Source organism: Schistocerca nitens, chromosome 9 (assembly GCF_023898315.1).
Source record: "Schistocerca nitens isolate TAMUIC-IGC-003100 chromosome 9, iqSchNite1.1, whole genome shotgun sequence".
Lineage (NCBI taxonomy): Eukaryota > Metazoa > Arthropoda > Insecta > Orthoptera > Acrididae > Schistocerca > Schistocerca nitens.
The window spans coordinates 455819707-455891795 of NC_064622.1; positions in this window are offsets into that span (position 1 = coordinate 455819707).

A 72089-nucleotide genomic window follows, 5' to 3' on the forward strand; every position below is an offset into this window, starting at 1 on the left:
GACAGTAAGAAGAGTCAGACTTCTTGTACTTAAGTCGGCATTGTGCATTTTGAATTTCATTCCAATGCAATTTCTGTGTTTCATCGTCAATTTGAAGGTCCAAGGGATACAGTAAACCTGATGTGAAGGATCGGATCTATAATTGGTCTCACAGGAAAGGCTCAAAACATAGACAGTAGGAAGAGTCAGACATCTTGTACTTAAGTCGGCATTGTGCATTTTGAATTTCATTCCCATGCAATTTCTGTGTTTCATCGTGAATGTGAAGGTCCAAGGGATACAGTAAACCTGAAGTGAAGCATCGGAATCTAAAACTGGTCTCACAGGAAAGGCTCAAATCATTGACACTAAGGAGAGTAAGTCTTCTTATACTTAAGTCGGCACTGTGCCATTTGCATTTCATTCCGATGCTATTTCTGTGCTTCATCGTCAATGTGACGGTCCAAGGGATACAGTAAACCTGAAGTGAAGCATCGGAATCTAATACTGGTGTCACAGGAATGGATCAAAACATAGACAGTAAGAAGAGTAAGACTGCTTGCACTTAAGTCGGCACTGTGCCATTTGCATTTAATTCCGATGCCATTTCTGTATTTCATCGTGAATGTGAAGGTCCAAGGGATACAGTAAACCTGAAGTGAAGCATCGGAATCTAAAACTGGTCTCACAGGAAAGGCTCAAATCATTGACACTAAGGAGAGTAAGTCTTCTTATACTGAAGTCGGCACTGTGCCATTTGCGTTTAATTCCGATGCTATTTCTGTGTTTCATCGTCAATGTGAAGGTCCAAGGGATACAGTAAACCTGAAGTGAAGCATCGGAATCTAAAACTGGTCTCACAGGAAAGGATCAAAAAATAGACAGTAAGAAGAGTCAGACTTCTTGTACTTAAGTCGGCACTGTGCCATTTGCATTTAATTCCGATGCCATTTCTGTGTCTCATCGTGAATGTGAAGGTCCAAGGGATACAGTAAACCTGATGTGAAGGATCGGATCTATAATTGGTCTCACAGGAAAGGCTCAAAACATAGACAGTAAGAAGAGTCAGACTTCTTGTACTTAAGTCGGCCCTGTGCACCTTCATTTTATTCCGATGCCATTTCTGTGTTTCATCGTCAATGTGAAGGTCCAAGAGATACAGTAAACCTGAAGTGAAGCATCGGAATCTAAAACTGGTCTCACAGGAAAGGATCAAAACATAGACAGTAAGAAGAGTCAGAAGTCTTGTACTTAAGTCGGCACTGTGCCATTTGCATTTAATTCCGATGCCATTTCTGTGTTTCATCGTGAATGTGAAGGTCCAAGGGATACAGTAAACCTGAAGTGAAGCATCGGAGTCTAAAACTGGTCTCACAGGAAAGGCTCAAATCATTGACACTAAGGAGAGTAAGTCTTCTTATACTTAACTCGGCATTGTGCATTTTGAATTTCATTCCCATGCAATTTCTGGGTTTCATCGTGAATGTGAAGGTCCAAGGCATACAGTAAACCTGATGTGAAGGATCGGATCTATAATTGCTCTCACAGGAAAGGCTCAAAACATAGACAGTAAGAAGAGTCAGACTTCTTGTACTTAAGTCGGCACTGTGCCATTTGCATTTAATTCCGATGCCATTTCTGTGTTTCGTCGTGAATGTGAAGGTCCAAGGGATACAGTAAACCTGAAGTGAAGCATCGGAATCTAAAACTGGTCTCACAGGAAAGGCTCAAATCATTGACGCTAAGGAGAGTAAGTCTTCTTATACTTAAGTCGGCACTGTGCCGTTTCCATTTAATTCCGATGCTATTTCTGTGTTTCATCGTCAATGTGAAGGTCCAAGGGATACAGTAAATCTGAAGTGAAGCATTGGAATCTAAAACTGGTCTCACAGGAAAGGATGAAAACATAGACAGTAAGAAGAGTCAGACTTCTTGTACTTAAGTCGGCACTGTGCCATTTGCATTTAATTCCGATGCCATTTCTGTGTTTAATCGTGAATGTGTAGGTCCAAGGGAGACAGTAAACCTGAAGTGAAGCATCGGAATCGAAAACTGGTCTCACAGGAAAGGCTCAAATCATTGACACTAAGGAGAGTAAGTCTTCTTATACTTAAGTCGGCACTGTGCCATTTGCATTTAATTCCGATGCCATTTCTGTGTTTCATCGTGAATGTGAAGGTCCAAGGGATACAGTAAACCTGAAGTGAAGCATCGGAATCTAAAACTTGTCTCACAGGAAAGGATCAAAACATAGACAGTAAGAAGAGTCAGACTTCATGTACTTATGTCGGCACTGTGCATTTTGCATTTAATTCCGATGCCATTTCTGTGTTTCATCGTCAATGTGAAGGTCCAAGGGATACAGTAAACCTGAAGCGAAGCATCGGAATCTAAATCTGGTCTCACAGGAAAGGCTCAAATCATTGACACTAAGGAGAGTAAGTCTTCTTATACTTAAGTCGGCACGTTGCTATTTGCATTTAATTCCGATGCTATTTCTGTGCTTCATCGTCAATGTGACGGTCCAAGGGATACAGTAAACCTGAAGTGAAGTATCGGAATCTAAAACTGGTGTCACAGGAAAGGATCAAAACATAGACAGTAAGAAGAGTAAGACTTCTTGTACTTAAGTCGGCACTGTGCCATTTGCATTTAATTCCGATGCCATTTCTGTATTTCATCGTGAATGTGAGGGTCCAAGGGATACAGTAAACCTGAAGTGAAGCGTCGGAATCTAAAACTGGTCTCACAGGAAAGGCTCAAATCATTGACACTAAGGAGAATAAGTCTTCTTATACTTAACTCGGCATTGTGCATTTTGAATTTCATTCCCATGCAATTTCTGTGTTTCATCGTCAATTTGAAGGTCCAAGGGATACAGTAAACCTGATGTGAACGATCGGATCTATAATTGGTCTCACAGGAAAGGCTCAAAACATAGACAGTAAGAAGAGTCAGACTTCTTGTACTTTAGTCGGCATTGTGCATTTTGAATTTCATTCCAATGCAATTTCTGTGTTTCATCGTCAATTTGAAGGTCCAAGAGATACAGTAAACCTGATGTGAAGGATCGGATCTATAATTGGTCTCACAGGAAAGGATCAAAACATAGACAGTAAGAAGAGTCAGACTTGTTGTACTTAAGTCGGCACTGTGCCACTTGCATTTTATTCCGATGCCATTTCTGTGTTTCATCGTGAATGTGAAGGTCCAATGGATACAGTAAACCTGAAGTGAAGCATCGGAATCTAAAACTGGTCTCATAGGAAAGGCTCAAATCATTGACACTAAGGAGAGTAAGTCTTCTTATACTTAATTCTGCACTGTGCCATTTGCATTTAATTCCGATGATATTTCTGTGTTTTATCGTGAATGTGAAGTTCCAAGGGATACAGTAAACCTGAATTGAAGCATCGGAATCCAAAACTGGTCTCACAGGAAAGGCTCAAATCATTGACACTAAGGAGAGTATGTCTTCTTATACTTAAGTCTGCACTGTGCCATTTGCATTTAATTCCGATGCTATTTCTGTGTTTCATCGTCAATGTGAAGGTCGAAGGGATACAGTAAATCTGAAGTGAAGCATTGGAATCTAAAACTGGTCTCACAGGAAAGGATCAAAACATAGACAGTAAGAAGAGTCAGACTTCTTGTACTTAAGTCGGCACTGTGCCATTTGCATTTAATTCCGATGCCATTTCTGTGTTTCATCGTGAATGCGAAGGTCCAAGGGATACAGTAAACCTGAAGTGAAGCATCGGAATCTAAAACTGGTCTCACAGGAAAGGCTCAAATCATTGACACTAAGGAGAGTAAGTCTTCTTATACTTAACTCGGCATTGTGCATTTTGAATTTCATTCCCATGCAATTTCTGTGTTTCATCGTCGATTTGAAGGTCCAAGGGATACAGTAAACCTGATGTGAAGGATCGGATCTATAATTGGTCTCACAGGAAAGGCTCAAAACATAGACAGTAAGAAGAGTCAGACTTCTTGTACTTAAGTCGGCACTGTGCCATTTGCATTTAATTCCGATGCTATTTCTGTGTTTCCTCGTCAATGTGAAGGTCCAAGGGATACAGTAAACCTTAAGTGAAGCATCGGAATCTAAAACTGGTCTCACAGGAAAGGATCAAAACATAGACAGTAAGAAGAGTCAGACTTCTTGTACTTAAGTCGGCATTGGGACATTTGCATTTAATTCCGATGCCATTTCTGTGTTAAAACCGTGAATGTGAAGGTCCAAGGGATACAGTAAACCTGAAGTGAAGCATCGGAATCTAAAACTGGTCTCACAGGAAAGGCTCAAATCATTGACACTAAGGAGAGTAAGTCTTCTTATACTTAACTCGGCATTGTGCTTTTTGAATTTCATTCCCATGCAATTTCTGTGTTTCATCGTCAATTTGAAGGTCCAAGGGATACAGTAAACCTGATGTGAAGGATCGGATCAATAATTGGTCTCACAGGAAAGGCTCAAAACATAGACAGTAAGAAGAGTCAGACTTTTTGTACTTAAGTCGGCATTGTGCATTTTGAATTTCATTCCCATGCAATTTCTGTGTTTCATCGTCAATTTGAAGGTCCAAGGGATACAGTAAACCTGATGTGAAGGATCGGATCTATAAATGGTCTCACAGGAAAGGCTCAAAACATAGACAGTACGAAGAGTCAGACTTCTTGTACTTAAGTCGGCATTGTGCATTTTGAATTTCATTCCCATGCAATTTCTGTGTTTCATCGTGACAGTGAAGGCCCAAGGGATACAGTAAACATGAAGTGAAGCATCGGAATCTAAAACTGGTCTCACAGGAAAGGCTCAAATCATTGACACTAAGGAGAGTAAGTCTTCTTATACTTAAGTCGGCACTGTGCCATTTGCATTTAATTCCGATGCTATTTCTGTGCTTCATCGTCAATGTGACGGTCCAAGGGATACAGTAAACCTGAAGTGAAGCATCGGAATCTAAAACTGGTGTCACAGGAATGGTTCAAAACATAGACATTAAGAAGAGTAAGACTTCTTGTACTTAAGTCGGCACTGTGCCATTTGCATTTAATTCCGATGCCATTTCTGTGTGTCATCGTGAATGTGAAGGTCCAAGGGATACAGTAAACCTGAAGTGAAGGATCGGATCTATAATTGGTCTCACAGGAAAGGCTAAAAAACATAGACAGTAAGAAGAGTCAGACTTCTTGTACTTAAGTCGGCATTGTGCATTTTGAATTTCATTCCAATGCAATTTCTGTGTTTCATCGTCAATTTGAAGGTCCAAGGGATACAGTAAACCTTATGTGAAGGATCGGATTTATAATTGGTCTCACAGGAAAGGCTCAAAACATAGACAGTAAGAAGAGTCAGACTTCTTGTACTTAAGTCGGCACTGTGCCACTTGCATTTAATACCGATGCCATTTCTGTGTTTCATCGTCAATGTGAAGGTCCAAGGGATACAGTAAACCTGAAGTGAAGCATCGGAATCTAAATCTGGTCTCACAGGAAAGGCTCAAATCATTGACACTAAGGAGAGTAAGTCTTCTTATATTTAAGTCGGCACTGTGCCATTTGCATTTAATTCCGATGCCATTTCTGTGTTTCATCGTGAATATGAAGGTCCAAGGGATACAGTAAACCTGAAGTGAAGCATCTGAATCTAAAACTGGTCTCACAGGAAAGGCTCAAAACATTTACACTAGCGAGAGTAATTCTTCTTATACTTAAGTCTGCACTGTGCTATTTGCATTTAATTCCGATGCTATTTCTGTGTTTCATCGTCAATGTGAAGGTCCAAGGGATACAGTAAACCTGAAGTGAAGCATCGGAATCTAAAACTGGTCTCACAGGAAAGGCTCAAATCATTGACACTAAGGAGAGTAAGTCTTCTTATACTTAATTCGGCACTGTGGCATTTGCATTTAATTCCGATGCTATTTCTGTGTTTCATTGTCAATGTGAAGGTCCAAGGGATACAGTAAACCTGATGTGAAGCATCGGAATCTAAAACTGGTGTCACAGGAAAGGATCAAAACATAGACAGTAAGAAGAGTCAGACTTCTTGTACTTAAGTCGGCACTGTGCCATTTGCATTTAATTCCGATGCCATTTCTGTGTTTCATCGTCAATTTGAAGGTCCAAGGGATACATTAAACCTGAAGTGAAGCATCGGAATCTAAAACTGCTGTCACAGGAAAGGATCAAAACATAGACAGTAAGAAGAGTAAGACTTCTTGTACTTAAGTCGGCACTGTGCCATTTGCATTTAATTCCGATGCCATTTCTGTATTTCATCGTGAATGTGAAGGTCCAAGGGATACAGTAAACCTGAAGTGAAGCATCGGAATCTAAAACTGGTCTCACAGGAAAGGCTCAAATCATTGACACTAAGGAGAGTAAGTCTTCTTATACTTAACTCGGCATTGTGCATTTTGAATTTCATTCCCATGCAATTTCTGTGTTTCATCGTCAATTTGAAGGTCCAATGGATACAGTAAACCTGATGTGAAGGAACGGATCTATAATTGGTCTCACAGGAAAGGCTCAAAACATAGACAGTAAGAAGAGTCAGACTTCTTGTACCTAAGTCGGCATTGTGCATTTTGAATTTCATTCCAATGCAATTTCTGTGTTTCATCGTCAATTTGAAGGTCCAAGGGATACAGTAAACCTGATGTGAAGGATCGGATCTATAATTGGTCTCACAGGAAAGGCTCAAAACATAGACAGTAAGAAGAGTCAGACTTCTTGTACTTAAGTCGGCACTGTGCCATTTGCAATTAATTCCGATGCCATTTCTGTGTCTCATCGTCAATGTGAAAGTCCAAGGGATACAGTAAACCTGAAGTGAAGCATCGGAATCTAAAACTGGTCTCACAGGAAAGGCTCAAATCATTGACACTAAGGAGAGTAAGTCTTCTTATACTTAAGTCGGCACTGTGCCATTTGCATTTAATTCCGATGGTATTTCTGTGCTTCATCGTCAATGTGACTGTCCAAGGGATACAGTAAACCTGAAGTGAAGCATCGGAATCTAAAACTGGTGTCACAGGAAAGGATCAAAACATAGACAGTAAGAAGAGTAAGACTTCTTGCACTTAAGTCGGCACTGTGCCATTTGCATTTAATTCCGATGCCATTTCTATATTTCATCGTGAATGTGAAGGTCCAAGGGATACAGTAAACCTGAAGTGAAGCATCGGAATCTAAAACTGGTCTCACAGGAAAGGCTCAAATCATTGACACTAAGGAGAGTAAGTCTTCTTATACTTAACTCGGCATTGTGCATTTTGAATTTCATTCCCATGCAATTTCTGTGTTTCATCGTCAATTTGAAGGTCCAAGAGATACAGTAAACCTGAAGTGAAGCTTCGGAACCTAAAACTGGTCTCACAGGAAAGGCTCAAATCATTGACACTAAGGAGAGTAAGTCTTCTTATATTTAAGTCGGCACTGTGCCATTTGCATTTAATTCCGATGCCATTTCTGTGTTTCATCGTGAATGTGAAGGTCCAAGGGATACAGTAAACCTGAAGTGAAGCATCGGAATCTAAAACTGGTCTCACAGGAAAGGATGAAAACATAGACAGTAAGAAGAGTCAGAAGTCTTGTACTTAAGTCGGCACTGTGCCATTTGCATTTAATTCTGATGCCATTTCTGTGTGTCATCGTGAATGTGAAGGTCCAAGGGATACAGTAAACCTGAAGTGAAGCATCGGAATCTAAAACTGGTCTCACAGGAAAGGATCAAAACATAGACAGTAAGAAAAGTCAGAAGTCTTGTACTTAAGTCGGCACTGTGCCATTTGCATTTAATTCTGATGCCATTTCTGTGTGTCATCGTGAATGTGAAGGTCCAAGGGATACAGTAAACCTGAAGTGAAGCATCGGAATCTAAAACTGGTCTCACAGGAAAGGCTCAAATCATTGACACTAAGGAGAGTAAGTCTTCTTATACTTAATTCGGCACTGTGCCATTTGCATTTAATTCCGATGCTATTTCTGTGTTTCATCGTCAATGTGAAGGTCCAAGGGATACAGTAAACCTGAAGTGAAGCATCGGAATCTAAAACTGGTCTCACAGGAAAGGATCAAAACATAGACAGTAAGAAGAGTCAGAAGTCTTGTACTTAAGTCGGCACTGTGCCATTTGCATTTAATTCCGATGCCATTTCTGTGTTTCATCGTGAATGTGAAGGTCCAAGGGATACAGTAAACCTGAAGTGAAGCATCGGAATCTAAAACTGGTCTCACAGGAAAGGCTCAAATCATTGACACTAAGGAGAGTAAGTCTTCTTATACTTAATTCGGCACTGTGCCATTTGCATTTAATTCCGATGCTATTTCTGTGTTTCATCGTCAATGTGAAGGTCCAAGGGATACAGTAAACCTGAAGTGAAGCATCGGAATCTAAAACTGGTCTCACAGGAAAGGCTCAAATCATTGACACTAAGGAGAGTAAGTCTTCTTATACTTAACTCGGCATTGTGCTTTTTGAATTTCATTCCCATGCAATTTCTGTGTTTCATCGTCAATTTGAAGTTCCAAGGGATACAGTAAACCTGATGTGAAGGATCGGATCAATAATTGGTCTCACAGGAAAGGCTCAAAACATAGACAGTAAGAAGAGTCAGACTTTTTGTACTTAAGTCGGCATTGTGCATTTTGAATTTCATTCCAATGCAATTTCTGTGTTTCATCGTCAATTTGAAGGTCCAAGGGATACAGTAAACCTGATGTGAAGGATCGGATCTATAATTGGTCTCACAGGAAAGGCTCAAAACATAGACAGTAAGAAGAGTCAGACTTCTTGTACTTAAGTCGGCACTGTGCCATTTGCAGTTAATTCCGATGCCATTTCTGTGTTTCATCGTCAATGTGAATGTCCAAGGGATACAGTAAACCTGAAGTGAAGCATCGGAATCTAAAACTGGTCTCACAGGAAAGGCTCAAATCATTGACACTAAGGAGAGTAAGTCTTCTTATACTTAACTCGGCATTGTGCTTTTTGAATTTCATTCCCATGCAATTTCTGTGTTTCATCGTCAATTTGAAGTTCCAAGGGATACAGTAAACCTGATGTGAAGGATCGGATCAATAATTGGTCTCACAGGAAAGGCTCAAAACATAGACAGTAAGAAGAGTCAGACTTTTTGTACTTAAGTCGGCATTGTGCATTTTGAATTTCATTCCCATGCAATTTCTGTGTTTCATCGTCAATTTGAAGGTCCAAGGGATACAGTAAACCTGATGTGAAGGATCGGATCTATAAATGGTCTCACAGGAAATGCTCAAAACATAGACAGTACGAAGAGTCAGACTTCTTGTACTTAAGTCGGCATTGTGCATTTTGAATTTCATTCCAATGCAATTTCTGTGTTTCATCGTCAATTTGAAGGTCCAAGGGATACAGTAAACCTGATGTGAAGGATCTGATCTATAATTGGTCTCACAGGAAAGGCTCATAACAAAGACAGTAAGAAGAGTCAGACTTCTTGCACTTAAGTCGGCACTGTGCCACTTGCATTTAATTCCGATGCCATTTCTGTGTTTCATCGTCAATGTGAAGGTCCAAGGGATACAGTAAACCTGAAGTGAAGCATCGGAATCTAAATCTGGTCTCACAGGAAAGGCTCAAATCATTGACACTAAGGAGAGTAAGTCTTCTTATATTTAAGTCGGCACTGTGCCATTTGCATTTTATTCCGATGCCATTTCTGTGTATCATCGTGAATATGAAGGTCCAAGGGATACAGTAAACCTGAAGTGAAGCATCTGAATCTAAAACTGGTCTCACAGGAAAGGCTCAAAACATTTACACTAGCGAGAGTAAGTCTTCTTATACTTAAGTCTGCACTGTGCTATTTGCAGTTAATTCCGATGCTATTTCTGTGTTTCATCGTCAATGTGAAGGTCCAAGGGATACAGTAAACCTGAAGTGAAGCATCGGAATCTAAAACTGGTCTCACAGGAAAGGATCAAAACATAGACAGTAAGAAGAGTCAGAAGTCTTGTACTTAAGTCGGCACTGTGCCATTTGCATTTAATTCCGATGCCATTTCTGTGTGTCATCGTGAATGTGAAGGTCCAAGGGATACAGTAAACCTGAAGTGAAGCATCGGAATCTAAAACTGGTGTCACAGGAAAGGCTCAAATCATTGACACTAAGGAGAGTAAGTCTTCTTATACTTAATTCGGCACTGTGCCATTTGCATTTAATTCCGATGCTATTTCTGTGTTTCATTGTCAATGTGAAGGTCCAAGGGATACAGTAAACCTGATGTGAAGCATCGGAATCTAAAACTGGTGTCACAGGAAAGGATCAAAACATAGACAGTAAGAAGAGTCAGACTTCTTATACTTAAGTCGGCACTGTGCCATTTGCATTTAATTCCGATGCCATTTCTGTGTTTCATCGTCAATGTGAAGGTCCAAGGGATACAGTAAACCTGAAGTGAAGCATCGGAATCTAAAACTGGTGTCACAGGAAAGGATCAAAACATAGACAGTAAGAAGAGTAAGACTTCTTGTACTTAAGTCGGCACTGTGCCATTTGCATTTAATTCCGATGCCATTTCTGTATTTCATCGTGAATGTGAAGGTCCAAGGGATACAGTAAACCTGAAGTGAAGCATCGGAATCTAAAACTGGTCTCACAGGAAAGGCTCAAATCATTGACACTAGGGAGAGTAAGTCTTCTTATACTTAACTCGGCATTGTGCATTTTGAATTTCATTCCCATGCAATTTCTGTGTTTCATCGTCAATTTGAAGGTCCAAGGGATACAGTAAACCTGATGTGAAGGAACGGATCTATAATTGGTCTCACAGGAAAGGCTCAAAACATAGACAGTAAGAAGAGTCAGACTTCTTGTACCTAAGTCGGCATTGTGCATTTTGAATTTCATTCCAATGCAATTTCTGTGTTTCATCGTCAATTTGAAGGTCCAAGGGATACAGTAAACCTGATGTGAAGGATCGGATCTATAATTGGTCTCACAGGAAAGGCTCAAAACATAGACAGTAAGAAGAGTCAGACTTCTTGTACTTAAGTCGGCACTGTGCCATTTGCAATTAATTCCGATGCCATTTCTGTGCTCATCGTCAATGTGAAAGTCCAAGGGATACAGTAAACCTGAAGTGAAGCATCGGAATCTAAAACTGGTCTCACAGGAAAGGCTCAAATCATTGACACTAAGGAGAGTAAGTCTTCTTATACTTAAGTCGGCACTGTGCCATTTGCATTTATTTCCGATGCTATTTCTGTGCTTCATCGTCAATGTGACTGTCCAAGGGATACAGTAAACCTGAAGTGAAGCATCGGAATCTAAAACTGGTGTCACAGGAAAGGATCAAAACATAGACAGTAAGAAGAGTAAGACTTCTTGCACTTAAGTCGGCACTGTGCCATTTGCATTTCATTCCGATGCCATTTCTGTATTTCATCGTGAATGTGAAGGTCCAAGGGATACAGTAAACCTGAAGTGAAGCATCGGAATCTAAAACTGGTCTCACAGGAAAGGCTCAAATCATTGACACTAAGGAGAGTAAGTCTTCTTATACTTAACTCGGCATTGTGCATTTTGAATTTCGTTCCCATGCAATTTCTGTGTTCCATCGTCAATTTGAAGGTCCAAGAGATACAGTAAACCTGAAGTGAAGCTTCGGAACCTAAAACTGGTCTCACAGGAAAGGCTCAAATCATTGACACTAAGGAGAGTAAGTCTTCTTATATTTAAGTCGGCACTGTGCCATTTGCATTAAATTCCGATGCCATTTCTGTGTTTCATCGTGAATGTGAAGGTCCAAGGGATACAGTAAACCTGAAGTGAAGCATCGGAATCTAAAACTGGTCTCACAGGAAGGGATCAAAACATAGACAGTAAGAAGAGTCAGACTTCTTGTACTTAAGTCGGCACTGTGCCACTTGCATTTAATTCCGATGCCATTTCTGTGTTTCATCGTCAATTTGAAGGTCCAAGGGATACAGTAAACCTGAAGTGAAGCATCGGAATCTAAAACTGGTCTCACAGGAAAGGCTCAAATCATTGACACTAAGGAGAGTAAGTCTTCTTATACTTAACTCGGCATTGTGCATTTTGAATTTCATTCCAATGCAATTTCTGTGTTTCATCGTCAATTTGAAGGTCCAAGGGATACAGTAATCCTGATGTGAAGGATCGGATCTATAATTGGTCTCACAGGAGAGGCTCAAAACATAGACAGTAAGAAGAGTCAGACTTCTTGTACTTAAGTCGGCACTGTGCCATTTGCATTTAATTCCGATGCCATTTCTGTGTTTCATCGTCAATTTGAAGGTCCAAGGGATACACTAAACCTGATGTGAAGGATAGGATCTATAATTGGTCTCACAGGAAAGGATCAAAACATAGACAGTAAGAAGAGTCAGACTTCTTGTACTTAAGTCGGCACTGTGCCACTTGCATTTAATTCCGATGCCATTTCTGTGTTTCATCGTCAATGTGAAGGTCCAAGGGATACAGTAAACCTGAAGTGAAGCTTCGGAACCTAAAACTTGTCTCACAGGAAAGGCTCAAATCATTGACACTAAGGAGAGTAAGTCTTCTTATATTTAAGTCGGCACTGTGCCATTTGCATTTAATTCCGATGCCATTTCTGTGTTTCATCGTGAATGTGAAGGTCCAAGGGATACAGTAAACCTGAAGTGAAGCATCGGAATCTAAAACTGGTCTCACAGGAAAGGCTCAAAACATTGACACTAGCGAGAGTAAGTCTTCTTATACTTAAGTCCGCACTGTGCTATTTGCATTTAATTCCGATGCTATTTCTGTGTTTCATCGTCAATGTGAAGGTCCAAGGGATACAGTAAACCTGAAGTGAAGCATCGGAATCTAAATCTGGTCTCACAGGAAAGGCTCAAATCATTGACACTAAGGAGAGTAAGTCTTCTTATACTTAACTCGGCATTGTGCATTTTGAATTTCATTCCCTTGCAATTTCTGTGTTTCATCGTCAATTTGAAGGTCCAAGGGATACAGTAATCCTGATGTGAAGGATCGGATCTATAATTGGTCTCACAGGAGAGGCTCAAAACATAGACAGTAAGAAGAGTCAGACTTCTTGTACGTAAGTCGGCACTGTGCCATTTGCATTTAATTCCGATGCCATTTCTGTATTTCATCGTGAATGTGAAGGTCCAAGGGATACAGTAAACCTGAAGTGAAGCATCGGAATCTAAAACTGGTCTCACAGGAAAGGCTCAAATCATTGACACTAAGGAGAGTAAGTCTTCTTATACTTAACTCGGCATTGTGCATTTTGAATTTCATTCCCATGCAATTTCTGTGTTTCATCGTCAATTTGAAGGTCCAAGGGATACAGTAATATGATGTGAAGGATCGGATCTATAATTGGTCTCACAGGAAAGGCTCAAAACATAGACAGTAAGAAGAGTCAGACTTCTTGTACTTAAGTCGGCATTGTGCATTTTGAATTTCATTCCAATGCAATTTCTGTGTTTCATCGTCAATTTGAAGGTCCAAGGGATACAGTAAACCTGATGTGAAGGATAGGATCTATAATTGGTCTCACAGGAAAGGATCAAAACATAGACAGTAAGAAGAGTCAGACTTCTTGTACTTAAGTCGGCACTGTGCCACTTGCATTTAATTCCGATGCCATTTCTGTGTTTCATCGTCAATGTGAAGGTCCAAGGGATACAGTAAACCTGAAGTGAAGCTTCGGAACCTAAAACTTGTCTCACAGGATAGGCTCAAATCATTGACACTAAGGAGAGTAAGTCTTCTTATATTTAAGTCGGCACTGTGCCATTTGCATTTAATTCCGATGCCATTTCTGTGTTTCATCGTGAATGTGAAGGTCCAAGGGATACAGTAAACCTGAAGTGAAGCATCGGAATCTAAAACTGGTCTCACAGGAAAGGCTCAAAACATTGACACTAGCGAGAGTAAGTCTTCTTATACTTAAGTCCGCACTGTGCTATTTGCATTTAATTCCGATGCTATTTCTGTGTTTCATCGTCAATGTGAAGGTCCAAGGGATACAGTAAACCTGAAGTGAAGCATCGGAATCTAAATCTGGTCTCACAGGAAAGGATCAAAACATAGACAGTAAGAAGAGTCAGAAGTCTTGTACTTAAGTCGGCACTGTGCCATTTGCATATAATTCCGATGCCATTTCTGTGTGTCATCGTGAATGTGAAGGTCCAAGGGATACAGTAAACCTGAAGTGAAGCATCGGAATCTACAACTGGTCTCACAGGAAAGGCTCAAATCATTGACACTAAGGAGAGTAAGTCTTCTTATACTTAATTCGGCACTGTGCCATTTGCATTTAATTCCGATGCTATTTCTGTGTTTCATCGTCAATGTGAACGTCCAAGGGATACAGTAAACCTGAAGTGAAGCATCGGAATCTAAAACTGGTCTCACAGGAAAGGATCTAAACATAGACAGTAAGAAGAGTCAGAAGTCTTGTACTTAAGTCGGCACTGTGCCATTTGCATTTAATTCCGATGCCATTTCTGTGTTTCATCGTGAATGTGAAGGTCCAAGGGATACAGTAAACCTGAAGTGAAGCATCGGAATCTAAAACTGGTCTCACAGGAAAGGCTCAAATCATTGAAACTAAGGAGAGTAAGTCTTCTTATACTTAATTCGGCACTGTGCCATTTGCATTTAATTCCGATGCTATTTCTGTGTTTCATTGTCAATGTGAAGGTCCAAGGGATACAGTAAACCTGTTGTGAAGCATCGGAATCTAAAACTGGTGTCACAGGAAAGGATCAAAACATAGACAGTAAGAAGAGTAAGACTTCTTGTACTTAAGTCGGCCCTGTGCCTTTTGCATTTAATTCCGATGCCATTTCTGTATTTCATCGTGAATGTGAAGGTCCAAGGGATACAGTAAACCTGAAGTGAAGCATCGGAATCTATAACTGGTCTCACAGGAAAGGCTCAAATCATTGACACTAAGGAGAGTACGTCTTCTTATACTTAAGTCGGCACTGTGCCATTTGCATTTAATTCCGATGCTATTTCTGTGTTTCATCGTCAATGTGAAGGTCCAAGAGATACAGTAAACCTGAAGTGAAGCATCGGAATCTAAAACTGGTCTCACAGGAAAGGCTCAAATCATTGACACTAAGGAGAGTAAGTCTTCTTATACTTAATTCGGCACTGTGCCATTTGCATTTAATTCCGATGCTATTTCTGTGTTTCATCGTCAATGTGAAGGTCCAAGGGATACAGTAAACCTGATGTGAAGGATCGGATCTATAATTGGTCTCACAGGAAAGGCTCAAATCATAGACAGTAAGAAGAGTCAGACTTCTTGTACTTAAGTCGGCATTGTGCATTTTGAATTTCATTCCAATGCAATTTCTGTGTTTCATCGTCAATTTGAAGGTCCAAGGGATACAGTAAACCTGATGTGAAGGATCGGATCTATAATTGGTCTCACAGGAAAGGCTCAAAACATAGACAGTAAGAAGAGTCAGACTTCTTGTACTTCAGTCGGCACTGTGCCATTTGCAATTAATTCCGATGCCATTTCTGTGTTTCATCGTCAATGTGAAAGTCCAAGGGATACAGTAAACCTGAAGTGAAGCATCGGAATCTAAAACTGGTCTCACAGGAAAGGATCAAAACATAGACAGTAAGAAGAGTCAGACTTCTTGTACTTAAGTCGGCACTGTGCCACTTGCATTTAATTCCGATGCCATTTCTGTGTTTCATCGTCAATGTGAAGGTCCAAGGGATACAGTAAACCTGAAGTGAAGCATCGGAATCTACAACTGGTCTCACAGGAAAGGCTCAAATCATTGACACTAAGGAGAGTAAGTCTTCTTATACTTAATTCGGCACTGTGCCATTTGCATTTAATTCCGATGCTATTTCTGTGTTTCATCGTCAATGTGAACGTCCAAGGGATACAGTAAACCTGAAGTGAAGCATCGGAATCTAAAACTGGTCTCACAGGAAAGGATCAAAACATAGACAGTAAGAAGAGTCAGAAGTCTTGTACTTAAGTCGGCACTGTGCCATTTGCATTTAATTCCGATGCCATTTCTGTGTTTCATCGTGAATGTGAAGGTCCAAGGGATACAGTAAACCTGAAGTGAAGCATCGGAATCTAAAACTGGTCTCACAGGAAAGGCTCAAATCATTGAAACTAAGGAGAGTAAGTCTTCTTATACTTAATTCGGCACTGTGCCATTTGCATTTAATTCCGATGCTATTTCTGTGTTTCATTGTCAATGTGAAGGTCCAAGGGATACAGTAAACCTGTTGTGAAGCATCGGAATCTAAAACTGGTGTCACAGGAAAGGATCAAAACATAGACAGTAAGAAGAGTAAGACTTCTTGTACTTAAGTCGGCCCTGTGCCATTTGCATTTAATTCCGATGCCATTTCTGTATTTCATCGTGAATGTGAAGGTCCAAGGGATACAGTAAACCTGAAGTGAAGCATCGGAATCTATAACTGGTCTCACAGGAAAGGCTCAAATCATTGACACTAAGGAGAGTAAGTCTTCTTATACTTAAGTCGGCACTGTGCCATTTGCATTTAATTCCGATGCTATTTCTGTGTTTCATCGTCAATGTGAAGGTCCAAGAGATACAGTAAACCTGAAGTGAAGCATCGGAATCTAAAACTGGTCTCACAGGAAAGGCTCAAATCATTGACACTAAGGAGAGTAAGTCTTCTTATACTTAATTCGGCACTGTGCCATTTGCATTTAATTCCGATGCTATTTCTGTGTTTCATCGTCAATGTGAAGGTCCAAGGGATACAGTAAACCTGATGTGAAGGATCGGATCTATAATTGGTCTCACAGGAAAGGCTCAAATCATAGACAGTAAGAAGAGTCAGACTTCTTGTACTGAAGTCGGCATTGTGCATTTTGAATTTCATTCCAATGCAATTTCTGTGTTTCATCGTCAATTTGAAGGTCCAAGGGATACAGTAAACCTGATGTGAAGGATCGGATCTATAATTGGTCTCACAGGAAAGGCTCAAAACATAGACAGTAAGAAGAGTCAGACTTCTTGTACTTCAGTCGGCACTGTGCCATTTGCAATTAATTCCGATGCCATTTCTGTGTTTCATCGTCAATGTGAAAGTCCAAGGGATACAGTAAACCTGAAGTGAAGCATCGGAATCTAAAACTGGTCTCACAGGAAAGGATCAAAACATAGACAGTAAGAAGAGTCAGACTTCTTGTACTTAAGTCGGCACTGTGCCACTTGCATTTAATTCCGATGCCATTTCTGTGTTTCATCGTCAATGTGAAGGTCCAAGGGATACAGTAAACCTGAAGTGAAGCATCGGAATCTAAAACTGGTCTCACAGGAAAGGCTCAAATCATTGACACCAAGGAGAGTAAGTCTTCTTATATTTAAGTCGGCACTGTGCCATTTGCATTTAATTCCGATGCCATTTCTCTGTTTCATCGTGAATGTGAAGGTCCAAGGGATACAGTAAACCTGAAGTGAAGCATCGGAATCTAAAACTGGTCTCACAGGATAGGCTCAAATCATTGACACTAGCGAGTGTAAGTCTTCTTATACTTAAGTCTGCACTGTGCCATTTGCATTTAATTCCGATGCTATTTCTGTGTTTCATCGTCAATGTGAAGGTCCAAGGGATACAGTAAACCTGAAGTGAAGCATCGGAATCTAAAACTTGTCTCACAGGAAAGGATCAAAACATAGACAGTAAGAAGAGTCAGACTTCTTATATTTAAGTCGGCACTGTGCCACTTGCATTTAATTCCGATGCCATTTCTGTGTTTCATCGTCAATGTGAAGGTCCAAGGGATACAGTAAACCTGAAGTGAAGCATCGGAATCTAAAACTGGTCTCACAGGAAAGGCTCAAATCATTGACACTAAGGAGAGTAAGTCTTCTTATACTTAAGTCGGCACTGTGCCATTTGCATTTAATTCCGATGCTATTTCTGTGCTTCATCGTCAGTGTGACTGTCCAAGGGATACAGTAAACCAGAAGTGAAGCATCGGAATCTAAAACTGGTGTCACAGGAAAGGATCAAAACATAGACAGTAAGAAGAGTAAGACTTCTTGCACTTAAGTCGGCACTGAGCCATTTGCATTTAATTCCGATGCCATTTCTATATTTCATCGTGAATGTGAAGGTCCAAGGGATACAGTAAACCTGAAGTGAAGCATCGGAATCTAAAACTGGTCTCACAGGAAAGGCTCAAATCATTGACACTAAGGAGAGTAAGTCTTCTTATACTTAACTCGGCATTGTGCATTTTGAATTTCATTCCCATGCACTTTCTGTGTTTCATCGTCCATTTGAAGGTCCAAGGGATACAGTAAACCTGATGTGAAGGATCGGATCTATAATTGGTCTCACAGGAAAGGCTCAAAACATAGACAGTAAGAAGAGTCAGACTTCTTGTACTTAAGTCGGCAATGTGCATTTTGAATTTCATTCCCTTGCAATTTCTGTGTTTCATCGTCAATTTGAAGGTCCAAGGGATACAGTAAACCTGATGTGAAGGATCGGATCTATAATTGGTCTCACAGGAGAGGCTCAAAACATAGACAGTAAGAAGAGTCAGACTTCTTGTACTTAAGTCGGCACTGTGCCATTTGCATTTAATTCCGATGCCATTTCTGTATTTCATCGTGAATGTGAAGGTCCAAGGGATTCAGTAAACCTGAAGTGAAGCATCGGAATCTAAAACTGGTCTCACAGGAAAGGCTCAAATCATTGACACTAAGGAGAGTAAGTCTTCTTATACTTAACTCGGCATTGTGCATTTTGAATATCATTCCCATGCAATTTCTGTGTTTCATCGTCAATTTGAAGGTCCAAGGGATACAGTAATCCTGATGTGAAGGATCGGATCTATAATTGGTCTCACAGGAAAGGCTCAAAACATAGACAGTAAGAAGAGTCAGACTTCTTGTACTTAAGTCGGCATTGTGCATTTTGAATTTCATCCCAATGCAATTTCTGTGTTTCATCGTCAATTTGAAGGTCCAAGGGATACAGTAAACCTCATTTGAAGGATAGGATCTATAATTGGTCTCACAGGAAATGCTCAAAACATAGACAGTAAGAAGAGTCAGATTTCTTGTACTTAAGTCGGCACTGTGCCACTTGCATTTAATTCCGATGCCATTTCTGTGTTTCATCGTGAATGTGAAGGTCCAAGGGATACAGTAAACCTTAAGTGAAGCTTCGGAACCTAAAACTGGTCTCACAGGAAAGGCTAAAATCATTGACACTAAGGAGAGTAAGTCTTCTTATATTTAAGTCGGCACTGTGCCATTTGCATTTAATTCCGATGCCATTTCTGTGTTTCATCGTGAATGTGAAGGTCCAAGGGATACAGTAAACCTGAAGTGAAGCATCGGAATCTAAAACTGGTCTCACAGGAAAGCTCAAAACATTGACACTAGCGAGAGTAAGTCTTCTTATACTTAAGTCTGCACTGTGCTATTTGCATTTAATTCCGATGCTATTTCTGTGTTTCATCGTCAATGTGAAGGTCCAAGGGATACAGTAAACCTGAAGTGAAGCATCGGAATCTAAAACTGGTCTCACAGGAAAGGATCAAAACATAGACAGTAAGAAGAGTCAGAAGTCTTGTACTTAAGTCGGCACTGTGCCATTTGCATTTAATTCCGATGCCATTTCTGTGTGTCATCGTGAATGTGAAGGTCCAAGGGATACAGTAAACCTGAAGTGAAGCATCGGAATCTAAAACTGGTCTCACAGGAAAGGCTCAAATCATTGACACTAAGGAGAGTAAGTCTTCTTATACTTAAGTCGGCACTGTGCCATTTGCATTTAATTCCGATGCTATTTCTGTGTTTCATCGTCAATGTGAAGGTCCAAGAGATACAGTAAACCTGAAGTGAAGCATCGGAATCTAAAACTGGTCTCACAGGAAAGGCTCAAATCATTGACACTAAGGAGAGTAAGTCTTCTTATACTTAATTCGGCACTGTGCCATTTGCATTTAATTCCGATGCTATTTCTGTGTTTCATCGTCAATGTGAAGGTCCAAGGGATACAGTAAACCTGATGTGAAGGATCGGATCTATAATTGGTCTCACAGGAAAGGCTCAAATCATAGACAGTAAGAAGAGGCAGACTTCTTGTACTTAAGTCGGCATTGTGCATTTTGAATTTCATTCCAATGCAATTTCTGTGTTTCATCGTCAATTTGAAGGTCCAAGGGATACAGTAAACCTGATGTGAAGGATCGGATCTATAATTGGTCTCACAGGAAAGGCTCAAAACATAGACAGTAAGAAGAGTCAGACTTCTTGTACTTCAGTCGGCACTGTGCCATTTGCAATTAATTCCGATGCCATTTCTGTGTTTCATCGTCAATGTGAAAGTCCAAGGGATACAGTAAACCTGAAGTGAAGCATCGGAATCTAAAACTGGTCTCACAGGAAAGGATCAAAACATAGACAGTAAGAAGAGTCAGACTTCTTGTACTTAAGTCGGCACTGTGCCACTTGCATTTAATTCCGATGCCATTTCTGTGTTTCATCGTCAATGTGAAGGTCCAAGGGATACAGTAAACCTGAAGTGAAGCATCGGAATCTAAAACTGGTCTCACAGGAAAGGCTCAAATCATTGACACCAAGGAGAGTAAGTCTTCTTATATTTAAGTCGGCACTGTGCCATTTGCATTTAATTCCGATGCCATTTCTCTGTTTCATCGTGAATGTGAAGGTCCAAGGGATACAGTAAACCTGAAGTGAAGCATCGGAATCTAAAACTGGTCTCACAGGAAAGGCTCAAATCATTGACACTAGCGAGAGTAAGTCTTCTTATACTTAAGTCTGCACTGTGCCATTTGCATTTAATTCCGATGCTATCTCTGTGTTTCATCGTCAATGTGAAGGTCCAAGGGATACAGTAAACCTGAAGTGAAGCATCGGAATCTAAAACTTGTCTCACAGGAAAGGATCAAAACATAGACAGTAAGAAGAGTCAGACTTCTTATATTTAAGTCGGCACTGTGCCACTTGCATTTAATTCCGATGCCATTTCTGTGTTTCATCGTCAATGTGAAGGTCCAAGGGATACAGTAAACCTGAAGTGAAGCATCGGAATCTAAAACTGGTCTCACAGGAAAGGCTCAAATCATTGACACTAAGGAGAGTAAGTCTTCTTATACTTAAGTCGGCACTGTGCCATTTGCATTTAATTCCGATGCTATTTCTGTGCTTCATCGTCAGTGTGCCTGTCCAAGGGATACAGTAAACCAGAAGTGAAGCATCGGAATCTAAAACTGGTGTCACAGGAAAGGATCAAAACATAGACAGTAAGAAGAGTAAGACTTCTTGCACTTAAGTCGGCACTGTGCCATTTGCATTTAATTCCTATGCCATTTCTATATTTCTTCGTGAATGTGAAGGTCCAAGGGATACAGTAAACCTGAAGTGAAGGATCGGATCTATAATTGGTCTCACAGGAAAGGCTCAAATCATAGACAGTAAGAAGAGGCAGACTTCTTGTACTTAAGTCGGCATTGTGCATTTTGAATTTCATTCCAATGCAATTTCTGTGTTTCATCGTCAATTTGAAGGTCCAAGGGATACAGTAAACCTGATGTGAAGGATCGGATCTATAATTGGTCTCACAGGAAAGGCTCAAAACATAGACAGTAAGAAGAGTCAGACTTCTTGTACTTCAGTCGGCACTGTGCCATTTGCAATTAATTCCGATGCCATTTCTGTGTTTCATCGTCAATGTGAAAGTCCAAGGGATACAGTAAACCTGAAGTGAAGCATCGGAATCTAAAACTGGTCTCACAGGAAAGGATCAAAACATAGACAGTAAGAAGAGTCAGACTTCTTGTACTTAAGTCGGCACTGTGCCACTTGCATTTAATTCCGATGCCATTTCTGTGTTTCATCGTCAATGTGAAGGTCCAAGGGATACAGTAAACCTGAAGTGAAGCATCGGAATCTAAAACTGGTCTCACAGGAAAGGCTCAAATCATTGACACCAAGGAGAGTAAGTCTTCTTATATTTAAGTCGGCACTGTGCCATTTGCATTTAATTCCGATGCCATTTCTCTGTTTCATCGTGAATGTGAAGGTCCAAGGGATACAGTAAACCTGAAGTGAAGCATCGGAATCTAAAACTGGTCTCACAGGAAAGGCTCAAATCATTGACACTAGCGAGAGTAAGTCTTCTTATACTTAAGTCTGCACTGTGCCATTTGCATTTAATTCCGATGCTATCTCTGTGTTTCATCGTCAATGTGAAGGTCCAAGGGATACAGTAAACCTGAAGTGAAGCATCGGAATCTAAAACTTGTCTCACAGGAAAGGATCAAAACATAGACAGTAAGAAGAGTCAGACTTCTTATATTTAAGTCGGCACTGTGCCACTTGCATTTAATTCCGATGCCATTTCTGTGTTTCATCGTCAATGTGAAGGTCCAAGGGATACAGTAAACCTGAAGTGAAGCATCGGAATCTAAAACTGGTCTCACAGGAAAGGCTCAAATCATTGACACTAAGGAGAGTAAGTCTTCTTATACTTAAGTCGGCACTGTGCCATTTGCATTTAATTCCGATGCTATTTCTGTGCTTCATCGTCAGTGTGCCTGTCCAAGGGATACAGTAAACCAGAAGTGAAGCATCGGAATCTAAAACTGGTGTCACAGGAAAGGATCAAAACATAGACAGTAAGAAGAGTAAGACTTCTTGCACTTAAGTCGGCACTGTGCCATTTGCATTTAATTCCTATGCCATTTCTATATTTCATCGTGAATGTGAAGGTCCAAGGGATACAGTAAACCTGAAGTGAAGCATCGGAATCTAAAACTGGTCTCACAGGAAAGGCTCAAATCATTGACACTAAGGAGAGTAAGTCTTCTTATACTTAACTCGGCATTGTGCATTTTGAATTTCATTCCCATGCAATTTCTGTGTTTCATGGTCCATTTGAAGGTCCAAGGGATACAGTAAACCTGATGTGAAGGATCGGATCTATAATTGGTCTCACAGGAAAGGCTCAAAACATAGACAGTAAGAAGAGTCAGACTTCTTGTACTTAAGTCGGCATTGTGCATTTTGAATTTCATTCCCTTGCAATTTCTGTGTTTCATCGTCAATTTGAAGGTCCAAGGGATACAGTAAACCTGATGTGAAGGATCGGATCTATAATTGGTCTCACAGGAGAGGCTCAAAACATAGACAGTAAGAAGAGTCAGACTTCTTGTACTTAAGTCGGCACTGTGCCATTTGCATTTAATTCCGATGCCATTTCTGTATTTCATCGTGAATGTGAAGGTCCAAGGGATACAGTAAACCTGAAGTGAAGCATCGGAATCTAAAACTGGTCTCACAGGAAAGGCTCAAATCATTGACACTAAGGAGAGTAAGTCTTCTTATACTTAACTCGGCATTGTGCATTTTGAATTTCATTCCCATGCAATTTCTGTGTTTCATCGTCAATTTGAAGGTCCAAGGGATACAGTAATCCTGATGTGAAGGATCGGATCTATAATTGGTCTCACAGGAAAGGCTCAAAACATAGACAGTAAGAAGAGTCAGACTTCTTGTACTTAAGTCGGCATTGTGCATTTTGAATTTCATCCCAATGCAATTTCTGTGTTTCATCGTCAATTTGAAGGTCCAAGGGATACAGTAAACCTCATTTGAAGGATAGGATCTATAATTGGTCTCACAGGAAATGCTCAATACATAGACAGTAAGAAGAGTCAGATTTCTTGTACTTAAGTCGGCACTGTGCCACTTGCATTTAATTCCGATGCCATTTCTGTGTTTCATCGTCAATGTGAAGGTCCAAGGGATACAGTAAACCTTAAGTGAAGCTTCGGAACCTAAAACTGGTCTCACAGGAAAGGCTAAAATCATTGACACTAAGGAGAGTAAGTCTTCTTATATTTAAGTCGGCACTGTGCCATTTGCATTTAATTCCGATGCCATTTCTGTGTTTCATCGTGAATGTGAAGGTCCAAGGGATACAGTAAACCTGAAGTGAAGCATCGGAATCTAAAACTGGTCTCACAGGAAAGGCTCAAAACATTGACACTAGCGAGAGTAAGTCTTCTTATACTTAAGTCTGCACTGTGCTATTTGCATTTAATTCCGATGCTATTTCTGTGTTTCATCGTCAATGTGAAGGTCCAAGGGATACAGTAAACCTGAAGTGAAGCATCGGAATCTAAAACTGGTCTCACAGGAAAGGATCAAAACATAGACAGTAAGAAGAGTCAGAAGTCTTGTACTTAAGTCGGCACTGTGCCATTTGCATTTAATTCCGATGCCATTTCTGTGTGTCATCGTGAATGTAAAGGTCCAAGGGATACAGTAAACCTGAAGTGAAGCATCGGAATCTAAAACTGGTCTCACAGGAAAGGCTCAAATCATTGACACTAAGGAGAGTAAGTCTTCTTATACTTAATTCGGCACTGTGCCATTTGCATTTAATTCCGATGCTATTTCTGTGTTTCATTGTCAATGTGAAGGTCCAAGGGATACAGTAAACCTGATGTGAAGCATCGGAATCTAAAACTGGTGTCACAGGAAAGGATCAAAACATAGACAGTAAGAAGAGTCAGACTTCTTGTACTTAAGTCGGCACTGTGCCATTTGCATTTAATTCCGATGCCATTTCTGTGTTTCATCGTCAATTTGAAGGTCCAAGGGATACAGTAAACCTGAAGTGAAGCATCGGAATCTAAAACTGGTCTCACAGGAAAGGCTCAAAACATTGACACTAGCGAGAGTAAGTCTTCTTATACTTAAGTCTGCACTGTGCTATTTGCATTTAATTCCGATGCTATTTCTGTGTTTCATCGTCAATGTGAAGGTCCAAGGGATACAGTAAACCAGAAGTGAAGCATCGGAATCTAAAACTGGTCTCACAGGAAAGGATCAAAACATAGACAGTAAGAAGAGTCAGAAGTCTCGTACTTAAGTCGGCACTGTGCCATTTGCATTTAATTCCGATGCCATTTCTGTGTGTCATCGTGAATGTGAAGGTCCAAGGGATACAGTAAACCTGAAGTGAAGCATCGGAATCTAAAACTGGTCTCACAGGAAAGGCTCAAATCATTGACACTAAGGAGAGTAAGTCTTCATATACTTAATTCGGCACTGTGCCATTTGCATTTAATTCCGATGCTATTTCTGTGTTTCATTGTCAATGTGAAGGTCCAAGGGATACAGTAAACCTGATGTGAAGCATCGGAATCTAAAACTGGTGTCACAGGAAAGGATCAAAACATAGACAGTAAGAAGAGTCAGACTTCTTGTACTTAAGTCGGCACTGTGCCATTTGCATTTAATTCCGATGCCATTTCTGTGTTTCATCGTCAATTTGAAGGTCCAAGGGATACAGTAAACCTGAAGTGAAGCATCGGAATCTAAAACTGGTGTCACAGGAAAGGATCAAAACATAGACAGTAAGTAGAGTAAGACTTCTTGCACTTAAGTCGGCACTGTGCCATTTGCATTTAATTCCGATGCCATTTCTGTATTTCATCGTGAATGTGAAGGTCCAAGGGATACAGTAAACCTGAAGTGAAGCATCGGAATCTAAAACTCGTCTCACAGGAAAGGCTCAAATCAATGACACTAAGGAGAGTAAGTCTTCTTATACTTAACTCGGCATTGTGCATATTGAATTTCATTCCCATGCAATTTCTGTGTTTCATCGTCCATTTGAAGGTCCAAGGGATACAGTAAACCTGATGTGAAGGATCGGATCTATAATTGGTCTCACAGGAAAGGCTCAAAACATAGACAGTAAGAAGAGTCAGACTTCTTGTACTTAAGTCGGCATTGTGCATTTTGAATTTCATTCCCATGCAATTTCTGTGTTTCATCGTCAATTTGAAGGTCCAAGGGATACAGTAAACCTGATGTGAAGGATCGGATCTATAATTGGTCTCACAGGAGAGGCTCAAAACATAGACAGTAAGAAGAGTCAGACTTCTTGTACTTAAGTCGGCATTGTGCATTTTGAATTTCATTCCAATGCAATTTCTGTGTTTCATCGTCAATTTGAAGGTTCAAGGGATACAGTAAACCTGATGTGAAGGATAGGATCTATAATTGGTCTCACAGGAAATGCTCAAAACATAGACAGTAAGAAGAGTCAGACTTCTTGTACTTAAGTCGGCACTGTGCCACTTGCATTTAATTCCGATGCCATTTCTGTGTTTCATCGTCAATGTGAAGGTCCAAGGGATACAGTAAACGTGAAGTGAAGCTTCGGAACCTAAAACTGGTCTCACAGGAAAGGCTCAAATCATTGACACTAAGGAGAGTAAGTCTTCTTATATTTAAGTCGGCACTGTGCCATTTGCATTTAATTCCGATGCCATTTCTGTGTTTCATCGTGAATGTGAAGGTCCAAGGGATACAGTAAACCTGAAGTGAAGCATCGGAATCTAAAACTGGTCTCACAGGAAAGGATCAAAACATAGACAGTAAGAAGAGTCAGAAGTCTTGTACTTAAGTCGGCACTGTGCCATTTGCATTTAATTCCGATGCCATTTCTGTGTGTCATCGTGAATGTGAAGGTCCAAGGGATACAGTAAACCTGAAGTGAAGCATCGGAATCTAAAACTGGTCTCACAGGAAAGGCTCAAATCATTGACACTAGCGAGAGTAAGTCTTCTTATACTTAAGTCTGCACTGTGCTATTTGCATTTAATTCCGATGCTATTTCTGTGTTTCATCGTCAATGTGAAGGTCCAAGGGATACAGTAAACCTGAAGTGAAGCATCGGAATCTAAAACTGGTCTCACAGGAAAGGATCAAAACATAGACAGTAAGAAGAGTCAGAAGTCTTGTACTTAAGTCGGCACTGTGCCATTTGCATTTAATTCCGATGCCATTTCTGTGTGTCATCGTGAATGTGAAGGTCCAAGGGATACAGTAAACCTGAAGTGAAGCATCGGAATCTAAAACTGGTCTCACAGGAAAGGCTCAAATCATTGACACTAAGGAGAGTAAGTCTTCTTATACTTAATTCGGCACTGTTCCATTTGCATTTAATTCCGATGCTATTTCTGTGTTTCATCGTCAATGTGAAGGTCCAAGGGATACAGTAAACCTAAGTGAAACATCGGAATCTAAAACTGGTCTCACAGGAAAGGATCAAAACATAGACAGTAAGAAGAGTCAGACATCTTGTACTTAAGTCGGCACTGTGCCATTTGCATTTAATTCCGATGCCATTTCTGTGTTTCATCGTCAATTTGAAGGTCCAAGGGATACAGTAAACCTGAAGTGAAGCATCAAAATCTAAAACTGGTGTCACAGGAAAGGATCAAAACATAGACAGTAAGAAGAGTAAGACTTCTTGTACTTAAGTCGGCACTGTGCCATTTGCATTTAATTCCGATGCGATTTCTGTATTTCATCGTGAATGTGAAGGTCCAAGGGATACAGTAAACCTGAAGTGAAGCATCGGAATCTAAAACTGGTCTCACAGGAAAGGCTCAAATCATTGACACTAAGGAGAGTAGTCTTCTTATACTTATTTCGGCATTGTGCATTTTGAATTTCATTCCCATGCAATTTCTGTGTTTCATCGTCAATTTGAAGGTCCAAGGGATACAGTAAACCTGATGTGAAGGAACGGATCTATAATTGGTCTCACAGGAAAGGCTCAAAACATAGACAGTAAGAAGAGTCAGACTTCTTGTACCTAAGTCGGCATTGTGCATTTTGAATTTCATTCCAATGCAATTTCTGTGTTTCATCGTCAATTTGAAGGTCCAAGGGCTACAGTAAACCTGATGTGAAGGATCGGATCTATAATTGGTCTCACCGGAAAGGCTCAAAACATAGACAGTAAGAAGAGTCAGACTTCTTGTACTTAAGTCGGCACTGTGCCATTTGCAATTAATTCCGATGACATTTCTGTGTTTCATCGTCAATGTAAAAGTCCAAGGGATACAGTAAACCTGAAGTGAAGCATCGGAATCTAAAACTGGTCTCACAGGAAGGGATCAAATCATTGACACTAAGGAGAGTAAGTCTTATTATACTTAAGTCGGCACTGTGCCATTTGCATTTAATTCCGATTCTATTTCTGTGCTTCATCGTCAATGTGACTGTCCAAGGGATACAGTAAACCTGAAGTGAAGCATCGGAATCTAAAACTGGTGTCACAGGAAAGGATCAAAACATAGACAGTAAGTAGAGTAAGACTTCTTGCACTTAAGTCGGCACTGTGCCATTTGCATTTAATTCCGATGCCATTTCTGTATTTCATCGTGAATGTGAAGGTCCAAGGGATACAGTAAACCTGAAGTGAAGCATCGGAATCTAAAACTGGTCTCACAGGAAAGGCTCAAATCATTGACACTAAGGAGAGTAAGTCTTCTTATATTTAAGTCGGCACTGTGCCATTTGCATTTAATTCCGATGCCATTTCTCTGTTTCAATGTGAATGTGAAGGTCCAAGGGATACAGTAAACCTGAAGTGAAAAATCGGAATCTAAAACTGGTCTCACAGGAAAGGCTAAAATCTTTGACACTAGCGAGAGTAAGTCTTCTTATACTTAAGTCTTCACTGTGCCATTTGCATTTAATTCCGATGCTATTTCTGTGTTTCATCGTCAATGTGAAGGTCCAAGGGATACAGTAAACCTGAAGTGAAGCATCGGAATCTAAAACTGGTCTCACAGGAAGGGATCAAAACATAGACAGTAAGAAGAGTCAGAAGTCTTGTACTTAAGTCGGCACTGTGCCATTTGCATTTAATTCCGATGCCATTTCTGTGTGTCATCGTGAATGTGAAGGTCCAAGGGATACAGTAAACCTGAAGTGAAGCATCGGAATCTAAAACTGGTCTCACAGGAAAGGCTCAAAACATTGACACTAGCGAGAGTAAGTCTTCTTATACTTAAGTCTGCACTGTGCTATTTGCATTTAATTCCGATGCTATTTCTGTGTTTCATCGTCAATGTGAAGGTCCAAGGGATACAGTAAACCTGAAGTGAAGCATCGGAATCTAAAACTGGTCTCACAGGAAAGGATCAAAACATAGACAGTAAGAAGAGTCAGAAGTCTTGTACTTAAGTCGGCACTGTGCCATTTGCATTTAATTCCGATGCCATTTCTGTGTGTCATCGTGAATGTGAAGGTCCAAGGGATACAGTAAACCTGAAGTGAAGCATCGGAATCTAAAACTGGTATCACAGGAAAGGTTCAAATCATTGACACTAAGGAGAGTAAGTCTTCTTATACTTAATTCGGCACTGTGCCATTTGCATTTAATTCCGATGCTATTTCTGTGTTTCATCGTCAATGTGAAGGTCCAAGGGATACAGTAAACCTAAGTGAAACATCGGAATCTAAAACTGGTCTCACAGGAAAGGATCAAAACATAGACAGTAAGAAGAGTCAGAAGTCTTGTACTTAAGTCGGCACTGTGCCATTTGCATTTAATTCCGATGTCATTTCTGTGTTTCATCGTGAATGTGAAGGTCCAAGGGATACAGTAAACCTGAAGTGAAGCATCGGAATCTAAAACTGGTCTCACAAGAAAGGCTCAAATCATTGACACTAAGGAGAGTAAGTCTTCTTATACTTAATTCGGCACTGTGCCATTTGCATTTAATTCCGATGCTATTTCTGTGTTTCATTGTCAATGTGAAGGTCCAAGGGATACAGTAAACCTGATGTGAAGCATCGGAATCTAAAACTGGTGTCACAGGAAAGGATCAAAACATAGACAGTAAGAAGAGTAAGACTTCTTGTACTTAAGTCGGCACTGTGCCATTTGCATTTAATTCCGATGCCATTTCTGTATTTCATCGTGAATGTGAAGGTCCAAGGGATACAGTAGACCTGAAGTGAAGCATCGGAATCTAAAACTGGTCTCACAGGAAAGGCTCAAATCATTGACACTAAGGAGAGTAAGTCTTCTTATACTTAACTCGGCATTGTGCATTTTGAATTACATTCCCATGCAATTTCTGTGTTTCATCGTCAATTTGAAGGTCCAAGGGATACAGTAAACCTGATGTGAAGGAACGGATCTATAATTGGTCTCACAGGAAAGGCTCAAAACATAGACAGTAAGAAGAGTCAGACTTCTTGTACCTAAGTCGGCATTGTGCATTTTGAATTTCATTCCAATGCAATTTCTGTGTTTCATCGTCAATTTGAAGGTCCAAGGGATACAGTAAACCTGATGTGAAGGATCGGATCTATAATTGGCCTCACAGGAAAGGCTCAAAACATAGACAGTAAGAAGAGTCGGACTTCTTGTATTTAAGTCGGCACTGTGCCATTTGCAATTAATTCCGATGCCATTTCTGTGTTTCATCGTCAATGTGAAAGTCCATGGGATACAGTAAACCTGAAGTGAAGCATCGGAATCTAAAACTGGTCTCACAGGAAGGGATCAAAACATAGACAGTAAGAAGAGTCAGACTTCTTGTACTTAAGTCGGCACTGTGCCACTTGCATTTAATTACGATGCCATTTCAGTGTTTCATCGTCAATGTGAAGGTCCAAGGGATACAGTAAACCTGAAGTGAAGCATCGGAATCTAAAACTGGTCTCACAGGAAAGGCTCAAATCATTGACACTAAGGCGAGTAAGTCTTATTATACTTAAGTCGGCACTGTGCCATTTGCATTTAATTCCGATGCTATTTCTGTGCTTCATCGTCAATGTGACTGTCCAAGGGATACAGTAAACCTGAAGTGAAGCATCGGAATCTAAAACTGGTGTCACAGGAAAGGATCAAAACATAGACAGTAAGTAGAGTAAGACTTCTTGCACTTAAGTCGGCACTGTGCCATTTGCATTTAATTCCGATGCCATTTCTGTATTTCATCGTGAATGTGAAGGTCCAAGGGATACAGTAAACCTGAAGTGAAGCATCGGAATCTAAAACTGGTGTCACAGGAAAGGATCAAAACATAGACAGTAAGTAGAGTAAGACTTCTTGCACTTAAGTCGGCACTGTGCCATTTGCATTTAATTCCGATGCCATTTCTGTATTTCATCGTGAATGTGAAGGTCCAAGGGATACAGTAAACCTGAAGTGAAGCATCGGAATCTAAAACTGGTCTCACAGGAAAGGCTCAAATCATTGACACTAAGGAGAGTAAGTCTCCTTATACTTAACTCGGCATTGTGCATTTTGAATTTCATTCCCATGCAATTTCTGTGTTTCATCGTCCATTTGAAGGTCCAAGGGATACAGTAAACCTGATGTGAAGGATCGGATCTATAATTGGTCTCACAGGAAAGGCTCAAAACATAGACAGTAAGAAGAGTCAGACGTCTTGTACTTAAGACGGCATTGTGCATTTTGAATTTCATTCCCATGCTATTTCTGTGTTTCATCGTCAATTTGAAGGTCCAAGGGATACAGTAAACCTGATGTGAAGGATCGGATCTATAATTGGCCTCACAGGAGAGGCTCAAAACATAGACAGTAAGAAGAGTCAGACTTCTTGTACTTAAGTCGGCACTGTGCCATTTGCATTTAATTCCGATGCCATTTCTGTATTTCATCGTGAATGTGAAGGTCCAAGGGATACAGTAAACCTGAAGTGAAGCATCGGAATCTAAAACTGGTCTCACAGGAAAGGCTCAAATCATTGACACCAAGGAGAGTAAGTCTTCTTATACTTAACTCGGCATTGTGCATTTTGAATTTCATTCCCATGCAATTTCTGTGTTTCATCGTCAATTTGAAGGTCCAAGGGATACAGTAATCCTGATGTGAAGGATCGGATCTATAATTGGTCTCACAGGAAAGGCTCAAAACATAGACAGTAAGAAGAGTAAGTCTTCTTATATTTAAGTCGGCACTGTGCCATTTACATTTAATTCCGATGCCATTTCTGTGTTTCATCGTGAATGTGAAGGTCCAAGGGATACAGTAAACCTGAAGTGAAGCATCGGAATCTAAAACTGGTCTCACAGGAAAGGCTCAAAACATTGACACCAGCGAGAGTAAGTCTTCTTATACTTAAGTCTGCACTGTGCTATTTGCATTTAATTCCGATGCTATTTCTGTGTTTCATCGTCAATGTGAATGTCCAAGGGATACAGTAAACCTGAAGTGAAGCATCGGAATCTAAAACTGGTCTCACAGGAAAGGATCAAAAAATAGACAGTAAGAAGAGTCAGAAGTCTTGTACTTAAGTCGGCACTGTGCCATTTGCATTTAATTCCGATGCCATTTCTGTGTGTCATCGTGAATGTGAAGGTCCAAGGGATACAGTAAACCTGAAGTGAAGCATCGGAATCTAAAACTGGTCTCACAGGAAAGGCTCAAATCATTGACACTAAGGAGAGTAAGTCTTCTTATACTTAATTCGGCACTGTGCCATTTGCATTTAATTCCGATGCTATTTCGGTGTTTCATCGTCAATGTGAAGGTCCAAGGGATACAGTAAACCTGAAGTGAAGCATCGGAATCTAAAACTGGTCTCACAGGAAGGGATCAAAACATAGACAGTAAGAAGAGTCAGAAGTCTTGTACTTAAGTCGGCACTGTGCCATTTGCATTTAATTCCGATGCCATTTCTGTGTGTCATCGTGAATGTGAAGGTCCAAGGGATACAGTAAACCTGAAGTGAAGCATCGGAATCTAAAACTGGTCTCACAGGAAAGGCTCAAAACATTGACACTAGCGAGAGTAAGTCTTCTTATACTTAAGTCTGCACTGTGCTATTTGCATTTAATTCCGATGCTATTTCTGTGTTTCATCGTCAATGTGAAGGTCCAAGGGATACAGTAAACCTGAAGTGAAGCATCGGAATCTAAAACTGGTCTCACAGGAAAGGCTCCAATCATTGACACTAAGGAGAGTAAGTCTTCTTATACTTAATTCGGCACTGTGCCATTTGCATTTAATTCCGATGCTATTTCTGTGTTTCATTGTCAATGTGAAGGTCCAAGGGATACAGTAAACCTGATGTGAAGCATCGGAATCTAAAACTGGTGTCACAGGAAAGGATCAAAACATAGACAGTAAGAAGAGTCAGACTTCTTGTACTTAAGTCGGCACTGTGCCACTTGCATTTAATTCCGATGCCATTTCAGTGTTTCCTCGTCAATGTGAAGGTCCAAGGGATACAGTAAACCTGAAGTGAAGCTTCGGAACCTAAAACTGGTCTCACAGGAAAGGCTCAAATCATTGACACTAAGGCGAGTAAGTCTTATTATACTTAAGTCGGCACTGTGCCATTTGCATTTAATTCCGATGCTATTTCTGTGCTTCATCGTCAATGTGACTGTCCAAGGGATACAGTAAACCTGAAGTGAAGCATCGGAATCTAAAACTGGTGTCACAGGAAAGGATCAAAACATAAACAGTAAGAAGAGTCAGACTTCTTGTACTTAAGTCGGCACTGTGCCATTTGCATTTAATTCCGATGCCATCTCTGTGTTTCATCGTCAATTTGAAGGTCCAAGGGATACAGTAAACCTGAAGTGAAGCATCAAAATCTAAAACTGGTGTCACAGGAAAGGATCAAAACATAGACAGTAAGAAGAGTAAGACTTCTTGTACTTAAGTCGGCACTGTGCCATTTGCATTTAATTCCGATGCCATTTCTGTATTTCATCGTGAATGTGAAGGTCCAAGGGATACAGTAGACCTGAAGTGAAGCATCGGAATCTAAAACTGGTCTCACAGGAAAGGCTCAAATCATTGACACGAAGGAGAGTAAGTCTTCTTATACTTAACTCGGCATTGTGCATTTTGAATTTCATTCCCATGCAATTTCTGTGTTTCATCGTCAATTTGAAGGTCCAAGGGATACAGTAAACCTGATGTGAAGGAACGGATCTATAATTGGTCTCACAGGAAAGGCTCAAAACATAGACAGTAAGAAGAGTTAGACTTCTTGTACCTAAGTCGGCATTGTGCATTTTGAATTTCATTCCAATGCAATTTCTGTGTTTCATCGTCAAATTGAAGGTCCAAGGGATACAGTAAACCTGATGTGAAGGATCGGATCAATAATTGGTCTCACAGGAAAGGCTCAAAACATAGACAGTAAGAAGAGTCAGACTTCTTGTACTTAAGTCGGCACTGTGCCATTTGCAATTAATTCCGATGCCATTTCTGTGTTTCATCGTCAATGTGAAAGTCCAAGGGATACAGTAAACCTGAAGTGAAGCATCGGAATCTAAAACTGGTCTCACAGGAAGGGATCAAAACATAGACAGTAAGAAGAGTCAGACTTCTTGTACTTAAGTCGGCACTGTGCCACTTGCATTTAATTCCGATGCCATTTCAGTGTTTCATCGTCAATGTGAAGGTCCAAGGGATACAGTAAACCTGAAGTGAAGCATCGGAATCTAAAACAGGTCTCACAGGAAAGGCTCAAATCATTGACACTAAGGCGAGTAAGTCTTATTATACTTAAGTCGGCACTGTGCCATTTGCATTTAATTCCGATGCTATTTCTGTGCTTCATCGTCAATGTGACTGTCCAAGGGATACAGTAAACCTGAAGTGAAGCATCGGAATCTAAAACTGGTGTCACAGGAAAGGATCAAAACATAGACAGTAAGTAGAGTAAGACTTCTTGCACTTAAGTCGGCACTGTGCCATTTGCATTTAATTCCGATGCCATTTCTGTATTTCATCGTGAATGTGAAGGTCCAAGGGATACAGTAAACCTGAAGTGAAGCATCGGAATCTAAAACTGGTCTCACAGGAAAGGCTCAAATCATTGACTCTAAGGAGAGTAAGTCTTCTTATACTTAACTCGGCATTGTGCATTTTGAATTTCATTCCCATGCAATTTCTGTGTTTCATCGTCAATTTGAAGGTCCAAGGGATACAGTAATCCTGATGTGAAGGATCGGATCTATAATTGGTCTCACAGGAAAGGCTCAAAACATAGACAGTAAGAAGAGTCAGACTTCTTGTACTTAAGTCGGCATTGTGCATTTTGAATTTCATTCCAATGCAATTTCTGTGTTTCATCGTCAATTTGAAGGTCCAAGGGATACAGTAAACCTGATGTGAAGGAAAAGATCTATAATTGGTCTCACAGGAAATGCTCAAAACATAGACAGTAAGAAGAGTCAGACTTCTTGTACTTAAGTCGGCACTGTGACACTTGCATTTAATTCAGATGCCATTTCTGTGTTTCATCGTCAATGTGAAGGTCCAAGGGATACAGTAAACCTGAAGTGAAGCTTCGGAACCTAAAGCTGGTCTCACAGGAAAGGCTCAAATCATTGACACTAAGGAGAGTAAGTCTTCTTATATTTAAGTCGGCACTGTGCCATTTGCATTTAATTCCGATGCCATTTCTGTGTTTCATCGTCAATGTGAAGGTCCAAGGGATACAGTAAACCAGAAGTGAAACATCGGATTCTAAAACTGGTCTCACAGGAAAGGCTCAAAACATTGACACTAGCGAGAGTAAGTCTTCTTATACTTAAGTCTGCACTGTGCTATTTGCATTTAATTCCGATGCTATTTCTGTGTTTCATCGTCAATGTGAAGGTCCGAGGGATACAGTAAACCTGAAGTGAAGCATCGGAATCTAAAACTGGTCTCACAGGAAAGGATCAAAAAATAGACAGTAAGAAGAGTCAGAAGTCTTGTACTTAAGTCGGCACTGTGCCATTTGCATTTAATTCCGATGCCATTTCTGTGTGTCATCGTGACTGTGAAGGTCCAAGGGATACAGTAAACCTGAAGTGAAGCATCGGAATCTAAAACTGGTCTCACAGGAAAGGCTCAAATCATTGACACTAAGGAGAGTATGTCTTCTTATACTTAATTCGGCACTGTGCCATTTGCATTTAATTCCGATGCTATTTCTGTGTTTCATCGTCAATGTGAAGGTCCAAGGGATACAGTAAACCTGAAGTGAAGCATCGGAATCTGAAACTGGTCTCACAGGAAGGGATCAAAACATAGACAGTAAGAAGAGTCAGAAGTCTTGTACTTAAGTCGGCACTGTGCCATTTGCATTTAATTCCGATGCCATTTCTGTGTTTCATCGTGAATGTGAAGGTCCAAGGGATACAGTAAACCAGAAGTGAAGCATCGGAATCTAAAACTGGTCTCACAGGAAAGGCTCAAATCATTGACACTAAGGAGAGTAAGTCTTCTTATACTTAATTCGGCACTGTGCCATTTGCATTTAATTCCGATGCTACTTCTGTGTTTCATTGTCAATGTGAAAGTCCAGGGATACAGTAAACCTGATGTGAAGCATCGGAATCTAAAACTGGTGTCACAGGAAAGGATCAAAACATAGACAGTAAGAAGAGTCAGACTTCTTGTACTTAAGTCGGCACTGTGCCATTTGCATTTAATTCCGATGCCATTTCTGTATTTCATCGTGAATGTGAAGGTCCAAGGGATACAGTAAACCTGAAGTGAAGCATCGGAATCTAAAACTGGTCTCACAGGAAAGGCTCAAATCATTGACACTAAGGAGAGTAAGTCTTCTTATACTTAACTTGGCATTGTGCATTTTGAGTTTCATTCCCATGCAATTTCTGTGTTTCATCGTCAATTTGAAGGTCCAAGGGATACAGTATACCTGATGTGAAGGATCGGATCTAAAATTGGTCTCACAGGAAAGGCTCAAAACATAGACAGTAAGAAGAGTCAGACTTCTTGTACTTAAGTCGGCATTGTGCATTTTGAATTTCATTCCAATGCAATTTCTGTGTTTCATCGTCAATTTGAAGGTCCAAGGGATACAGTAAACCTGAAGTGAAGCATCGGAATCTGAAACTGGTCTCACAGGAAGGGATCAAAACATAGACAGTAAGAAGAGTCAGAAGTCTTGTACTTAAGTCGGCACTGTGCCATTTGCATTTAATTCCGATGCCATTTCTGTGTTTCATCGTGAATGTGAAGGTCCAAGGGATACAGTAAACCAGAAGTGAAGCATCGGAATCTAAAACTGGTCTCACAGGAAAGGCTCAAATCATTGACACTAAGGAGAGTAAGTCTTCTTATACTTAATTCGGCACTGTGCCATTTGCATTTAATTCCGATGCTACTTCTGTGTTTCATTGTCAATGTGAAAGTCCAGGGATACAGTAAACCTGATGTGAAGCATCGGAATCTAAAACTGGTGTCACAGGAAAGGATCAAAACATAGACAGTAAGAAGAGTCAGACTTCTTGTACTTAAGTCGGCACTGTGCCACTTGCATTTAATTCCGATGCCATTTCTGTGTTTCATCGTCAATGTGAAGGTCCAAGGGATACAGTAAACCTGAAGTGAAGCATCGGAATCTAAAACTGGTCTCACAGGAAAGGCTCAAATCATTGACACTAAGGAGAGTAAGTCTTCTTATATTTAAGTCGGCACTGTGCCATTTGCATTTAATTCCGATTCCATTTCTCTGTTTCAATGTGAATGTGAAGGTCCAAGGGATACAGTATACCTGAAGTGAAGCATCGGAATCTAAAACTGGTCTCACAGGAAAGGCTCAAATCATTGACACTAGCGAGAGTAAGTCTTCTTATACTTAAGTCTTCACTGTGCCATTTGCATTTAATTCCGATGCTATTTCTGTGTTTCATCGTCAATGTGAATGTCCAAGGGATACAGTAAACCTGAAGTGAAGCATCGGAATATAAAACTGGTGTCACAGGAAAGGATCAAAAAATATACAGTAAGAAGAGTAAGACTTCTTGTACTTAAGTCGGCACTGTGCCATTTGCATTTAATTCCGATGCCATTTCTGTATTTCATCGTGAATGTGAAGGTCCAAGGGATACAGTAAACCTGAAGTGAAGCATCGGAATCTAAAACTGGTCTCACAGGAAAGGCTCAAATCAATGACACTAAGGAGAGTAAGTCTTCTTATACTTAACTCGGCATTGTGTATTTTGAATTTCATTCCCATGCAATTTCTGTGTTTCATCGTCAATTTGAACGTCCAAGGTATACAGTAAACCTGATGTGATGGATCGGATCTATAATTGGTCTCACAGGAAAGGCTCAAAACATAGACAGTAAGAAGAGTCAGACTTCTTGTACTTAAGTCGGCATTGTGCATTTTGAATTTCATTCCCATGCAATTTCTGTGTTTCATCGTCAATTTGAAGGTCCAAGGGATACAGTAAACCTGATGTGAAGGATCGGATCTATAATTGGTCTCACAGGAAAGGCTCAAAACATAGACAGTAAGAAGAGTCAGACTTCTTGTACTTAAGTCGCACGGTGCCATTTGCATTTAATTCCGATGCCATTTCTGTATTTCATCGTGAATGTGAAGGTCCAAGGGATACAGTAAACCTGAAGTGAAGCATCGGAATCTAAAAAACTGGTCTCACAGGAAAGGATCAAAACATAGACAGTAAGAAGAGTCAGACTTCTTGTACTTAAGTCGGCACTGTGCTACTTGCATTTAATTCCGATGCCATTTCTGTGTTTCATCGTCAATGTGAAGGTCCTAGGGATACAGTAAACCTGAAGTGAAGCATCGGAATCTAAAACTGGTCTCACAGGAAAGGTTCAAATCATTGACACTAAGGAGAGTAAGTCTTCTTATATTTAAGTCGGCACTGTGCCATTTGCATTTAATTCCGATGCCATTTCTGTGTTTCATCGTGAATGTGAAGGTCCAAGGGATACAGTAAACCTGAAGTGAAGCATCGGAATCTAAAACTGGTCTCACAGAAAAAGCTCAAAACATTGACACTAGCGACAGTAACTCTTCTTATACTTAAGTCTGCACTGTGCTATTTGCATTTAACTCCGATGCTATTTCTGTGTTTCATCGTCAATGTTAAGGTCCAAGGGATACAGTAAACCTGAAGTGAAGCCTCGGAATCTAAAACTGGTCTCACAGGAAAGGATCAAAACATAGACAGTAAGAAGAGTCAGACTTCTTGTACTTAAGTCGGCACTGTGCCATTTGCATTTAATTCCGGTGCCATTTCTGTGTTTCATCGTGAATGTGATGGTCCAAGGGATGCAGTAAACCTGAAGTGAAGCATCGGAGTCTAAAACTGGTCTCACAGGAATGGCTCAAAACATTGACACTAAGGAGAGTAAGTCTTCTTATACTTAATTCGGCACTGTGCCATTTGCATTTAATTCCGATGCTATTCCTGTGTTTCTTCGTCAATGTGAAGGTCCAAGGGATACAGTAAACCTGATGTGAAGCATCGGTATCTAAAACTGGTGTCACAGGAAAGGATCAAAACATAGACAGTAAGAAGAGTCAGACTTCTTGTACTTAAGTCTGCACTGTGCCATTTGCATTTAATTCCGATGCTATTTATGTGTTTCATCGACAATGTGAAAGTCTAAGGGATACAGTAAACCTGATGTGAAGCATCGGCATCTATAACTGGTCTCACAGGAAACGATCAAATCATAGACAGTAAGAAGAGTCAGACTTCTTGTACTTAAGTCGGCACTGTGCCATTTGCATTTAATTCCGATTCCATATCTGTGTTTCATCGTGAATGTGAAGGTCCAAGAGATACAGTAAACCTGAAGTGAAGCATCGGAATCTAAAACTGGTCTCACAGGAAAGGCTCAAATCATTGACACTAGCGAGAGTAAGTCTTCTTATACTTAAGTCTGCACTGTGTCATTTGCATTTAATTCCGATGCTATTTCTGTGTTTCATCGTGAATGTGAAGCTCCAAGGGATACAGTAAACCTGAAGTGAAGCATAGGAATCTAAAACTTGTCTCACAGGAAAGGATCAAATCATAGACAGTAAGAAAAGTCAGACTTCTTGTACTTAAGTCGACATTGTGCCATTTGCATTTCATTCCGATGCCATTTCTGTGTTTCATCGTGAATGTGAAGGTCCAAGGGATACAGTAAACCTGAAGTGAAGCATCGGAATCTAAAACTGGTCTCACAGGAAAGGCTCAAATTATTGAAACTAAGGAGAGTAAGTCTTCTTATATTTCAGTCGGCACTGTGCCATTTGCATTTAATTCCGATGCCATTTTTGTGTTTCATCGTGAATGTGTAGGTCCAACGGATACAGTAAAAATGAAGTGAAGCATCGGAATCTAAAACTGGTCTCACAGGAAAGGCTCAAATCATTGACACTAAGGAGAGTAAGTCTTCTTATACTTAAGTCGGCACTGTGCCATTTGCATTTAATTCCGATGCTATTTCTGTGTTTCATCGTCAATGTGAAGGTCCAAGGGATACAGTAAACCTGTAGTGAAGCATCGGAATCTAAAACTGGTCTCACAGGAAAGGATCAAAACATAGACAGTAAGAAGAGTCAGACTTCTTGTACTTAAGTCGGCACTGTGCCATTTGCATATAATGCCGATGCCATTTCTGTGTTTCATCGTGAATGTGAAGCTCCAAGGGATACAGTAAACCTGAAGTGAAGCATCGGAATCTAAAACTGGTCTCGCAGGAAATGCTCAAATCATTGATACTAAGGTGAGTAAGTCTTCTTATACTTAAGTCGGCATTGTGCATTTTGAATTTCATTCCCATGAAATTACTGTGTTTCTTCGTCAATTTGAAGGTCCAAGGGATACAGTAAACCTGATGTGAAGGATCGGATCTATAATTGGTCTCATAGGAAAGGCTCAAAACATAGACAGTAAGAAGAGTCAAACTTCTTGTACTTAAGTCGGCACTGTGCCATTTGCATTTAATTCCGATGCCATTTTTGTGTTTCATCGTCAATGTGATGGTCCAAGGGATTCAGTAAACCTGATGTGAAGGATCAGATCTATAATTGTTCTCACAGGAAAGGCTCAAAACATAGACAGTAAGAAGAGTCAGAATTCTTGTACTTAAGTCGGCACTGTGCCATTTGCATTTAATTCCGACGACATTTCTGTGTTTCATCGTGAATGTGAAGGTCCAAGGGATACAGTAAACCTGAAGTGAAGCATCGGAATCTAAAACTGTTCTCACAGGAAAGGCTCAAATCATTGAAACTAAGGAGAGTAAGTCTTTTTATACTTATGTCGGCATTGTGCATTTTGAATTTCATTCCCATGCAATTTCTGTGTTTCATCTTCAATTTTAAGGTCCAAGCGATACAGTAACCCTGATGTGACGGATCGGACCTATAATTGGTCTCACAGGAAAGGCTCAAAACATAGACAGTAAGAAGAGTCAGACTTCTTGTACTTAAGTCGGCACTCTGCCATTTGCATTTAATTCCGATGCCATTTCTGTGTTTCATTGTGAATGTGAAGGTCCAAGGGATACAGTAAACCTGAAGTGAAGCATCGGAATCTAAAACTGGTATCACAGGAAAGGTTCAAATCATTGACACTAGCGAGAGTAAGTCTTCTTATACTTAAGTCGGCACTGTGCCATTTGCATTTAATTCCGATGCTATTTATGTGTTTCATCGACAATGTGAAAGTCCAAGGGATACAGTAAACCTGAAGTGAAGCATCGGAATCTAAAACTTGTCTCACAGGAAAGGATCAAAACATAGTCAGTAAGAAGAGTCAGACTTCTTGTACTTAAGTCGTTACTTTGCCATTTGCATTTAATTCCGATGCCATTTCTGTGTTTCCTCGTCAATGTGAAGGTACAAGGGATACAGTAAACCTGAAGTGAAGCATCGGAATCTAAGTCTGGTCTCACAGGAAAGGATCAAATCATAGACAGTAAGAAGAGTCGGACTTCTTGTACTTAAGTCGGCACAGTGCCATTTGCATTTAATTCCGATGCCATTTCTGTGTTTCATCGTGAATGTGAAGGTCCAAGGGATGCAGTAAACCTGAAGTGAAGCATCGGAATCTAAAACTGGTCTCACAGGAAAGGCTCAAATCATTGACACTAAGGAGAGTAAGTCTTCTTATACTTAAGTCGGCATTGTGCATTTTGAATTTCATTCCCATGCAATTTCTGTGTTTCATCTTCAATTTTAAGGTCCAAGGGATACAGTAACCCTGATGTGACGCATCGGACCAATAATTGGTCTCACAGGAAAGGCTCAAAACATAGACAGTAAGATGAGTCAGACTTCTTGTACTTGAGTCGGCACTGTGCCATTTGCATTTAATTCCGATGCCATTTCTGTGTTTCATCGTGAATGTGTATGTCCAAGGGATACAGTAAACCTGAAGTGAAGCATCGGAATCTAAAACTGGTCTCACAGGAAAGGCTCAAATCTTTGACACTAAGGAGAGTAAGTCTTCTTATACTTAAGTCGGCATTGTGCATTTTGAATTTCATTCCCATGCAATTTCTGTGTTTCATCTTCAATTTTAAGGTCCAAGGGATACAGTAACCCTGATGTGACGCATCGGACCAATAATTGGTCTCACAGGAAAGGCTCAAAACATAGACAGTAAGAAGAGTCAGACTTCTTGTACTTGAGTCGGCACTGTGCCATTTGCAATTAATTCCGATGCCATTTCTGTGTTTCCTCGTCAATGCGCAGGTCCAAGGGATACAGTAAACCTGAAGTGAAGCATCGGAATCTAAAACTGGTCTCACAGGAAAGGCTCAAATCATTGACACTAGCGAGAGTAAGTCTTCTTATACTTAAGTCTGCACTGTGCCATTTGCATTTAATTCCGATGCTATTTATGTGTTTCATCGACAATGTGAAAGTCTAAGGGATACAGTAAACCTGAAGTGAAGCATCGGCATCTATAACTGGTCTCACAGGAAACGATCAAATCATAGACAGTAAGAAGAGTCAGACTTCTTGTACTTAAGTCGGCACTGTGACATTTGCATTTAATTCCGATGCCATTTCTGTGTTTCATCGTGAATGTGTATGTCCAAGGGATACAGTAAACCTGAAGTGAAGCATCGGAATCTAAAACTGGTCTCACAGGAAAGGCTCAAATCATTGACACTAGCGAGAGTAAGTCTTCTTATACTTAAGTCTGCACTGTGCCATTTGCATTTAATTCCGATGCTATTTATGTGTTCCATCGACAATGTGAAAGTCTAAGGGATACAGTAAACCTGAAGTGAAGCATCGGAATCTAAAACTTGTCTCACAGTAAAGGATCAAAACACAGTCAGTTAGAAGAGTCAGACTTCTTGTACTTAAGTCGGCACTTTGCCATTTGCATTTATTTCCGATGCCATTTCTGTGTTTCCTCGTCAATGTGAAGGTCCAAGGGATACAGTAAACCTGAAGTGAAGCATCGGAATCTAAAACTGGTCTCACAGGAAAGGCTTAAATATTTGAAACTAAGGAGAGTAAGTCTTCTTATACTTAAGTCGGCATTTTGCATTTTGAATTTCATTCCCATGCTATTTCTGTGTTTCATCTTCAATTTTAAGGTCCAAGGGATACAGTAACCCTGATGTGACGCATCGGACCTATAATCGGTCTCACAGGAAAGGCTCAAAACATAGACAGTAAGAAGAGTCAGACTTCTTGTACTTAAGTCGGCACTGTGCCATTTGCATTTAATTCCGATGCCATTTCTGTGTTTTATCGTGAATGTGAAGGTCCAAGGGATACAGTAAACCTGAAGTGAAGCATCGAAATCTAAATCTGGTCTCACAGGAAAGGCTCAAATCATTGACACTAGCGAGAGTAAGTCTTCTTATACTTAAGTCGGCACTGTGCCATTTGCATTTAATTCCGATGCTATTTCTGTGTTTCATCGTCAATGTGAAGGTCCAAGGGATACAGTAAACCTGAAGTGAAGCATCGGAATCTAAAACTGGTCTCATAGGAAAGGATCAAAACATAGACAGTAAGAAGAGTCAGACTTCTTGTACTTAAGTCGGCACTGTGCCATTTGCATATAATTCCGATGCCATTTCTGTGTTTCATCGTGAATGTGAAGGTCCAAGGGATACATTAAACCTGAAGTGAAGCATCGGAATCTAAAACTGGTCTCACAGGAAATGCTCCAATCATTGACACTAAGGTGAGTAAGTCTTCTTATACCTAAGTCGGCATTGTGCATTTTGAATTTCATTTCCATGAAATTTCTGTGGTTCATCGTCAATTTGAAGGTCCAAGGGATACAGTAAACCTGATATGAAGGGTCGGATCTATAATTGGTCTCATACGAAAGGCTCAAAACATAGACAGTAAGAAGAGTCAGACTTCTTGTACTTAAGTCGGCACTGTGCCATTTGCATTTAATTCCGATGCCATTTTTGTGTTTCCTCGTCAATGTGAAGGTCCAAGGGATTCAGTAAACCTGATGTGAAGGATCAGATCTATAATTGGTCTCACAGGAAAGGCTCAAAACATAGACAGTAAGAAGAGTCCGAATTCTTGTACTTAAGTCGGCACTGTGCCATTTGCATTTAATTCCGATGACATTTCTGTGTTTCATCGTGAATGTGAAGGTCCAAGGGATACAGTAAACCTGATGTGAAGCATCGGAATCTAAAACTGGTCTCACAGGAAAGGCTCAAATCATTGAAGCTAAGGAGAGTAAGTCTTCTTATACTTAAACGGCATTGTGCATTTTGAATTTCATTCCCATGCAATTTCTGTGTTTCATCTTCAATTTTAAGGTCCAAGGGATATAGTAACCCTGAAGTGAAGCATCGGAATCTAAAACTGGTATCACAGGAAAGGCGCAAATCATTGACACTAGCGAGAGTAAGTCTTCTTATACTTAAGTCGGCACTGTGCCATTTGCATTTAATTCCGATGCTATTTATGTGTTTCATCGACAATGTGAAAGTCCAAGGGATACAGTAAACCTGAAGTGAAGCATCGGAATCTAAAACTTGTCTCACAGGAAAGGATCAAAACATAGTCAGTAAGAAGAGTCAGACTTCTTGTACTTAAGTCGTTACTTTGCCATTTGCATTTAATTCCGATGCCATTTCTGTGTTTCCTCGTCAATGTGAAGGTCCAAGGGGTACAGTAAACCTGAAGTGAAGCATCGGAATCTAAATCTGGTCTCACAGGAAAGGATCAAATCATAGACAGTAAGAAGAGTCGGACTTCTTGTACTTAAGTCGGCACAGTGCCATTTGCATTTAATTCCGATGCCATTTCTGTGTTTCATCGTGAATGTGGAGGTCCAAGGGATACAGTAAACCTGAAGTGAAGCATCGGAATCTAAAACTGGTCTCACAGGAAATGCTCAAATCATTGACACTAAGGAGAGTAAGTCTTCTTATACTTAAGTCGGCATTGTGCATTTTGAATTTCATTCCCATGCAATTTCTGTGTTTCATCTTCAATTTTAAGGTCCAAGGGATACAGTAACCCTGATGTGACGCATCGGACCTATATTTGGTCTCACAGGAAAGGCTCAAAACATAGACAGTAAGAAGAGTCAGACTTCTTGTACTTGAGTCGGCACTGTGCCATTTGCATTTAATTCCGAAGCCATTTCCTTGTTTCATCGTGAATGTGTATGTCCAAGGGATACAGTAAACCTGAAGTGAAGCATCGGAATCTAAAACTGGTCTCACAGGAAAGGCTCAAATCATTGACACTAAGGAGAGTAAATCTTCTTATACTTAAGTCGGCATTGTGCATTTTGAATTTCATTCCCATGCAATTTCTGTGTTTCATCTTCAATTTTAAGCTCCAAGGGATACAGTAACCCTGATGTGACGCATCGGACCAATAATTGGTCTCACAGGAAAGGCTCAAAACATAGACAGTAAGAAGAGTCAGACGTCTTGTACTTGAGTCGGCACTGTGCCATTTGCAATTAATTCCGATGCCATTTCTGTGTTTCATCGTCAATGTGAAAGTCCAAGGGATATAGTAAAACTGAAGTGAAGCATCAGAATCTAAAACTGGTCACACAGGAAAGGATCAAAACATAAACAGTAAGAAGAGTCAGACTTCTTGTACTAAAGTCGGCACTGTGCCATTTGCATTTAATTCCGAAGCCATAACTGTGCTTCATCGTGAATGCGAAGGTCCAAGGGATACAGTAAACCTGAAGTGAAGCATCGGAATCTAAAACTGGTCTCACAGAAAGGCTCAAATCATTGACACTAAGGAGTGTAAGTCTTCTTATATTTAAGTCAGCACTGTGCCATTTGCGTTTAATTCCGATGCTATTTCTGTGTCTCATCGTCAATGTGAAGGTCCAAGGGATACAGTAAACCTGAAGTGAAGCATCGGCATCTATAACTGGTCTCACAGGAAACGATCAAATCATAGACAGTAAGAAGAGTCAGACTTCTTGTACTTAAGTCGACACTGTGCCATTTGCATTTAATTCCGATGCCATTTCTGTGTTTCATCGTCAATGTGAAAGTCCAAGGGATATAGTAAAACTGAAGTGAAGCATCGGAATCTAAAACTGGTCACACAGGAAAGGATCAAAACATAAACAGTAAGAAGAGTCAGACTTCTTGTACTAAAGTCGGCACTGTGCCATTTGCATTTAATTCCGAAGCCATAACTGTGCTTCATCGTGAATGCGAAGGTCCAAGGGATACAGTAAACCTGAAGTGAAGCATCGGAATCTAAAACTGGTCTCACAGAAAGGCTCAAATCATGGACACTAAGGAGAGTAAGTCTTCTTATACTTAAGTCGGCACTGTGCCATTTGCGTTTAATTCCGATGCTATTTCTGTATTTCATCGTCAATGTGAAGGTTCAAGGGATACAGTAAATCTGAAGTGAAGCATCGGAATCTAAAACTGGTCTCACAGGAAAGGATCAAAACATAGACAGTAAGAAGAGTCAGACTTCTTGTACTTAAGTCGGCACTGTGCCATTTGCATTTAATTCCGATGCCATTTCTGTGTTTCATCGTGAATGTGAAGGTCCAAGGGATACAGTAAACCTGAAGTGAACCATCGGAATCTAAAACTGGTCTCACAGGAAAGGCTCAAATCATTGACACTAAGGAGAGTAAGTCTTCTTATACTTAAGTCGGCACTGTGCCATTTGCATTTAATTCCGATGCTATTTCTGTATTTCATCGTCAATGTGAAGGTCCAAGGGATACAGTAAACCTGAAGTGAAGCATCGGAATCTAAAACTGGTCTCACAGGAAAGGATCAAAATATAGACAGTAAGAAGAGTCAGACTTCTTGTACTAAAGTCGGCACTGTGCCATTTGCATTTAATTCCGAAGCCATAACTGTGCTTCATCGTGAATGCGAAGGTCAAAGGGATACAGTAAACCTGAAGTGAAGCATCGGAATCTAAAACTGGTCTCACAGAAAGGCTCAAATCATTGACACTAAGGAGTGTAAGTCTTCTTATATTTAAGTCAGCACTGTGCCATTTGCGTTTAATTCCGATGCTATTTCTGTGTCTCATCGTCAATGTGAAGGTCCAAGGGATACAGTAAACCTGAAGTGAAGCATCGGCATCTATAACTGGTCTCACAGGAAACGATCAAATCATAGACAGTAAGAAGAGTCAGACTTCTTGTACTTAAGTCGACACTGTGCCATTTGCATTTAATTCCGATGCCATTTCTGTGTTTCATCGTCAATGTGAAAGTCCAAGGGATATAGTAAAACTGAAGTGAAGCATCGGAATCTAAAACTGGTCACACAGGAAAGGATCAAAACATAAACAGTAAGAAGAGTCAGACTTCTTGTACTAAAGTCGGCACTGTGCCATTTGCATTTAATTCCGAAGCCATAACTGTGCTTCATCGTGAATGCGAAGGTCCAAGGGATACAGTAAACCTGAAGTGAAGCATCGGAATCTAAAACTGGTCTCACAGAAAGGCTCAAATCATTGACACTAAGGAGAGTAAGTCTTCTTATACTTAAGTCGGCACTGTGCCATTTGCGTTTAATTCCGATGCTATTTCTGTATTTCATCGTCAATGTGAAGGTTCAAGGGATACAGTAAATCTGAAGTGAAGCATCAGAATCTAAAACTGGTCTCACAGGAAAGGATCAAAACATAGACAGTAAGAAGAGTCAGACTTCTTGTACTTAAGTCGGCACTGTGCCATTTGCATTTAATTCCGATGCCATTTCTGTGTTTCATCGTGAATGTGAAGGTCCAAGGGATACAGTAAACCTGAAGTGAACCATCGGAATCTAAAACTGGTCTCACAGGAAAGGCTCAAATCATTGACACTAAGGAGAGTAAGTCTTCTTATACTTAAGTCGGCACTGTGCCATTTGCATTTAATTCCGATGCTATTTCTGTATTTCATCGTCAATGTGAAGATTCAAGGGATACAGTAAACCTGAAGTGAAGCATCGGAATATATAACTGGTGTCACAGGAAAGGATCAAAACATAGACAGTAAGAAGAGTCAGACTTCTTGCACTTAAGTCGGCACTGTGCCATTTGCATTTAATTCCGATGCCATTTCTGTGTTTCATCGTGAATGTGAATGTCCAAGTGATACAGTAAACCTGAAGTGAAGCATCGGAATCTAAAACTGGTCTCGCAGGAAAGGCTCAAATCATTGACACTAAGGAGAGTAAGTCTTCTTATACTTAAGTCGGCACGGTGCCATTTGCATTTAATTCCGATGCTATTTCTGTGTTTCATCGTCAATGTGAAGGTCCAAGGGATATTGTAAACCTGAAGTGAAGCATCGGAATCTAAAACTGGTGTCACAGGAATGGATCAAAACATAGACAGTAAGAAGTGTCAGACTTCTTGTACTTAAGTCGGCACTGTGCCATTTGCATTTAATTCCGATGCCATTTCTGTGTTTCATCGTGAATGTGAAGGTCCAAGGGATACAGTAAACCTGATGTGAAGGATCGGATCTATAATTGGTCTCACAGGAAAGGCTCAAAACATAGACAGTAAGAAGAGTCAGACTTCTTGTACTTAAGTCGGCACTGTGCCATTTGCAATTAATTCCGATGCCATTTCTGTGTTTCATCGTCAATGTGAAAGTCCAAGGGATACAGTAAAACTGAAGTGAAGCATCGGAATCTAAAACTGGTCACACAGGAAAGGATCAAATCATAGACAGTAAGAAGAGTCAGACTTCTTGTACTTAAGTCGGCACTGTGCCATTTGCATTTAATTCCGAAGCCATTTCTGTGTTTCATCGTGAATGCGAAGGTCCAAGGGATACAGTAAACCTGAAGTGAAGCATCGGAATATATAACTGGTGTCACAGGAAAGGATCAAAACATAGACAGTAAGAAGAGTCAGACTTCTTGCACTTAAGTCGGCACTGTGCCATTTGCATTTAATTCCGATGCCATTTCTGTGTTTCATCGTGAATGTGAAGGTCCAAGGGATACAGTAAACCTGAAGTGAAGCATCGGAATCTAAATCTGGTCTCACAGGAAAGGCTCAAATCATTGACACTAGCGAGAGTAAGTCTTCTTATACTTAAGTCGGCACTGTGCCATTTGCATTTAATTCCGATGCTATTTCTGTGTTTCATCGTCAATGTGAAGGTCCAAGGGATACAGTAAACCTGAAGTGAAGCATCGGAATCTAAAACTGGTCTCATAGGAAAGGATCAAAACATAGACAGTAAGAAGAGTCAGACTTCTTGTACTTAAGTCGTTACTTTGCCATTTGCATTTAATTCCGATGCCATTTCTGTGTTTCCTCGTCAATGTGAAGGTCCAAGGGATACAGTAAACCTGAAGTGAAGCATCGGAATCTAAATCTGGTCTCTAGGGAAAGGATCAAATCATAGACAGTAAGAAGAGTCGGACTTCTTGTACTTAAGTCGGCACAGTGCCATTTGCATTTAATTCCGATGGCATTTCTGTGTTTCATCGTGAATGTGAAGGTCCAAGGGATACAGTAAACCTGAAGTGAAGCATCGGAATCTAAAACTGGTCTCACAGGAAAGGCTCAAATCATTGACACTAAGGAGAGTAAGCCTTGTCATACTTAAGTCGGCATTGTGCATTTTGAATTTCATTCCCATGCAATTTCTGTGTTTCATCTTCAATTTTAAGGTCCAAGGGATACAGTAACCCTGATGTGACGCATCGGACCAATAATTGGTCTCACGGGAAAGGCTCAAAACATAGACAGTAAGAAGAGTCAGACTTCTTGTACTTGAGTCGGCACTGTGCCATTTGCATTTAATTCCGATGCCATTTCTGTGTTTCATCGTGAATGTGTATGTCCAAGGGATACAGTAAACGTGAAGTGAAGCATCGGAATCTAAAACTGGTCTCACAGGAAAGGCTCACATTCATTGACACTAAGGAGAGTATGTCTTCTTATACTTAAGTCGGCATTGTGCATTTTGAATTTCATTCCCATGCAATTTCTGTGTTTCATCTTCAATTTTAAGGTCCAAGGGATACAGTAACCCTGATGTGACGCATCGGACCAATAATTGGTCTCACAGGAAAGGCTCAAAACATAGACAGTAAGAAGAGTCAGACTTCTTGTACTTGAGTCGGCACTGTGCCATTTGCAATTAATTCCGATGCCATTTCTGTGTTTCATCGTCAATGTGAAAGTCCAAGGGATATAGTAAAACTGAAGTGAAGCATCGGAATCTAAAACTGGTCACACAGGAAAGGATCAAAACATAGACAGTAAGAAGAGTCAGACTTCTTGTACTTAAGTCGGCACTGTGCCATTTGCATTTAATTCCGAAGCCATAACTGTGCTTCATTGTGAATGCGAAGGTCCAAGGGATACAGTAAACCTGAAGTGAAGCATCGGAATCTAAAACTGGTCTCACAGGAAAGGCTCAAATCATTGACACTAAGGAGAGTAAGTCTTCTTATATTTAAGTCAGCACTGTGCCATTTGCGTTTAATTCCGATGCTATTTCTGTGTTTCATCGTCAATGTGAAGGTCCAAGGGATACAGTAAACCTGAAGTGAAGCATCGGCATCTATAACTGGTCTCACAGGAAACGATCAAATCATAGGCAGTAAGAAGAGTCAGACTTCCTGTACTTAAGTCGGCACTGTGCCATTTGCATTTAATTCCGATGCCATTTCTGTGTTTCATCGTGAATGTGAAGGTCCAACGGATACAGTAAACCTGAAGTGAAGCATCGGAATCTAAAACTGGTCTCACGGGAAAGGCTCAAATCATTGACACTAAGGAGAGTAAGTCTTCTTATACTTAAGTCGGCACTGTGCCATTTGCGTTTAATTCCGATGCTATTTCTGTATTTCATCGTCAATGTGAAGGTTCAAGGGATACAGTAAATCTGAAGTGAAGCATCGGAATCTAAAACTGGTCTCACAGGAAAGGATCAAAACATAGACAGTAAGAAGAGTCAGACTTCTTGTACTTAAGTCGGCACTGTGCCATTTGCATTTAATTCCGATGCCATTTCTGTGTTTCATCGTGAATGTGAAGGTCCAAGGGATATAGTAAACCTGAAGTGAAGCATCGGAATCTAAAACTGGTCTCACAGGAAAGGCTCAAATGATTGACACTTAGGAGAGGAAGTCTTCTATTACTTAAGTCGGGGCACTGTGCCATTTGCATTTAATTCCGGTGCTATTTCTGTGTTTCATCGTCAATGTGAAGGTCCAAGGGATACAGTAAACCTCAAGTGAAGCATCGGAATCTAAAACTGGTCTCACAGGAAAGGATCAAAACATAGACAGTATGAAGAGTCAGACTTCTTGTACTTAAGTCGGCACTGTGCCATTTGCATTTAATTCCGATGCCATTTCTGTGTTTCATCGTGAATGCGAAGGTCCAAGGGATACAGTAAACCTGAAGTGAAGCATCGGAATCTAAAACTGGTCTCACAGGAAAGGCTCAAATGATTGACACTTAGGAGAGTAAGTCTTCTTTTACTTAAGTCGGCACTGTGCCATTTGCATTTAATTCCGATGCTATTTCTGTGTTTCATCGTCAATGTGACGGTCCAAGGGATACAGTAAACCCGAAGTGAAGCATCGGAATCTAAAACTGGTGTCACAGGAAAGGATCAAAACATAGACAGTAAGAAGAGTAAGACTTCTTGTACTTAAGTCGGCACTGTGCCATTTGCATTTAATTCCGATGCCATTTCTGTGTTTCATCGTGAATATGAAGGTCCAAGGGATACAGTAAACCTGAAGTGAAGCATCGGAATCTAAAACTGGTCTCACAGGAAAGGCTCAAATCATTGACACTAAGGAGAGTAAGACTTCTTATACTTAACTCGGCATTGTGCATTTTGAATTTCATTCCCATGTAATTTCTGTGTTTCATCGTCAATTTGAAGGTCCAATGTATACAGTAAACCTGATGTGAAGGATCGGATCTAAAACTGGTCTCACAGGAAAGGCTCAAATCATTGACACTAAGAAGAGTAAGTCTTCTTATACTTAAGTTGGCACTGTGCCATTTGCGTTTAATTCCGATGCTATTTCTGTGTTTCATCGTCAATGTGATGGTCCAAGGGATACAGGAAACCTGAAGTGAAGCATCGGAATCTAAAACTGGTATCACAGGAAAGGATCAAAACATAGACAGTAAGAAGAGTCAGACTTCTTGTACTTAAGTCGGCACTGTGCCATTTGCATTTAATTCCGATGCCATTTCTGTGTTTCATCGTGAATGTGAAGGTCCAAGGGATACAGTAAACCTGATGTGAAGCATCGGAATCTAAAACTGGTCTCACAGGAAACGATCAAAACATAGACAGTAAGAAGAGTCAGACTTCTTGTACTTAAGTCGGCACTGTGCCATTTGCAATTACTTCCGATGCCATTTCTGTGTTTCATCGTGAATGTGAAGGTCCAAGGGATACAGTAAACCTGAAGTGAAGCATCGGAATCTAAAACTGGTCTCACAGGAAAGGCTCAAATCATTGACGCTAAGGAGAGTAAGTCTTCTTATACTTAAGTTGGCACTGTGCCATTTGCGTTTAATTCTGATGCTATTTCTGTGTTTCATCGTCAAAGTGAAGGTCCAAGGGATACAGTAAACCTGAAGTGAAGCATCGGAATCTAAAACTGGTGTCACAGGAAAGGATCAAAACATAGACAGTAAGAAGAGTCAGACTTCTTGTACTTAAGTCGGCACTGTCCATTTGCATTTAATTCCGATGCCATTTCTGTGTTTCATCGTGAATGTGAAGGTCCAAGGGATACAGTAAACCTGAAGTGATGCATTGGAATGTGAAACTGGTCTCACAGGAAAGGATCAAAACATAGACAGTAAGAAGATTCAGACTTCTTGTACTTAAGTCGGCACTGTGGCATTTGCATTTAATTCCGATGCCATTTCTGTGTTTCATCGTGAATGTGAAGGTCCAAGAGATATAGTAAACCTGAAGTGAAGCATCGGAATCTAAAACTGGTGTAACAGGAAAGGATCAAAACATAGATAGTAAGAAGAGTCAGACTTCTTGTACTTAAGTCGGCACTGTGCCATTTGCATTTAATTCCGATGCCATTTCTGTGTTTCATCGTGAATGTGAAGGTCCAAGGGATACAGTAAACCTGAAGTGAAGCATCGGAATCTAAAACTGGTCTCACAGGAAAGGCTCAAATCATTGACACTAAGGAGAGTAAGTCATTTTATACTTAAGTCGGCACTGTGCCATTTGCTTTTAATTCCGATGCTATTTCTGTGTTTCATCGTGAATGTCAAGGTCCAAGGGATACAGTAAACCTGAAGTGAAGCCTCGGAATCTAAAACTGGTGTCACAGGAAAGGATCAAAACATAGACAGTAAGAAGAGTCAGACTTCTTGTAGTTAAGTCGGCACTGTGCCATTTGCATTTCATTCCGATGCCATTTCTGTGTTTCATCGTGAATGCGAAGGTCCAAGGGATACAGTAAACCTGAAGTGAAGCATCGGAATCTAAAACTGGTCTCACAGGAAAGGCTCAAATGATTGACACTTAGGAGAGTAAGTCTTCTATTACTTAAGTCGGCACTGTGCCATTTGCATTTAATTGCGATGCCATTTCCGTGTTTCATCGTGAATGTGTAGGCCCAAGGGATACAGTAAACCTGAAGTGAAGCATCGGAATCTAAATCTGGTCTCACAGGAAAGGCTCAAATCATTGACACTAGCGAGAGTAAGTCTTCGTATACTTAAGTCGGCACTGTGCCATTTGCATTTAATTCCGATGCTATTTCTGTGTTTCATCGTCAATGTGACGGTCCAAGGGATACGGTAAACCCGAAGTGAAGCATCGGAATCTAAAACTGGTGTCACAGGAAAGGATCAAAACATAGACAGTAAGAAGAGTAAGACTTCTTGTACTTAAGTCGGCACTGTGCCATTTGCATTTAATTCCGATGCCATTTCTGTGTTTCATCGTGAATGTGAAGGTCCAAGGGATACAGAAAACCTGAAGTGAAGCATCGGAATCTAAAACTGGTCTCACAGGAAAGGCTCAAATCATTGACACTAAGGAGAGTAAGACTTCTTATACTTAACTCGGCATTGTGCATTTTGAATTTCATTCCCATGCAATTTCTGTGTTTCATCGTCAATTTGAAGGTCCAATGGATACAGTAAACCTGATGTGAAGGTTCGGATCTATAATTGGTCTCACAGGAAAGGCTCAAAACATAGACAGTAAGAAGAGTCAGACTTCTTCTACTTAAGTCGGCACTGTGCCATTTGCAATTAATTCCGATGCTATTTCTGTGTTTCATCGTGAATGTGAAGGTCCAAGGGATACAGTAACCTCAAGTGAAGCATCGGAATCTAAAACTGGTATCACAGGAAAGGCTCAAATCATTGACACTAAGGAGAGTAAGTCTTCTTATACTTAAGTTGGCACTGTGCCATTTGCGTTTAATTCCGATGCTATTTCTGTGTTTCATCGTGAATGTGATGGTCCAAGGGATACAGGAAACCTGAAGTGAAGCATCGGAATCTAAAACTGGTATCACAGGAAAGGATCAAAACATAGACAGTAAGAAGAGTCAGACTTCTTGTACTTAAGTCGGCACTGTGCCATTTGCATTTAATTCCGATGCCATTTCTGTGTTTCATCGTGAATGTGAAGGTCCAAGGGATACAGTAAACCTGAAGTGAAGCATCGGAATCTAAAACTGGTCTCACAGGAAAGGCTCAAATCATTGACACTAAGGAGAGTAAGACTTCTTATACTTAAGTCGGCACTGTGCCATTTGCATTTAATTCCGATGCTATTTCTGTGTTTCATCGTGAATGTGAAGGTCCAAGGGATACAGTAAACCTGAAGTGAAGCATCGGAATCTAAAACTGGTGTCACAGGAAAGGATCAAAACATAGACAGTAAGAAGAGTCAGACTTCTTGTACTTAAGTCGGCACTGTGCCATTTGCATTTAATTCCGATGCCATTTCTGTGTTTCATCGTGAATGTGAAGGTCCAAGGGATACAGTAAATCTGAAGTGACGCATCGGAATCTAAAACTGGTCTCACAGGAAAGGCTCAAATCATTGATACTAAGGAGAGTAAGTCTTCTTATACTTAAGTCGGCACTGTGCCATTTGCATTTAATTCCGATGCCATTTCAGTATTTCATCGTGAATGTGAAGGTCCAAGGGATACAGTAAACCTGAAGTGAAGCATCGGAATCTAAAACTGGTCTCACAGGAAAGGCTCAAATCATTGACACTAAGGAGAGTAAGTCTTCTTATACTTAACTCGGCATTGTGCGTTTTGAATTTCATTCGCACGCAATTTCTGTGTTGCATCGTTAATTCGAAGGTCCAAGGGATACAGTATTGCTGATGTGAAGGATCGGATCTATAATTGGTCTCACAGGAAAGGCTCAAAACATAGACAGTAAGAAGAGTCAGACTTCTTGTACTTAAGTCGGCACTGTGCCATTTGCATTTAATTCCGATGCTATTTCTGTGTTTCCTCGTCAATGTGAAGGTCCAAGGGATACAGTCAACCTGAAGTGAAGCATCGGAATCTAAAACTGGTCTCACGGGAAAGGATCAAAACATAGACAGTAAGAAGAGTCAGACTTCTTGTACTTAAGTCGGCACTGTGCCATTTGCATTTAATTCCGATGCCATTTCTGTGTTTCATCGTGAATGTGAAGGTCCAAGGGATACAGTAAACCTGAAGTGAAGCATCGGAATCTAAAACTGGTCTCACAGGAAAGGCTCAAATCATTGACACTAAGGAGAGTAAGTCTTCTTATACTTAAGTCGGCACTGTGCAAATTGCATTTCAATCCGATGCTATTTCTGTGTTTCATCGTCAATGTGAAGGTCCAAGGGATACAATAAACCTGAAGTGAAGCATCGGAATCTAAAACTGGTGTCACAGGAAAGGATCAAAACATAGACAGTAAGAAGAGTAAGACTTCTTGTACTTAAGTCGGCACTGTGCCATTTGCATTTAATTCCAATGCCATTTCTGTGTTTCATCGTGAATGTGAAGGTCCAAGGGATACAGTAAACCTGAAGTGAAGCATCGGAACCTAAAACTGGTCTCACAGGAAAGTCTCAAATCATTGACACTAAGGAGAGTAAGTCTTCTTATACTTAAGTCGGCACTGTGCCATTTGCATTTAATTCCGATGCTATTTCTGTGTTTCATCGTCAATGTGAAGGTCCAAGGGATACAGTAAACCTGAAGTGAAAGATCGGATCTATAATTGGTCTCACAGGAAAGGCTCAAAACATAGACAGTAAGAAGAGTCAGACTACCTGTACTTAAGTCGGCACTGTGCCATTTGCATTTAATTCCGATGCCATTTCTGTGTTTCATCGTGAATGTGAAGGTCCAAGGGATACAGTAAACCTGAAGTGATGCATTGGAATCTGAAACTGGTCTCAGAGGAAAGGATCAAAACATTGACAGTAAGAAGAGTCAGACTTCTTGTACTTAAGGCGGCACTGTGCCATTTGCATTTAATTCCGATGCCATTTCTGTGTTTCATCGTGAATGTGAGGGTCCAAGAGATACAGTAAACCTGAAGTGAAGCATCGGAATCTATAACTGGTGTAACAGGAAAGGATCAAAACATAGACAGTAAGAAGAGTCAGACTTCTTGTACTTAAGTCGGCACTGTGCCATTTGCATTTAATTCCAATGCCATTTCTGTGTTTCATCGTGAATGTGAAGGTCCAAGGGATACAGTAAACCTGAAGTGAAGCATCGGAATCTATAATTGGTCTCACAGGAAAGGCTCAAATCATTGACACTAAGGAGAGTAAGTCTTTTTATACTTAAGTCGGCACTGTGCCATTTGCATTTAATTCCGATGCTATTTCTGTGCTTCATCGTGAATGTGAAGGTCCAAGATATACAGTAAACATGAAGTAAAGCATCGGAATCTAAAACTGGTGTCACAGGAAAGGATCATAACATAGACAGTAAGAAGAGTCAGACTTCTTGTACTTAAGTCGGCACTGTGCCATTTGCATTTAATTCCGATGCCATTTCTGTGTTTCATCGTTAATGCGAAGGTCCAAGGGATACAGTAAACCTGAAGTGATGCATCGGAATCTAAAACTGGTCTCACAGGAAAGGCTCAAATGATTGACACTTAGGAGAGTAAGTCTTCTTTTACTTAAGTCGGCACTGTGCCATTTGCATTTAATTCCGATGCTATTTCTGTGTTTCATCGTCAATGTGAAGGTCCAAGGGATACAGTAAACGTCAAGTGAAGAATCTGAATCTAAAACTGGTCTCACAGGAAAGGATCAAAAGATAGACAGTAAGAACAGTCAGACTTCTTGTACTTAAGTCGGCACTATGCCATTTGCATTTAATTCCGATGCCATTTCTGTGTTTCATCGTGAATGTGTAGGTCCAAGGGTTACAGTAAACCTGAAGTGAAGCATCGGAATCTAAATCTGGTCTCACAGGAAAGGCTCAAATCATTGACACTAGCGAGAGTAAGTCTTCTTATACTTAAGTCGGCACTGTGCCATTTGCATTTAATTCCGATGCTATTTCTGTGTTTCATCATCAATGTGACGGTCCAAGGGATACAGTAAACCCGAAGTGAGCATCGGAATCTAAAAGTGGTGTCACAGGAAAGGCTCAAATCATTGACACTAAGGAGAGTAAGACTTCTTATACTTAACTCGGCATTGTGCATTTTGAATTTCATTCCCATGCAATTTCTGTGTTTCATCGTCAATTTGAAGGTCCAATGGATACAGTAAACCTGATGTGAAGGATCGGATCTATAATTGGTCTCACAGGAAAGGCTCAAAACATAGACAGTAAGAAGAGTCAGACTTCTTCTACTTAAGTCGGCACTGTGCCATTTGCAATTAATTCCGATGCTATTTCTGTGTTTCCTCGTCAATGTGAAGGTCCAAGGGATACAGTAAACCTGAAGTGAAGCATCGGAATCTAAAACTGGTGTCACAGGAAGGGATCAAAACATAGACAGTTAGAAGAGTCAGATTTCTTGTACTTAAGTCGGCACTGTGCCATTTGCATTTAATTCCGATGCCATTTCTGCGTTTCATCGTCAATGTGAAGGTTCAAGGGATACAGTAAACCTGAAGTGAAGCATCAGAATCTAAAACTGGTATCACAGGAAAGGCTCAAATCATTGACACTAAGGAGAGTAAGTCTTCTTATACTTAAGTCGGCACTGTGCCATTTGCATTTAATTCCGATGCTATTTCGATGTTTCATCGTGAATGTGAAGGTCCAAGGGATACAGTAAACCTGAAGTGAAGCATCGGAATCTAAAACTGGTGTCACAGGAAACGCTCAAAACATAGACAGTAAGAAGAGTCACACTTCTTGTACTTAAGTCGGCACTGTGCCATTTGCATTTAATTCCGATGCCATTTCTGTGTTTCATCGTGAATGTGAAGGTCCAAGGGATACAGTAAATCTGAAGTGACGCAGCGGAATCTAAAACTGGTCTCACAGGAAAGGCTCAAATCATTGACGCTAAGGAGAGTAAGTCTTCATATACTTAAGTCGGCACTATGCCATTTGCATTTAATTCCGATGCTATTTCTGTGTTTCATCGTGAATGTGAAGGTCCAAGGGATACAGTAAACCTGAAGTGAAGCATCGGAATCTAAAACTGGTCTCACAGGAAAGGATCAAAACATAGACAGTAAGAAGATTCAGACTTCTTGTACTTAAGTCGGCACTGTGGCATTTGCATTTAATTCCGATGCCATTTCTGTGTTTCATCGTGAATGTGAAGGTCCAAGAGATATAGTAAACCTGAAGTGAAGCATCGGAATCTAAAACTGGTGTAACAGGAAAGGATCAAAACATAGACAGTAAGAAGAGTCAGACTTCTTGTACTTAAGTCGGCACTGTGCCATTTGCATTTAATTCCGATGCCATTTCTGTGTTTCATCGTGAATGTGAAGGTCCAAGGGATACAGTAAACCTGAAGTGAAGCATCGGAATCTAAAACTGGTCTCACAGGAAAGGCTCAAATCATTGACACTAAGGAGAGTAAGTCATTTTATACTTAAGTCGGCACTGTGCCATTTGCTTTTAATTCCGATGCTATTTCTGTGTTTCATCGTGAATGTCAAGGTCCAAGGGATACAGTAAACCTGAAGTGAAGCATCGGAATCTAAAACTGGTGTCACAGGAAAGGATCAAAACATAGACAGTAAGAAGAGTCAGACTTCTTGTAGTTAAGTCGGCACTGTGCCATTTGCATTTCATTCCGATGCCATTTCTGTGTTTCATCGTGAATGCGAAGGTCCAAGGGATACAGTAAACCTGAAGTGAAGCATCGGAATCTAAAACTGGTCTCACAGGAAAGGCTCAAATGATTGACACTTAGGAGAGTAAGTCTTCTATTACTTAAGTCAGCACTGTGCCATTTGCATTAAATTCCGATGCTATTTCTGTGTTTCATCGTCAATGTGAAGGTCCAAGGGATACAGTAAACCTGAAGTGAAGCATCGGAATCTAAATCTGGTCTCACAGGAAAGGCTCAAATCATTGACACTAGCGAGAGTAAGTCTTCGTATACTTAAGTCGGCACTGTGCCATTTGCATTTAATTCCGATGCTATTTCTGTGTTTCATCGTCAATGTGACGGTCCAAGGGATACGGTAAACCCGAGGTGAAGCATCGGAATCTAAAACTGGTGTCACAGGAAAGGATCAAAACATAGACAGTAAGAAGAGTCAGACTTCTTGTACTTAAGTCGGCACTGTGCCATTTGCATTTAATTCCGATGCCATTTCTGTGTTTCATCGTGAATGTGAAGGTCCAAGGGATACAGAAAACCTGAAGTGAAGCATCGGAATCTAAAACTGGTCTCACAGGAAAGGCTCAAATCATTGACACTAAGGAGAGTAAGACTTCTTATACTTAACTCGGCATTGTGCATTTTGAATTTCATTCCCATGCAATTTCTGTGTTTCATCGTCAATTTGAAGGTCCAATGGATACAGTAAACCTGATGTGAAGGTTCGGATCTATAATTGGTCTCACAGGAAAGGCTCAAAACATAGACAGTAAGAAGAGTCAGACTTCTTCTACTTAAGTCGGCACTGTGCCATTTGCAATTAATTCCGATGCTATTTCTGTGTTTCCTCGTCAAAGTGAAGGTCCAAGGGATACAGTAAACCTGAAGTGAAGCATCGGAATCTAAAACTGGTGTCACAGGAAGGGATCAAAACATAGACAGTTAGAAGAGTCAGATTTCTTGTACTTAAGTCGGCACTGTGCCCTTTGCATTTAATTCCGATGCCATTTCTGTGTTTCATCGTGAATGTGAAGGTCCAAGGGATACAGTAACCTCAAGTGAAGCATCGGAATCTAAAACTGGTCTCACAGGAAAGGCTCAAATCATTGACACTAAGGAGAGTAAGTCTTCTTATACTTAAGTTGGCACTGTGCCATTTGCGTTTAATTCCGATGCTATTTCTGTGTTTCATCGTCAATGTGATGGTCCAAGGGATACAGGAAACCTGAAGTGAAGCATCGGAATCTAAAACTGGTATCACAGGAAAGGATCAAAACATAGACAGTAAGAAGAGTCAGACTTCTTGTACTTAAGTCGGCACTGTGCCATTTGCATTTAATTCCGATGCCATTTCTGTGTTTCATCGTGAATGTGAAGGTCCAAGGGATACAGTAAACCTGAAGTGAAGCATCGGAATCTAAAACTGGTCTCACAGGAAAGGCTCAAATCATTGACACTAAGGAGAGTAAGTCTTCTTATACTTAAGTCGGCACTGTGCCATTTGCATTTAATTCCGATGCTATTTCTGTGTTTCATCGTGAATGTGAAGGTCCAAGGGATACAGTAAACCTGAAGTGAAGCATCGGAATCTAAAACTGGTGTCACAGGAAACGCTCAAAACATAGACAGTAAGAAGGGTCGCACTTCTTGTACTTAAGTCGGCACTGTGCCATTTGCATTTAATTCCGATGCCATTTCTGTGTTTCATCGTGAATGTGAAGGTCCAAGAGATATAGTAAACCTGAAGTGAAGCATCGGAATCTAAAACTGGTGTAACAGGAAAGGATCAAAACATAGACAGTAAGAAGAGTCAGACTTCTTGTACTTAAGTCGGCACTGTGCGTTTTGAATTTCATTCGCACGAAATTTCTGTGTAGCATCGTTAATTTGAAGGTCCAAGGGATACAGTATTGCTGATGTGAAGGATCGGATCTATAATTGGTCTCACAGGAAAGGCTCAAAACATAGACAGTAAGAAGAGTCAGACTTTTTGTACTTAAGTCGGCACTGTGCCATTTGCATTTAATTCCGATGCTATTTCTGTGTTTCCTCGTCAATGTGAAGGTCCAAGGGATACAGTCAACCTGAAGTGAAGCATCGGAATCTAAAACTGGTCTCACGGGAAAGGACAAAACATAGACAGTAAGAAGAGTCAGACTTCTTGTACTTAAGTCGGCACTGTGCCATTTGCATTTAATTCCGATGCCATTTCTGTGTTTCATCGTGAATGTGAAGGTCCAAGGGATACAGTAAACCTGAAGTGAAGCATCGGAATCTAAAACTGGTCTCACAGGAAAGGCTCAAATCATTGACACTAAGGAGAGTAAGTCTTCTTATACTTAAGTCGGCACTGTGCCATTTGCATTTCATTCCGATGCCATTTCTGTGTTTCATCGTGAATGCGAAGGTCCAAGGGATACAGTAAACCTGAAGTGATGCATTGGAATCTGAAACTGGTCTCAGAGGAAAGGATCAAAACATTGACAGTAAGAAGAGTCAGACTTCTTGTACTTAAGTCGGCACTGTGCCATTTGCATTTAATTCCGATGCCATTTCTGTGTTTCATCGTGAATGTGAGGGTCCAAGAGATACAGTAAACCTGAAGTGAAGCATCGGAATCTATAACTGGTGTAACAGGAAAGGATCAAAACATAGACAGTAAGAAGAGTCAGACTTCTTGTACTTAAGTCGGCACTGTGCCATTTGCATTTAATTCCAATGCCATTTCTGTGTTTCATCGTGAATGTGAAGGTCCAAGGGATACAGTAAACCTGAAGTGAAGCATCGGAATCTATAATTGGTCTCACAGGAAAGGCTCAAATCATTGACACTAAGGAGAGTAAGTCTTTTTATACTTAAGTCGGCACTGTGCCATTTGCATTTAATTCCGATGCTATTTCTGTGCTTCATCGTGAATGTGAAGGTCCAAGGGATACAGTAAACCTGAAGTAAAGCATCGGAATCTAAAACTGGTGTCACAGGAAAGGATCATAACATAGACAGTAAGAAGAGTCAGACTTCTTGTACTTAAGTCGGCACTGTGCCATTTGCATTTAATTCCGATGCCATTTCTGTGTTTCAACGTTAATGCGAAGGTCCAAGGGATACAGTAAACCTGAAGTGATGCATCGGAATCTAAAACTGGTCTCACAGGAAAGGCTCAAATGATTGACACTTAGGAGAGTAAGTCTTCTTTTACTTAAGTCGGCACTGTGCCATTTGCATTTAATTCCGATGCTATTTCTGTGTTTCATCGTCAATGTGAAGGTCCAAGGGATACAGTAAACGTCAAGTGAAGAATCTGAATCGAAAACTGGTCTCACAGGAAAGGATCAAAACATAGACAGTAAGAAGAGTCAGACTTCTTGTACTTAAGTCGGCACTATGCCATTTGCATTTAATTCCGATGCCATTTCTGTGTTTCATCGTGAATGTGTAGGTCCAAGGGTTACAGTAAACCTGAAGTGAAGCATCGGAATCTAAATCTGGTCTCACAGGAAAGGCTCAAATCATTGACACTAGCGAGAGTAAGTCTTCTTATACTTAAGTCGGCACTGTGCCATTTGCATTTAATTCCGATGCTATTTCTGTGTTTCATCGTCAATGTGACGGTCCAAGGGATACAGTAAACCCGAAGTGAAGCATCGGAATCTAAAAGTGGTGTCACAGGAAAGGCTCAAATCATTGACACTAAGGAGAGTAAGACTTCTTATACTTAACTCGGCATTGTGCATTTTGATGTTCATTCCCATGCAATTTCTGTGTTTCATCGTCAATTTGAAGGTCCAATGGATACAGTAAACCTGATGTGAAGGATCGGATCTATAATTGGTCTCACAGGAAAGGCTCAAAACATAGACAGTAAGAAGAGTCAGACTTCTTCTACTTATGTCGGCACTGTGCCATTTGCAATTAATTCCGATGCTATTTCTGTGTTTCCTCGTCAATGTGAAGGTCCAAGGGATACAGTAAACCTGAAGTGAAGCATCGGAATCTAAAACTGGTGTCACAGGAAGGGATCAAAACATAGACAGTTAGAAGAGTCAGACTTCTTGTACTTAAGTCGGCACTGTGCCATTTGCATTTAATTCCGATGCCATTTCTGCGTTTCATCGTCAATGTGAAGGTTCAAGGGATACAGTAAACCTGAAGTGAAGCATCAGAATCTAAAACTGGTATCACAGGAAAGGCTCAAATCATTGACACTAAGGAGAGTAAGTCTTCTTATACTTAAGTCGGCACTGTGCCATTTGCATTTAATTCCGATGCTATTTCTGTGTTTCATCGTGAATGTGAAGGTCCAAGGGATACAGTAAACCTGAAGTGAAGCATCAGAATCTAAAACTGGTGTCACAGGAAACGCTCAAAACATAGACAGTAAGAAGAGTCACACTTCTTGTACTTAAGTCGGCACTGTGCCATTTGCATTTAATTCCGATGCCATTTCTGTGTTTCATCGTGAATGTGAAGGTCCAAGGGATACAGTAAATCTGAAGTGACGCAGCGGAATCTAAAACTGGTCTCACAGGAAAGGCTCAAATCATTGACGCTAAGGAGAGTAAGTCTTCTTATACTTAAGTCGGCACTGTGCCATTTGCATTTAATTCCGATGCTATTTCTGTGCTTCATCGTCAATGTGACGGTCCAAGGGATACAGTAAACCTGAAGTGAAGCATCGGAATCTAAAACTGGTGTCACAGGAAAGGATCAAATCATTGACGCTAAGGAGAGTAAGTCTTCTTATACTTAAGTTGGCACTGTGCCATTTGCGTTTAATTCCGATGCTATTTCTGTGCTTCATCGTCAAAGTGAAGGTCCAAGGGATACAGTAAACCTGAAGTGAAGCATCGGAATCTAAAACTGGTCTCACAGGAAAGGATTAAAACATAGACAGTAAGAAGAGTCAGACTTCTTGTACTTAAGTCGGCACTGTGCCATTTGCATTTAATTGCGATGCCATTTCTGTGTTTCATCGTGAATGTGTAGGTCCAAGGGATACAGTAAACCTGAAGTGAAGCACCGGAATCTAAATCTGGTCTCACAGGAAAGGCTCAAATCATTTACACTAGCGAGAGTAGGTCTTCTTATAATTAAGTCGGCACTGTGCCATTTGCATTTAATTCCGATGCTATTTCTGTGTTTCATCGTCAATGTGAAGGTCCAAGGGATACAGTAAACCTGAAGTGAAGCATCGGAATCTAAAACTGGTCTCACAGGAAAGGATTAAAACATAGACAGTAAGAAGAGTCAGACTTCTTGTACTTAAGTCGGCACTGTGCCATTTGCATTTAATTCCGATGCCATTTCTGTGTTTCATCGTGAATGTGTAGGTCCAAGGGATACAGTAAACCTGAAGTGAAGCATCGGAATCTAAATCTGGTATCACAGGAAAGGCTCAAATCATTGACACTAGCGAGAGTAAGTGTTCTTATACTTAAGTCGGCACTGTGCCATTTGCATTTAATTCCGATGCTATTTCTGTGTTTCATCGTCAATGTGGCGGTCCAAGGGATACAGTAAACCCGAAGTCAAGCATCGGAATCTAAAACTGGTGTCACAGGAAAGGATCAAAACATAGACAGTAAGAAGAGTAAGACTTCTTGTACTTAAGTCGGCACTGTGCCATTTGCATTTAATTCCGATGCCATTTCTGTGTTTCATCGTGAATGTGAAGGTCCAAGGGATACAGTAAACCTGAAGTGAAGAATCGGAATCTAAAACTGGTCTCACAGGAAAGGCTCAAATCATTGACACTAAGGAGAGTAAGACTTTTTAAACTTAACTCGGCATTGTGCATTTTGAATTTCATTCCCATGCAATTTCTGTGTTTCATCGTCAATTTGAAGGTCCAATGGATACAGTAAACCTGATGTGAAGGATCGGATCTATAATTGGTCTCACAGGAAAGGCTCAAAACATAGACAGTAAGAAGAGTCAGACTTCTTCTACTTAAGTCGGCACTGTGCCATTTGCAATTAATTCCGATGCTATTTCTGTGTTTCCTCGTCAATGTGAAGGTCCAAGGGATACAGTAAACCTGCAGTGAAGCATCGGAATCTAAAACTGGTGTCACAGGAAGGGATCAAAACATAGACAGTTAGAAGAGACAGATTTCTTGTACTTAAGTCGGCACTGTGCCATTTGCATTTAATTCTGATGCCATTTCTGTGTTTCATCGTGAATGTGAAGGTCCAAGGGATACAGTAACCTCAAGTGAAGCATCGGAATCTAAAACTGGTCTCACAGGAAAGGCTCAAATCATTGACACTAAGGAGAGTAAGTCTTCTTATACTTAAGTTGGCACTGTGCCATTTGCGTTTAATTCCGATGCTATTTCTGTGTTTCATCGTCAATGTGATGGTCCAAGGGATACAGGAAACCTGAGGTGAAGCATCGGAATCTAAAACTGGTATCACAGGAGAGGATCAAAACATAGACAGTAAGAAGAGTCAGACTTCTTGTACTTAAGTCGGCACTGTGCCATTTGCATTTAATTCCGATGAAATTTCTGTGTTTCATCGTGAATGTGAAGGTCCAAGGGATACAGTGAACCTGAAGTGAAGCATCGGAATCTAAAACTGGTATCACAGGAAAGGCTCAAATCATTGACACTAAGGAGAGTAAGTCTTCTTATACTTAAGTCGGCACTGTGCCATTTGCATTTAATTCCGATGCTATTTCTGTGTTTCATCGTCAATGTGAAGGTCCAAGGGATACAGTAAATCTGAAGTGAAGCATCGGAATCTAAAACTGGTCTCACAGGAAAGGATCAAAACATAGACAGTAAGAAGAGTCAGACTTCTTGTACTTAAGTCGGCACTGTGCCATTTGCATTTAATTCCGATGCCATTTCTGTGTTTCATCGTCAATGTGAAGGTCCAAGGGATACAGTAAACCTGAAGTGAAGCATCGGAATCTAAAACTGGTGTCACAGGAAAGGCTCAAATCATTGACACTAAGGAGAGTAAGTCTTCTTATACTTAAGTCGGCACTGTGCCATTTGCAGTTAATTCCGATGCCATTTCTGTCTTTCATCGTGAATGTGAAGGTCCAAGGGATACAGTAAATCTGAAGTGACGCATCGGAATCTAAAACTGGTCTCACAGGAAAGGCTCAAATCATTGATACTAAGGAGAGTTAGTCTTCTTATAGTTAAGTCGGCACTGTGCCATTTGCATTTAATTCCGATGCTATTTCTGTGCTTCATCGTCAATGTGACGGTCCAAGGGATACAGTAAACCTGAAGTGAAGCATCGGAATCCAAAACTGATGTCACAGGAAAGGATCAAAACATAGACAGTAAGAAGAGTCAGACTTCTTGTACTTAAGTCGGCACTGTGCCATTTGCATTTAATTCCGATGCCATTTCTGTATTTCATCGTGAATGTGAAGGTCCAAGGGATACAGTAAAGCTGATGTGAAGGATCGGATCTATAATTGGTCTCACAGGAAAGGCTCAAAACATAGACAGTAAGAAGAGTCAGACTTCTTGTACTTAAGTCGGCACTGTGCCATTTGCATTTAATTCCGATGCTATTTCTGTGTCCTCATCAATGTGAAGGTCCAAGGGATACAGTCAACCTGAAGTGAAGCATCGGAATCTAAAACTGGTCTCACAGGAAAGGATCAAAACATAGATAGTAAGAAGAGTCAGACTTCTTGTACTTAAGTCGGCACTGTGCCATTTGCATTTACTTCCGATGCCATTTCTGTGTTTCATCGTGAATGTGAAGGTCCAAGGGATACAGTGAACCTGAAGTGAAGCATCGGTATCTAAAACTGGTCTCACAGGAAAGGCTCAAATCATTGACACTAAGGAGAGTAATTCTTCTTATACTTAAGTCGGCACTGTGCAATTTGCATTTCAATCCGATGCTATTTCTGTGTTTCATCGTCAATGTGAAGGTCCAAGATATATAGTAAACCTGAAGTGAAGCATCGGAATCTAAAACTGGTGTCACAGGAAAGGATCAAAACATAGACAGTAAGAAGAGTAAGACTTCTTGTACTTAAGTCGGCACTGTGCCATTTGCATTTAATTCCGATGCCATTTCTGTATTTCATCGTCAATTTGAAGGTCCAAGGGATACAGTAAACCTGATGTGAAGGATCGGATCTATAATTGGTCTCACAGGAAAGGCTCAAAATATATACAGTAAGAAGAGTCAGACTTCTTGTACTTAAGTCGGCACTGTGCCATTTGCATTTAATTCCGATGCCATTTCTGTGTTTCATCGTGAATGTGAAGGTCCAAGGGATACAGGAAACCTGAAGTGAAGCATCGGAATCTAAAACTGGTCTCACAGGAAAGGATCAAAACATAGACAGTAAGAAGAGTCAGACTTCTTGTACTTAAGTCGGCACTGTGCCATTTGCATTTAATTCCGATGCCATTTCTGTCTTTCATCGTGAATGTGAAGGTCCAAGGGATACAGTAAACCTGAAGTGAAGCATCGGAACCTAAAACTGGTCTCACAGGAAAGGCTCAAATCATTGACACTAAGTAGAGTAAGTCTTCTTATACTTAAGTCGGCACTGTGCCATTTGCATTTAATTCCGATGCCATTTCTGTGTTTCATCGTCAATGTGCAGGTCCAAGGGATACAGTAAACCTGAAGTGAAAGATCGGATCTATAATTGGTCTCACAGGAAAGGCTCAAAACATAGACAGTAAGAAGAGTCAGACTTCTTCTACTTAAGTCGGCACTGTGCCATTTGCATTTAATTCCGATGCCATTTCTGTGTTTCATCGTGAATGTGAAGGTCCAAGGGATACAGTGAACCTGAAGAGAAGCATCGGAATCTAAAACTGGTATCACAGGAAAGGCTCAAATCATTGACACTAAGGAGAGTAAGTCTTCTTATACTTAAGTCGGCACTGTGCCATTTGCATTTAATTCCGATGCTATTTCTGTGTTTCATCGTCAATGTGAAGGTCCAAGGGATACAGTAAATCTGAAGTGAAGCATCGGAATCTAAAACTGGTCTCACAGGAAAGGATTAAAACATAGACAGTAAGAAGAGTCAGACTTCTTGTACTTAAGTCGGCACTGTGCCATTTGCATTTAATTCCGATGCCATTTCTGTGTTTCATCGTGAATGTGTAGGTCAAAGGGATACAGTAAACCTGAAGTGAAGCATCGGAATCTAAATCTGGTATCACAGGAAAGGCTCAAATCATTGACACTAGCGAGAGTAAGTGTTCTTATACTTAAGTCGGCACTGTGCCATTTGCATTTAATTCCGATGCTATTTCTGTGTTTCATCGTCAATGTGGCGGTCCAAGGGATACAGTAAACCCGAAGTGAAGCATCGGAATCTAAAACTGGTCTCACAGGAAAGGATCAAAACATAGACAGTAAGAAGAGTAAGACTTCTTGTACTTAAGTCGGCACTGTGCCATTTGCATTTAATTCCGATGCCATTTCTGTGTTTCATCGTGAATGTGAAGGTCCAAGGGATACAGTAAACCTGAAGTGAAGCATCGGAATCTAAAACTGGTCTCACAGGAAAGGCTCAAATCACTGACACTAAGGAGAGTAAGACTTTTTAAACTTAACTCGGCATTGTGCATTTTGAATTTCATTCCCATGCAATTTCTGTGTTTCATCGTCAATTTGAAGGTCCAAGGGATACAGTAAACCAGATGTGAAGGATCGGATCTATAATTGGTCTCACAGGAAAGGCTCAAAACATAGACAGTAAGAAGAGTCAGACTTCTTCTACTTAAGTCGGCACTGTGCCATTTGCAATTAATTCCGATGCTATTTCTGTGTTTCCTCTTCAATGTGAAGGTCCAAGGGATACAGTAAACCTGAAGTGAAGCATCGGAATCTAAAACTGGTGTCACAGGAAGGGATCAAAACATAGACAGTTAGAAGAGTCAGATTTCTTGTACTTAAGTCGGCACTGTGCCATTTGCATTTAATTCTGATGCCATTTCTGTGTTTCATCGTGAATGTGAAGGTCCAAGGGATACAGTAACCTCAAGTGAAGCATCGGAATCTAAAACTGGTCTCACAGGAAAGGCTCAAATCATTGACACTAAGGAGAGTAAGTCTTCTTATACTTAAGTTGGCACTGTGCCATTTGCGTTTAATTCCGATGCTATTTCTGTGTTTCATCGTCAATGTGATGGTCCAAGGGATACAGGAAACCTGAGGTGAAGCATCGGAATCTAAAACTGGTATCACAGGAAAGGATCAAAACATAGACAGTAAGAAGAGTCAGACTTCTTGTACTTAAGTCGGCACTGTGCCATTTGCATTTAATTCCGATGCCATTTCTGTGTTTCATCGTGAATGTGAAGGTCCAAGGGGTACAGTAAACCTGAAGTGATGCATTGGAATCTGAAACTGGTCTCAGAGGAAAGGATCAAAACATTGACAGTAAGAAGAGTCAGACTTCTTGTACTTAAGTCGGCACTGTGCCATTTGCATTTAATTCCGATGCCATTTCTGTGTTTCATCGTGAATGTGAGGGTCCAGGAGTTACAGTAAACCTGAAGTGAAGCATCGGAATCTATAACTGGTGTAACAGGAAAGGATCAAAACATAGACAGTAAGAAGAGTCAGACTTCTTGTACTTAAGTCGGCACTGTGCCATTTGCATTTAATTCCAATGCCATTTCTGTGTTTCATCGTGAATGTGAAGGTCCAAGGGATACAGTAAACCTGAAGTGAAGCATCGGAATCTATAATTGGTCTCACAGGAAAGGCTTAAATCATTGACACTAAGGAGAGTAAGTCTTTTTATACTGAAGTCGGCACTGTGCCATTTGCATTTAATTCCGATGCTATTTCTGTGCTTCATCGTGAATGTGAAGGTCCAAGGGATACAGTAAACCTGAAGTAAAGCATCGGAATCTAAAACTGGTGTCACAGGAAAGGATAATGACATAGACAGTAAGAAGAGTCAGACTTCTTGTACTTAAGTCGGCACTGTGCCATTTGCATTTAATTCCGATGCCATTTCTGTGTTTCATCGTTAATGCGAAGGTCCAAGGGATACAGTAAACCTGAAGTGATGCATCGGAATCTAAAACTGGTCTCACAGGAAAGGCTCAAATGATTGACACTTAGGAGAGTAAGTCTTCTTTTACTTAAGTCGGCACTGTGCCATTTGCATTTAATTCCGATGCTATTTCTGTGTTTCATCGTCAATGTGAAGGTCCAAGGGATACAGTAAACGTCAAGTGAAGAATCTGAATCGAAAACTGGTCTCACAGGAAAGGATCAAAACATAGACAGTAAGAAGAGTCAGACTTCTTGTACTTAAGTCGGCACTATGCCATTTGCATTTAATTCCGATGCCATTTCTGTGTTTCATCGTGAATGTGTTGGTCCAAGGGTTACAGTAAACCTGAAGTGAAGCATCGGAATCTAAATCTGGTCTCACAGGAAAGGCTCAAATCATTGACACTAGCGAGAGTAAGTCTTCTTATACTTAAGTCGGCACTGTGCCATTTGCATTTAATTCCGATGCTATTTCTGTGTTTCATCGTCAATGTGACGGTCCAAGGGATACAGTAAACCCGAAGTGAAGCATCGGAATCTAAAAGTGGTGTCACAGGAAAGGCTCAAATCATTGACACTAAGGAGAGTAAGACTTCTTATACTTAACTCGGCATTGTGCATTTTGAATTTCATTCCCATGCAATTTCTGTGTTTCATCGTCAATTTGAAAGTCCAATGGATACAGTAAACCTGATGTGAAGGATCGGATCTATAATTGGTCTCACAGGAAAGGCTCAAAACATAGACAGTAAGAAGAGTCAGACTTCTTCTACTTAAGTCGGCACTGTGCCATTTGCAATTAATTCCGATGCTATTTCTGTGTTTCCTCGTCAATGTGAAGGTCCAAGGGATACAGTAAACCTGAAGTGAAGCATCGGAATCTAAAACTGGTGTCACAGGAAGGGATCAAAACATAGACAGTTAGAAGAGTCAGATTTCTTGTACTTAAGTCGGCACTGTGCCATTTGCATTTAATTCCGATGCCATTTCTGCGTTTCATCGTCAATGTGAAGGTTAAAGGGATACAGTAAACCTGAAGTGAAGCATCAGAATCTAAAACTGGTATCACAGGAAAGGCTCAAATCATTGACACTAAGGAGAGTAAGTCTTCTTATACTTAAGTCGGCACTGTGCCATTTGCATTTAATTCCGATGCTATTTCTGTGTTTCATCGTGAATGTGAAGGTCCAAGGGATACAGTAAACCTGAAGTGAAGCATCGGAATCTAAAACTGGTGTCACAGGAAACGCTCAAAACATAGACAGTAAGAAGAGTCACACTTCTTGTACTTAAGTCGGCACTGTGCCATTTGCATTTAATTCCGATGCCATTTCTGTGTTTCATCGTGAATGTGAAGGTATAAGGGATACAGTAAATCTGAAGTGACGCAGCGGAATCTAAAACTGGTCTCACAGGAAAGGCTCAAATCATTGACGCTAAGGAGAGTAAGTCTTCTTATACTTAAGTCGGCACTGTGCCATTTGCATTTAATTCCGATGCTATTTCTGTGCTTCATCGTCAATGTGACGGTCCAAGGGATACAGTAAACCTGAAGTGAAGCATCGGAATCTAAAACTGGTGTCACAGGAAAGGATCAAATCATTGACGCTAAGGAGAGTAAGTCTTCTTATACTTAAGTTGGCACTGTGCCATTTGCGTTTAATTCCGATGCTATTTCTGTGTTTCATCGTCAAAGTGAAGGTCCAAGGGATACAGTAAACCTGAA